Consider the following 69,469-nt stretch of genomic DNA (forward strand, 5'->3'; position numbering starts at 1 on the left):
TACGAGTACCTTCGTACTCAAGCTATTTTTTCGGTGCTACCGACGTGGAGAAGGTAGTGTATGGCTATTTTGCGTCTGCCGAGGTAGGTGATGGGGATGAGTAGTGCGAACTACTTGTGTGATGTTATTTTAGAGTGGAATCTAAAGTCATATAGCTCCACATATCTTTGTTGTTAATAGATTTTGTCTTCCGCTGCTTAGTTTCTCTTTTGGCTAGGTGATAATTTATACTAGCTCTCTCGTTTGTTGTAAATTGTCAGAAATTATTAATACTTAAAGACTTATAATATAATTCTATTACTCGCTCTGTATTAAGCTTTGTTGTGATGATATATATTAGAAAGACGTGTGTTCCAATCTTAATCATAAAACATATATCAGGACTACTAGAATGATATTCTGGTTAATCATTGTAGTCATGATTATGAAGATAATCAATTTAATAATTAATTAGAATACTATTTGCACGATTTCTCACAGTTATATTGTTGATTTGCTAATCGACCACAGTGAAAATATTGTTGTAGTAGATATTGTTTTGTTTTTAGCTCCGTTGTTCCGGCAGGCCTCCACTCGCATGTGGCGTTGTTGTTTTTTTTTTGCTTCGACTTTAATTGGTTGGCATATTTTGGTATATTTCTCTTTGTCTAATATAACCATCTACTATGTGGGTTAAAATAAATAAATTTCACAAAACTATATCACAATCATCAAAACTATCATAAATATATAATTTTTTTCTCATATTTCACAAAACCTCACTTATTTTATATCACTTTACCATAAAACTACACTTCTTTTGATTTAACTATCACAAAACTACAGTTTTCCCCTATTTCACAAAACTGCCTTTACTTTATATTATTTTATCACAAAATTACACTTCTGTTACTATAAATAGATCTGATAAGATGAGACACATCATATTTACAGGCTTTAGGTTTCACCATTTACTGACGTGATCGACTACATCATATCACAATTACTTGTCAAGTTAACAAATCACGTGTGCCCTTTAGATTCCTTTTGGAAGCTAACGGTCTGACGCTAGATGAATTTCTAGACACGAAAAATTAATGTAGGTGAGGATTAGCATGACATCATTTAGCCGCTTAAATGGTGTCATACCAACATCATCAATACTATTTAGACAGCTAAATGGTGTAACACCGATCTATCACGCTAATTTTTTACACTAATATATATAGACACTACGTACCGAATAAGTACTGAGAGTACTTATCCTATATATCGTATTAAGTACTCTCGTTATTACTACTTGTGTAGTTATAAACATTAGCCTCCTTCCCGATCGCATCTAAGTCCAAGATTTGAATGAGTCTCGAGATTCCAAACGCACGTGATTGCATAGAAAACGTGCGATCCAGGCAAGACAGCAGGTCGATCACACTCGTCGGCGTCCCGCTCCGCGAGTACATGTCACGCGGAGTGCAGAACAATCGGCCCGCCATCGGCCGACGACCGGTGACTGCGCCTTGTTACTGTGCCCGTAAGAAGAGACAGGACAAAATAAAACGAAGCCTCGCGTGCCCTGCCAGATGGAGGAGGGGGAGGACTTCCTCAAGGTCCTACGAGCGCTGCGAGACGCCGCGCGAAGGGTGGAGGCCGGCGAGGACCGTGGCCCGGCGTTGCAGGCGCTTCTTGCGCTCGAGGCCGGCGCTGACGACCTCCTCGCCGGCGACCCCAATCTTTCCGCCCTGCGTCGTTTCCTATCCCGGCTTAGAGCTCTCTCGTTGTCCATTGACTTTCCTCGGACTGGGGAGGAGGGTGGTTTTCGTGGCTTCTTGCGCGCGCGCTGTCGCCGGTGCGCGGAGCGGAGGGCGATCGCGCGCGTGACCGGGGGAGTCGCCGGCGAGATCCAGGCGTGGATCGACCGCGAGACCATCGCGCGCCTCGTGGCCGCGCTGCGGCGACCCGATGGCAGCGGGGTGGACGCCGCCCGCGCGCTCATCGCGGAGCTCGAGGCGCGGCTGCTGTCGGTCGGCCGGTTCGACCCGCGGCTCCAGCGCGAGCTGCTTCAGCACGACGTGTTCGCCGCCGTGGAGGCGAAGCTCGGGGACCCGGCCGTGGGCGATGGCTGCGCGGCAGCGGTTCTCGCGCTTGTCCGCTTCAACAAGGACGTGTTCGTGGGGCCGGTCCTGATGGGCCCCGCCGTCGGAGCGCTGGTGGCGTCCGCGTCCGACTCGCCCGCGCCTCTGCGCGCGCTCAACGGGCTCGTGGCGGCCATCCGCAGCCCGCTCGTGGACGAGCTCCACGCGCGCGGCGAGCTCCCGCGGCTCGTCGCGCTGCTCTGCGCGCCCGACCCCCGCGTCCGCGCTCTCGCGCTCGAGTTCGCGCTCCGCGTCGGGTACTACGGCCGCATGGAGGTCGTGGACGCCCTGCTCGCCAAAGGCCTCGTCAAGCGCCTCCTCTGCCTCCAGCGCTCTGACCTCGGCGGCTCGCTCGCGGACACAGACAGCTCGTACTACTCCCCGAAAGAGAAGCCCGACTGCAAAGGCGTCGTTTTCTTCGCCTGGCTCCTGGGATCGCGTTACGAGGACGACGGCGCCGCGGCGCTGGCCTCGCCGGATCCGTTCCTGAGCGCGGTGGCGCGGTTCGCGGTGCAGGTTGAGGTGGGCGAGGGGCTGAGCCAACGGGAGAAACGCGCGACGAAGTTGGAGATCCTGCAGCGGGTGCGGGAGGCGGCCGTGTCGCCGGCGGAGGAGACCACCGTGCTCGCCGAAGTGCTGTGGGGCTCCACGCCGTAGCTCCTTGCCCGCACCGCTGACTTGCGGGCCCACGCGCCTTTTTCGTTCCTCTTTATTAATTTTCCCCTTGTTTTTGTAATCTTGCTGTGAATAGTAGATCTTCTCGTGTAGATAGGACTCAGGTTGTAACAATTTTTTAACCTGTGAAAAGAAAATCAGTAGGAAATGATGCAGTGGCAATGAATTTGCCTTCTAGAGACTGAAGCAGTTTGAACGTTCGTCCTAACAACTTCTGATGTAGAATGGTCGCGGGAGTTGGGGTCGAGAACATTTTGGCGAATTAGCGGATTGGGAAGGAGAAGAGGGAGCCTCTACATCCTGGCTGCCCGTGGAGCTTCGAGCAGCGCGGTCATGGCGGGGAAAATCAACCTCCCTCTGTGATGTCGAAGCAAGCGACAGGCAAGGGGGGTGGTGATTGATCTTCAGAATACAAAATAGTGGAGATGATTGGCCGCTTCAAACTCACCTTAGAGTCAGAGGAAAGCAATGCTCTGGAGGTGGCGAATGATGTCGAAGATGAGCTAGCGATGTCGGATTGTGCAATTATTGGTAAGGCCCTATCTCAAGGAGTCTTACACATTCAAGCAATCATGTCTGCGCTGATGCCGGCATAGGAAATCCTAAGGGACTGAACGCGAGGACAGTTGGAGATGACATGTTCATCGCAGAACTTAGGTTCAAGCAGGACAAGGATCGAGTCCTGGATGGCTCGCCATGGATATCCGTTTCAGTCAGATGTCAATTTGGGCGAGAATTTACAACCTCCCTTTTGGTTTGATGAATCGAAAATGGGGAGAAGAGATAGCTAAGAAGCTAGGCACTAAGGAATATGTAGAAGTTGATGCTCAGGACCGGGCTTGGGGGGCTTATCTTAGAGCAAAGGTGAAGACTGACATAACAAAACCACTACGCAGGGTGTGCCGATTTTCTCACAAGAAAGGCAAGCAAAGGAGTGGTGTGAGGTGTGCTATGAAAAACTTTCAAGCTACTACTATTCGCGTGGAATTATTGGACACTCCTCAATAGAGTGCCCTACACCAGTTGAACGTGAGCCATACTTTGTAACGATCGGTTAAATTAAGACAAGTGCTGCCCTTCTAAAAAAAGATCCACATCTAGAGCGAATAGTAAGTCGGGCAACTGAGCAAGCAGCCAAGCAGAGCGCATCAGTCGTTCGAGCCCGGTGTCCTGATTCTTTCAACTCGCTCGTTAGCTCCTAAAAGAAAAAGGAAAGAAACTCGCTCACTGGCAGCCAAATTTACAGCGGCTGCAATGCATTTGCGGTTCGAGCTGAGTCGTTTTGTTCGGAAATTATACAAGGAATTGCGACTCCACAGACTAGTACAATGTTTTCTCTCGGCATCGCGATGCATAATGCATCGCCTTTTTGTCTTTTAAAGGACGGCCTTAATCATGGGCGGGACAAGTCCCGGTCCCTCGCACTAACGTAGGTCGTCTGGATTGGACCTGATGGTTAGAGTGGAGACAGACGGCCGGGTCCATTCGTCCAATAGCTGCGCAGGACCTGGTACCAACTTTGGTTTATCCTGCGGCTGCGACTCTGCGAGCGAGATACGAAAGGGCGGCGACCGGCGAGGCAGTGACTGACACCAGAAAACGCTAGACCAAACTACCAGTCCCACTGCTGCAACAACTACTTTCGAGCAATCGACGGCTTCACAATTCTTGCATCCTTGTTAAGAATGCACCTGAACTGAATTCTGCAGTCAGAAGGAGGCTGCTTTCATTGAGCTGAAAATCCTGGAATCAAAAGATCACTGTTCTCAAATTTCTCAGGAAGATTCCTGACATGGAGGGGCGGCTCTGACACCCTAGCGCCGCCGCTCCTCCCTCACCACTCCTCCCGCCTCACCGTCTCCCGAGCGCGTCGCTAGAAGCCCACGTAGCCGCAAGGACGACGGCGACGGGGCTTTCCCTCCTCAGGTCACCTCCCTGGTGGCCAAATCTAGGCGGGTTCGATGAGGCAATCGCGGCATGGTGGCGGGTCTTGACGGGCGTGCGAGCTATGCGCGTGGCGGCGCGACATCAGGCTATTGCTCCTAGGGTGCCACTGTGCCGAGATATGGCAGTGAGATGGCGGCGAGGCGTTGCGGGCTGCGGCCTTGGATGACGTCGGTGAGCTTGTGACGAGGCAGTGGGATGCACCGTGATGACGGGGATGCCTCGGCTATGGTCGGCCCCAGCAAGCAGAGGCCGGATCTACTTTTTGGCCGCTTGCCCACAATGGCAGCGGCATGGTGGAGGCCACGCGTGGTGACCGAGCGACGACGACGACGATGGAGGCCGCATCTAGGTGCGGCGTTGGTGAGCGGCCGTAGGCGCACAGTGACATCGACGACGAGGCCACGTGTGCGATGTCAGCGACGGTGGTGGCTTCTTGCTTTCAAGGTGGAGGTCATGGTGGGCGACGGGCCTACAGTGGCAGGCTGCGGTTCTTCATGGTACAGGGGGTGGGGGTGGGGAGGCTCTAGGTGTAAGTCTCGCCTGGTAGTTCATCGGTGCTGACATCAGCGATGCTCTCAGGCGCTGTTTTCCCCCATGGGGGCACAATCGTGGGGACTCCCCCGCTCACCCAACGGGACTCTCAGTGTGAAAATCATGTCCAATTCATGGATGGATGACAGCGGCGCTTTGAAAGTACATCTAGCTCTTATGTATGGTTTTGGTAATTAATGACAATACCTATGGACTAACAATGGTGTTGAGTTTGTTAGTGAGTTGTTCCATAGGTAATACACTGAGATATATGCATGAGCTCTAGGTGTATGGGGAGATTGAAAATGCATCAAGATAAATGAGCTCTAGGTGATGCTCATAAGGAGAAGGAAAAACTCAATAAGATTGACAATAAATTTGAAGACTAAGTTACTTGTGGAAATCAAGTAAATAAAGGTATGACATTTTCAATAGAGTTTTATGGATTAACATGTGTGCTATATACTTAAGAATGAGTGGGGTTAGGTTCTATATTAAGATTGATAATATGCATGAAGACTAATAAGTTACGTGTGGAGATCAAGTAACTTAAGGTACAAAAGTTGTCAATTAAGTTTTATGGACTAACCCATACGTTTTGTGCTTGAGAGTGAGATAGGATTAGGATCTATAAGAAGGCATAAGTTGAATTGAAATCATATATGTCAAGAGTGAAGAACAAGAGTGGATTCCATATTTGATAAAATGAATTTCTTGAAGATGTCAAATACAAAATGGTTTTCTATGGCAAGACGGTGAAGGGCAAACAAGACTCAACTACGATGGATCATCCATGATGAGGGGCAAGCAAATGGATTGGCGCCAAAGGACTAATGTGGTGGTGAAGAGCGAGTGAAAGATTTGCGCCAATGGACTATGTGAGGCCATAGAAAGTTATGAGTGATCCGCATCAATCATATGAAGAATCAAGAAAAGATTGAGTGAAGATTATATGAAAGTTGGCAACCCTCAAGGTTTGAAAGAAAGAAGTGGTACTTGAAAGTTATTCAAAGGTTCAAAGTGATTTAAACAAGTTTTATCTTTAAATTTGAGTATAGGTATACCGCTCTATTAAGATGGATGCAATGTAGAGTTAATTGGCGTGTCTCAGTACTTAAGAGTTTCTAATTAAACCCAAGCGAGAGTTTTTTTTTTTAGAAATCCCGGTACGGAAAGTGTGGAAGTGTCCGAATCTAATTTCAGAGTGTTTCTAATTTGATCCAATGTGTTTGAGGTCATGAATTCAGTTGGGATGTGTAATCCTCTGAATAAGCTTTCTATATAGTCTAAAATCGTCAAAATTGGACTTCAAGATCAAAATTTATCGCCATTTTTCGAATATCAGCTGTGCTAAATCTTAACCCGGATTGTCCGGAGTCTTCGGGTGAGGTTCCAAAGAGAGGTCTCAGTGTGGATCTTTTTAGTTGACCCGGATACTCCGCGTTGACCGGATACTCCATGGAGATTTCGAGTCTGGGTACTCGGTTTTGCCTCATTTAGCTTAACTAGATACTCCGGGTTGACCTGGAGACTCCGGGTCAGTAAAAAAAATACTGTAACGGCTAGTTTTGGGGGGGGGGGTGGGTATTTATTACCCCTCACCCCCATACTTTGGGGCTGCTGCAAGGGCACGAAAGAAAAACCTTTTAGAGCCAAAAGAACTCCTTCTCACTCCATTTTAGTGAGAAATTTGAGAAGAAAAGTGAGTTGAATTATGAGATTGGAAGATTGAATGCAAATGAGCTAAATACAATCTTGAGCACTTTAGTTTATCGGCAAAAAGTTTGTGAAGCATTTGTTACTTTTGGAGGTGAAGCCTCCTAGCTAGCTAGGTGTTGCCTGGCGAGCTCCTGTGCGTGTGGTGAGCCGCGGAAAAGTTTGTAAAGGTCGATCTTGCCTCTGCAAGGGAAGAGATAAAGCTAGTGGATCGAGGAAAGCGGTTGAAAGAGATCTGGCTCATTGGAGCTTTCTCAACGGAGACGTAGGATTCATGCTGGTGAATCTGAACTTCGAGAAATAAATCTTTGTGTCTCCACTTCGGTTGTTTACATTTTAGTTCTTGCTCAATATTTATGCATATTGCTTGATCTACTCATTTGTGTGTATTTGATTGTAGGTTCTCCGTGGATCTACTTGAAATCATCACCTGAAACACACGACTTCATTTAGTTTGAGCTAGAACTCTTTAGTCGCTGTTTAATTTCAGTTTTGGGCTAGTTTCTGTACAGACCCCGGAGATTCCGAATGTACCCAGAGATTTCGAAACTGTACAACCCGGAGTAGCCAGATTAACCCGGATACTTCGGTGAACAGTATTTTCAGCATTTTTCAATTAATATTTTCTTGCATATCTGTTGCTAGAATTGAATAATTTTTATCACCTTAGGATTGTAATTTTCACACTTATTTAGGGTGATTATGCACTAGTTGAGCCTAGCATACTTAGATTTTTCGCGTGTGAAAAATCCGTTAATTCATATTCCGCTACAAGTTTACGCAAACGGTAATAGGAGATGAATTTTTGTAAAAACGCCTATTCACCCTCCCTCTAGATGACATCTTTGTCCTTTCACGCCTCTGGCGTCGCTTCCTTCTTGAATGTGTCGCCTTGGAGGTCCCGCACTGCTTATGATGCCCGATCTATCGTAGGGCTAGGACGTTCAACAAGGCCTCTACCCCTCGGAACTGCCTCATGCTTCACAGTGGACGGCTGGCATATGTGGGGGAAATATGTTGCATGAAGTCGGAGTTGCTACATCGTGGGGTGCGATAATGCTTGGCAACGATGACAAGTTCTCTCTCGCGGGTGATTTGGTGGTTGTTGTAGGTCTGGGTGCGGCGTCGAGGAATTAAAGTCTTTTGGTCTAGTTGTCTCTATTGTCCAAAAGTTCAATGGTTTTAGTTGATTTTCTCTCTAATTAACCATGCTGTTGTAAGATTTTTGAATCCTATTTTTCTCATAAATTGGACCAACTATCTTCTTTTATGATAAAATCGACACCTTGTTTTTTTCGAAAAAAATTCTGAACATTAATCTCATCAAATTCACTTTGAAGTGCTGATACAAATACATTGCTTGCTGTGGAAATCGGGGCATTTAATTTTGTCACCCTGTCATCCGATAAAGTCGCAATTTTGCCACTGAGCCCACTTCCATAAACTTAAAGGACCCATTTGTCATCTTTAACGAGAAATTATCCCTCCGGTAGAGTGACAAAAAGTTAAATATTCCCGGTTTAGAGGTCACCAGTCACCACTACATACTCTGATACTCACCACATGTCAGAACTCAGAACACACCAGTCAATTGAGTACACTTCACTCGGTATCTATAGGCAAACACAAACTGTCACTCAAAACAATCTATCATCATATTATACACATCTTCCACATACATGAATGGATTACATGAGTTACATGATAAAAGTTTCTGACTTTTTGATGCACAAAATTGAGTGTATTTTACAAGTCACCACCACCAATCCCCCTTCGACTAAGGCGAAAACATGATAAGAACGAACGGTTTTAACAAAGTTAAATGAAGGCAACATTACACGAGTAGCTGTCAGTCAAACGAACCCTCACAAGGTCAAAGTCACACTGTAGGGAGAATGTGAAGTTCACAAGGTCAAAGATTGCAATTCTAGCTATACACAGCTTAAAGGTTTCAGATAAATTGGATAGGTGTGGTTTCTGGTGATGGTATGAAGAAGGATGACGTCAAGGAACCAGAGATCTGTGACATCACCCCTTGCTCCTGAGAGAGCTCATGGATGTCTCTGACAATGTCAAAGACAGCTTCTGGCTGAGCCAATTTCAATGCATTTTCTGACATTCTTTTCAATTCCTCTGAATCTGGACCAAACCAAAGGGCAACAAGTTTAGCAGTTTCCTTAGGGCTTTTGGAGAACACACCCGCACCATTGTCCACAACATAAGGGACATTGCCAACTTCCTGTCATGCAAAACACAAACGTGTGTGAGAACATGCTGACACCCTAGAGCATACTACTTTTTTTAATACTATTACATGTAATCAAAATTCATTATTTCGTACATATGCCATATTGGGGGGGGGGGGGGGGGTTCACAAGGTAGTGAACCCATGCAAGCTTGTATTAACATTTGACCCGAACAAATTACAAATGGGAGTTCCCCTTAAGGAGACCAGAAATACAGTAATTCCTTTTGATCTAACTGCAAGGTGCTCCTATTATCCTATAATGTAGCAAACACATACACCATGACTGCAGAAAGATAGAGGCATAAACCTGTCCAGGTATGAAGTCGTTAAGGATTATAGGAAGACCCCTTATCAAGGCTTCAGCAATGGTACCCGGTCCAGCCTATGAAACCAACAATAAAAGAGAAACAAAATCAGGGATACCACAAAAAACTTCAAAGGAAGCAACATGCTAAGAATCAAGAATTGTAAAGGATATACCTTTGTTATAATACAATCGCAAGCTCCCATCCACTTCTCCATTTGAGTCTCAAATCCCCTAATCTGTTGTAAAAGGAAACCCACAGTGCATAAGGAACACTCTTGTTGTCTGGGCTATGAAAGAAACCACTTAAATTATTATTTATAAAGAATTAAAAGAACAAGTTACGAGTTATACTTTTACTGGTATTTTCCATTCAAGGGCCTGCAATGAGGAGCTCAGCGTTTTGTTCCGGCCGCAAATGACAATAAGCTGCCCAATTTGTTTTCCAAGCTCTTTGTCAAACAATGATTCTCCAAGGGCTTTTGCAGTTTTCTTGACAGGACCCATGCCCTCTCCACCTCCCATAAGCAGCACCGCAGGCAGCTCAGGATCCAGTTCAAGTTCCTTCCTCAAATCATCCTGGTGAGTAATTTGTTTCACAAAAAAGACTTTTTTTGAGTTTGAGAGAAAAAAGGCCACGAGAAGTATATGTATTCAAACACATCAAGGTTACGGACAAATTTTTAGTTGTTTTCTTGAAATTTGAACGGTAATGCTTTTGTGCATACAATACTCAGCAGTTAATGAAAGCACAAGTGGCTAGACTTATTTGTTAAACACAACAGATTGAAACTTTGTAAGATCAATATAAAAAACGAACCTCTGCCTTCTGAAAGGTCACATATGACATAAATTAAAATTAGCAGAAATAGAAATACTGGGCTAACTAAGAAGAGCATACCTTAACAAGAACTGCACGGCAGAATGATGGTCGAATCGGAAGACCAAACACGCGAATTTGAGAAGGTTTTAGGTCATCCAGTGCTGCCCTCTTGGCAACTTCTTCTGAGGGGCAGTAACATCTATTCACATTAGCATGGAACCTGTATTTTTTATCGTCAGATCAAGTTAATGGATTGCTTTACTAAAATCATGGATACTTCAGGTTTTCCTTATTGATAGCTGAACATACCATGTAGGGTGGCAAGTGTTGAGGTCCGTGATGACGGTTACAAAGATTACTCTGTTCTGCAGGCCTTGCCATTTGAGCACCCACAGAGGAATGTGTTGCATGAGGGGATGTACACTAATTATGATATCTGGCTTGTACTTCTTCAGTCCAGCCTCCACCTTCCTTCATCCATAAACAAGAAGCCATTTAGAAAAAATATAAATATCTCATGTACATGAGTACATCGACACATCGTAGCCTCTTGATGGGAGAAAAAGGTGCAGTATATCTGTATAAGTAATAGATCGTGTGGTGGATAATATGTGGATTATGGTATGCAAACAATGAAACAATTAGTAGCAATTTATTTGGAATTGCATTTCAATTGCAAACTTCATAAGATACATGACAATGATTTCAGCACCGATATTTTAGCATCTGTAGACAAGGTCCAACCTCACAATTTGATGATTGCATTCAAGGGAATGGGCTGGGGACTATAAAATTGTTACTGCAGGGTCACGCGTTCAGATCCGACATTATAATATAAGCGTATGAGATAATGACAAAACTGCTGGGCCATTAGAAAATCGGAGATTAGGTGAGCAATTTGCAGTATGCTACAAACAACAGCAACATGGATACAAATATCAACTGCATTTATTTATAATCCCGAAGCAGAGAGTGAAACAAGGAAAACATTCCAAGAACTAATCAACCTCCCAAAAGTACGACTTCTTCAATTGTGAAAGAGAAAAATTATCCTTACTTGGCATAGAATGAGGCGAGAGCGGCGAGGTAGAAGCAATGGACCCATCTAGGCGAGGTGCTGTGGAAGGCCACCTTCCAGAGCTGCACATGCTTCACCATGAACTTGTATGAGCTCTCCATGTTGTTGAGCGGCCACCCCGCGTGATCCTTGCACAGATCCTTCACGAAGACCTGCCATTCATAAATAATTACGAAATCTTCAGTGCCACTTGACAGATTCCAGACTGCAAGTATATTATTTCAATTTCACACAATACAAAGAAATTGCAATTCGCGAGATCAATCAATAGTGCACCCGGTACTCGTCGCCGAACTCGATCCGGAAGGCGTCCTTGATGGCCTCCGCGGAGGCGCGATGCCCGCCGCCGGTGTCGCTCATGAGGATGAGGACGTTCTTGGCGCGGTTGGCCCCGAGCTGGACGAGCTCGACGGTGCCCTCCTCCTCCTCCCAGAACGGCTCGTCGTCCTCCTCGGGCCCGTAGAGCGAGGTTACAGACGCCGACGAGGACGCGCCCTCCCCGCGCACGCGCCCTGCGGAGGAGAGCTCCCCTGCGTAGCTGAGGCTCTTGCGCAACTTGCGCCTCATCCGCTGCTGCTGGTGGTAGGCCGCCACGGTCTCCAGCACCGTCTCCCGGATCGACCGCCCCCGCGGCGACGCCATGGACGTCGCCATCGCCGACAAGGGGAGCCGAGGCACGGGCGGCGGGAGAGAGCGCGAGTTCGGCGGCGGAATCGGGAGGGGAGGGGAGGGGAGGGGAGGGGAGGAGGAGGAGGCGAGTGGGCTGGAGAGAGAGGAGGTGTTTAAAATCGGGGATCGGAGAGAGAGAGTGAAACCGGGAGGGGGGGGGGGGGGTCCGAGCTGGCACGGCCGGGGCCGGGAAGACGACTGGAATTGGAGGTTGGGGAAGGTGGTGGTGGTTGTCGCGTGTTTTATGTGAGCTGTGTTGCTGCCTTGCTGGTTTCTTGGGGGACCTCATAATTTGGGAATTTGGAGCTGGAGCGGTTCCGCGTTCCGATGATTTCAGGAATTTCAGGGGTTCTACGTGAAAAAAGTTACCATACGCTATCTCAAGCTCGTAACACGCTCCAAATGCATGCAATTAGCAAAACCGGTGATCTAGGTCGTTTTCATGTGAAAAGCCTGATGAATGGACATTACAATCGCTGTACAAAAATAACTAGTTTCACGTTGATCAGTAGTTATTTGTGGTAGCTTATGCCTATTTTTCACCTGTAGATGTGGTGTTAGAGCATCTCCAACCGACTACTTATGTTTGACCTCCTATTACTTTTATTTAGGGGCTCTTTATCCAGATTTCATTCCCTACTTCTCAACGCGTTCCAACCGATCCCTCATATTTGACCCCCTATATTCGAATCATCTCTATTTTATTAATATCTGGCAACTCTCTCTCCCTTCTCTCATCTCTCTCCCCTCTCTCCCTCTCTCTCCAAAGCCTCTCTTCCGACGCCGGTCAGAGCTCCCTCTCTCTCCCCGCTCCTTCTCTCTCCCCGACCTCCTTCTCCTCGAGCCCCTCTCTCCACGCCTCCATGACACGGGCGGGCGAGTGAGGGGGTGACGGCGCAACGTGGGCGGGCGAGCGGGTGCGGGGAAGCGCGGGCAGGCAGGTGCGGGGCAGTGCGGCGGCGCGGGAGGGGCCGTGCGCGGGTGCGGCGTCGCGGGTGAGGGGCCGGATGAGGGGCCCCTAGATGTAAGGGGTGAGGGAGGAGATTTAAGGGCTCCTCAAATAAAGGGAGCCGGATAGGGGTCGGTTGGAGACCGATTTTTATCGTTTTTCTCTCAAATATAGGATAGAGGGTGAGAAGAGAGCTCAATTGAAGATGCTCTTATACACTATTGATCCTATCAACTTTAAGATGTTCTGCATCTAGTTACAAACCCCTGGCGAATTTTTCAACCCCATGGTGCACAAAAGGCAACGATTAAGCTACTCTAAAATTTAATTATGCTTATCAGAAGTAAGAATGAAATCTTAACTGTGCGACCGACTAAGCACCGCTACCGTCATTTCCTTCTCTCCATTTCTTTTGGATAAAAGGACACGTCATCTCTTCACAAGATGTCAGCCTTAATTGATTTGTGACAAAAAAGTCAGATCAAATTTTAGTCATGCCTAGTAAATTTGGCTAGCATTTAGTTTGTAACCAAACTTTGACTATACTCGAAATTTTTTGGTCATGTCTGTTACATTCAATTAGCAGCAACAACAAATTTTAGACAGTCGATTTGATTGTCTGTGCTTTGAATGCGTTGCCAAATTTTAGCTTAGTCACAAACTAAATGATTATCTTTAACTAAATTTTAGTACGACTCGCTTTTGACTGTGACCAATATTTAGCGTGGCAACTCCAGAGTCTGCATCAAACAGCCCGGCAAATCCAAAAAGAAAAACGGAAAGCGCTACGGCAGCGCCACTCACCAATGGCTTTGTTCACCGGAAGCACGGAGCACACAGCTCACGAGTGCAAATATTAGCATCCGTGAGGTCGCCCGTGCAAAAGCAGCTGAATCGAGCCATCAAAAGGACCCGGAGACGGACGTGGGGGGCACGGAAGGCTGCGCTGTGCGCGCGGGTCGGAGTCCGGAATAATTCCCCGGGATCTAGCGATTATTCCCTTCGCCGATTCGCTCCCGTTGGCGAGAGGAGAAGCGGTCGTGTGCCGGCTGCGGAAGCGCCCGTGAGGCCGTGCTGTGTGCGGCGCAGGGAGGTTTTCCTCAGCCGTCTGGCTATTTTTGGCGTCCGCGCGCGCGGGATTTCGCCGTTTTTTGGCGTCGCCCAGCCGTCGTAGGGGCTAAGGAAAACGGATTGAGTTGAGTCGGCTTCAAGTCTTGCCCAAGATACATCGGGCGGGGTGTTCATGGATGGCGACTGGATGGATTACGTGCAAGGCTGCTACGCGAGGCCTGACTTGCAAGCCTGGAGAAGTTCTCTTCTTGGCGTTACCATTTCTTTTAACGCCTCTCAACTTGCTATAGATATAGTATCTGTGTATGTGCACACGCAAATCCTTCCATACTCACGCACATGCACACATTTAGACATATCTACTCTACATCTGTGTGAATAAATTTGTAGTCTGTTGGCAAAGTATTAGGAGAGGCCGAGCCGGTCATGAATTTATCCTCGACCTTGCACGTCTCTTATTTCCAATAAAAATTGTATAAATCAAATTACACTGTAAAAAATAATAATAATTATATCCTATAGGATCAATACAACCATTCAAAATTTTGTAGATAAAGAACATGTCATATTTTTATTGTAGCTCTAAGCGTGAGAGGCATCGAAATTTATTTTAGAGAAGAGTTCCAGTGAGACACTCGGCCCGATCAGAGATAGAATCCGATTGGTTAGGCTGCCCACCGACAACAAGTGCCGTGAAAAGGATTTTGCCTTTGGAGGCTATAACATGTGTATCTTATCTGTCTTGAACCTTTAACTGCGGTCATCGTCTTTGTGTCCGCACTGCACAGAGTTGGTTTCGTGAAGTTTCGTACAGACCTGCCGGAACCGAAAGATCAGTCCGTGAAAGCCTATCAAGTTCACCGCGACACGCTGCGCTGTTCGTCGTCACGCGGTCAGTTAGCGTCACGTCACGCGGTGACTTCTCAGCGCTTAGCTTTTGTTCGTAGCTAGACTGATTGATGGAGCAGCTCTCTCAGCGTCATGGCATCATCTGCGAGATGCCCAGTGGATGTCTAAGTCCATAGCTAACGAACAAAATCCTGCTCCTGAATCTGCCACTGGCCGTGGACCGATCAGTTGGAGTGTGTGTGGAAAGACGTACAGTTCACATGTCGCGACGAGGGAAAGAAGGATGTTAAAAATGGAGCGGCACAAGTGATGTTTCAAGCAGGCAAATGCAAAACCCAAATAAACGCTATCCACGCCGCACGACTGCGCTGCAGCGGACACTTGTGCGGTCCAGATGGATGGATGAACTATAGAGGACGGTTTGCCGAACAGCAACGATCTATGCATATACCTGTCCTACAACCGAATGATTGCATCCGGCATCGCCTTCTCCTGACATCACAGACTACTTGGTTGGGTTCCTATCGTACTTTCAACGGACGACATGCATATAATTGCAAAATTTCAAAATGGACGCATACATTTACTATTCTCGGATTTAAAAATATAAAAATGAACATGGTCGGCTTTGGTGATCGGGATGAACCAGGCTGCAGAGCCCAACTTTTCTTTTTTTGAGAAGAGACTGCAGAGCCCAGCTACCAACTGGCCTAATAGCTGTGAGACGTCAAGGCCCAATGGGGAGTTGCACGGACTATAGGCCTCTGTCCCGTGCCGCATCCGCATCAAGAGGAGGGGTCCTCAGTAGATCGAAAGTTCAGAAGCACATCGGCCCAGTTACCTTGACTTTCTTATTCGATTTTAGGGTTTTTTTCTTCTTCCAAGAACTTCGATATTCAGAAATCTGAATTCACTGTTGGAAAATCATTATGTGCAGTGCAGTTTTTTCCATCTGGTTCGATCGCTCGAACAAGTATTTGGGCTTTTCCTTGGTCAACTACTCAACCCACTGTAATCTGGTACACTGCACATAATGTTGTAGGCGTAAATTGCCCAAAAAAAAAAAAACGTTGTAGGTGCATGTACAATGATGTTTCGAGCTTCCGCATAGTTGACTTGTATAGCCATTAATGTATTAGCTCGATGGTGCACAAACCTTATAAACCAGCATATCTCGAATAATTGTTGTGTAGATACTGTATGACGCATGTTGAATTCCTGGGTCATGCTTGACAAGAAAATGTCTTCAAAGTAAAACTACGCAATCTGCTGCACCACAAGTGTGTCCGGAATTCGGCCCCTGGATTAGCGATCAGATGCTTAATAATTGGGTTTTTTTTGTACGATTGGGTCATCAGCCATATTATAATGCCGTGTTACTCGTTGTGGGACCAGGTGATGACATGGCGTCGTCTTAATGCCAACAGTTTCACAAAACCTGGACCAAGCGTATTTTTCTTGGAACATTGTAATTTGTAAAGCTGATGCAGGACCACAACAGACCTTTTTGCTCCCTGTTCGTCAGAGCTGTTATTCTAATGGTGCAGTGGCATGGGCCTCGTTGGTACAGTTCAGTATAGAGCAAGTTTTGGTTCAAGTGTGAAGGTATAAAGGAGCTCTGCCGTGGCGTTCCTTAACTTTGACTACCATGGAGAACAGAGGAAGAACTGAAGCATTGGTCGATTTATTCCTTCATGCTGATGCATGTCGAAATGCATGCAATTTTTTTCTAGCTGCACAGCAGGATCAACTTAGCTGCACTGCACTTGTCACTCACAACCTTCAGTAAAACCAACTAATCAGGCAACTTCTTCAGAAGCAAGGACGGCTTGGTTGCACATTTCAAGCTGCACTGCTGCAGCATGCATCGTCATTCTGACGATACGCCTCCTGTCACTGGCACGAGTTCGAAATGCCATATGCAAAGATGCTAGCCCAGAAGTCATTTGATCCTCGCGTGCGTTACACCAAAGATCGTGCATTGAATTTGAAACTGCTACAGCCGCGGGAACGGAAACCACCGACGGCCGAATGATCTCTGACTCTGCCGCGTCTGCATGCGACCTCGGCCGTGAAAGAGACACCTCAGTTTATTGCATGCAGAGGCAAAGACGGCCACTCTTCCTGCCGTCGCCGCTCGCAATCGTAGGAAATCCGGTGGCGTCGCCGAGGAATCCAAGCCTAGGAGGAGAACATAATGTAAAGAAGGAAAAACCACGGGCTTCGGATAAGGACCATCTCCCAGAATGAGAAACTGCGAGCCCACCACGTCATCCGGGATCTTTCACAAATTTTACCGATCCCACTTGCCATGCCCGTTGATCTTCTTCTTGTCTTTGCTAATCAACTTGTTTCACAGCTTTTGCTAAGGGACTCGTTTGCTATTACAGCCAGTAATTTGAGAGAGAACGGCATTACATATAACCCCCCGTAAAATGTACTCTCTGAGGTTTGAATTGCGGTCAGGCATAAGATATGGGAATAAAACAACCTTTGAAACACAATGGTGAATGCTGACCGTGTGAGATTTGATATCAGCTGGTGTCAGTTAAAAGAAGACGTTTAAGCTCTGGTGCGAGTTTGGCTCAGAAGATGGCCAGATGCCATGCTCGTCGGGCTACGGTAACTGTCATCTGCCAAACTGTGGTTGACCAACCATGTGTTAGTATTGCACTTGAGATCGTTTCAAAACCTGAGAGGCTGAGACCATTTCATTCCAGGCAGAAATTTTTTACCCGAGGTTGTCCATGTGGCAGTGAGCCGCTCCAGAGGTTTACAAGATTTGTGATCACTAGGCGGATTGGCGCGTCTACGTCATATCTGATTTTTGTTCACTAAAAAAATTAGGTTCATCAATTTTAAGCATCTTAATATTTCTTTATAATTTATCAATATTTAACACATTCATTTAATTATAGAAAAATAGTGGTACTTTCATACATACACATAATTTTAGTACATAGATGACAATAATATGAACCTAAATAAAGTTTTTTCATATTTTTTGAGTTTTAGATATTTTCATGTGCATTTTAGATTATTTCACCCGATTTATCAATATAACTATTATTGTTTGCTATTTTTTAAAATTTCCAAAAAAATTATATGTATATATATATATACATATGCGTATACATATACTCATATATACATATAAATATATATATAAACAGTAGCTATAATAACTTAACAAATATATATATATAAACAATATCTATAATAACTTAACATAAACCCTAGTTACAATAACTTGACGCCTTAGAATCGCGACATCTTGACCCTTTAATACATATAATAGATTTGCATTCCAAAATTTGTGATCAGCTCCCCAGAGTCCGTCGTAATTGCGATGACCACCAGTCCTCTGTCTCCGCTGCTCTGCTACTCCCTGTCCGGGTGGGCAGACCCGACAGCTATATAAACCGCGCACCTCAAGGAGAGTAGTACACTACGCTCTACAAGCTGACAGTCAGAAGCTGCAGCATCTTCTCTATTCTCCAGCTCATCCCCACTTCCAGCTCGAGGGTTTGGGGTTTTCGGCCGCCGCACTCCGACCATGGCGATCCTGTCGGAAGCCGCCACCGAGGTGCTCATCCCGCTCGCCGCCGTCGTGGGCCTCGCGTTCGCCATCGTGCAGTGGGTGCTAGTCTCGCGCGTCAAGCTGCTGCCGTCCGCGGGCGGCGGACGCGGCGCCAGGGACAAGGACGGGTTCGGAGACTCGCTGATCGAGCAGGAGGAGGGCCTCAACGACCACAACACCGTCCTCAAGTGCGCCGAGATACAGAACGCCATCGCCGAAGGTCAGAAGGATTGATCCGGAACCGTTTCGTCGCCGGTTTGCGTACACGTGCCCGTTCTAGCGTTCTTTGAAGAAAGGCGTTTTTTTCTCTCTTAAATTCTGGGTTTTTTTTTCTTTCTATTTTGTTCGAAATTTAGTTCCAGATTTCTGAACTTACGAATTTGGTTCTGAGCAAATAAGATTTTTTGGGTGTATTTGCCTAAGATCGACTCTTATGCAGGAGCAACATCATTTCTCTTCACTGAATACCAATACGTCGGCATTTTCATGTCAATCTTCGCCGTCGTGATCTTCCTCTTCCTTGGCTCCGTGGAGGGATTTAGCACAAAGAACCACCCCTGCACTTACAGCAAGGACAAGGAGTGCAAACCTGCTCTTTTCAATGCCCTCTTCAGCACCGTCTCTTTCCTGCTCGGAGCAATCACCTCTGTGGTGTCTGGTTTCCTTGGGATGAAAATTGCTACATACGCAAACGCCCGGACTACTTTGGAAGCAAGGAAAGGTGTTGGCAAAGCCTTCATCACTGCTTTCCGTTCAGGTGCAGTGATGGGCTTTTTGCTGGCATCGAATGGCCTTCTGGTGCTCTACATCACTATAAACTTGTTCAAGTTGTACTATGGCGATGATTGGGAGGGTTTGTTCGAGTCTATCACCGGTTATGGCCTTGGTGGATCTTCAATGGCTCTATTTGGAAGGGTGGGAGGCGGTATCTACACGAAGGCGGCTGACGTGGGTGCTGATCTTGTTGGCAAAGTTGAAAGGAACATTCCTGAAGATGACCCCAGAAACCCTGCTGTAAGTTTCTAGCTTTTCTTCTTCTGGACTACTGTATCTCTTTATTGAATTGCTGCAAGTGGCACACATGTTCTCTTTTTTCTCATGTGATGAATTTTTAAAACTTTCATGCAGAATGTTCCTTTACCTGAACTCTTACCCTTATTAAGCGTAATAAGTTACTGTACTTTATAATTTAGGAAAATTTAGATATATGGCATTATAAATGCCATGATTTTGAAATATGCCATTACAAATCCAGTATTTGGAAACATGTCATTACAAATATCCTAAAATTAGATCCATACCAGTTTAGCAGTAGTGATATATAACAATTCACCGGTTTATTGGTGCTACTTTACTGAATTTGCAAGTTCTCTTTCTCAGGTGATCGCTGACAATGTCGGAGATAATGTTGGTGATATTGCCGGAATGGGATCGGATCTCTTTGGTTCTTATGCTGAATCTTCCTGTGCTGCCCTTGTTGTGGCATCTATCTCTTCATTTGGGGTCAACCATGATTTCACTGGGATGTGCTACCCGCTGCTAGTCAGCTCCGTTGGCATCATTGTCTGCTTGATCACCACACTCTTTGCAACCGACTTCTTTGAGATAAAGGGTGTGAAAGAAATTGAACCTACACTAAAGAAGCAGCTCATCATCTCTACAGTTCTGATGACTGTCGGTATTGCGCTGATTAGTTGGTTGGCACTCCCAGCTAAATTCACAATCTTCAATTTTGGTGAACAGAAGGAAGTTAGCAACTGGTAAGTTATTAGTTGCTGCTTGTTACTAGTTTCACGAAATGTTTGATCTTCTGATTATTGTGACACCACTTTGCAGGGGATTGTTCTTCTGTGTTGCAATTGGTCTCTGGGCTGGTTTGATCATCGGATACGTGACTGAATACTACACTAGCAACGCATACAGGTAAGAAATCTTCTACTGCATTTCTTCATCAGCTAGTTGGTACTGCTTTAATTCATGGCTCTAACTTGCTGTGCTGCAGTCCTGTGCAAGATGTCGCCGATGCCTGTAGAACTGGTGCCGCTACCAATGTCATTTTCGGCCTTGCCCTAGGATACAAGTCGGTTATAATCCCGATCTTTGCTATCGCTGTTGGCATCTATGTCAGTTTCACTATTGCTGCGATGTATGGCATAGCGGTCGCTGCTCTTGGCATGCTGAGCACAATTGCAACTGGTCTTTCTATTGATGCTTACGGTCCTATCAGTGACAATGCTGGTGGCATTGCTGAGATGGCAGGGATGAGCCACAGAATTCGTGAGAGAACGGATGCACTCGATGCTGCTGGAAACACAACTGCTGCCATAGGAAAGGTAATAATATTACTGCAATTGTCCATGTCTTCCACAAGATGCTGAAAAAACTTTAATGAAAACAAGTTCTTATCCTTCCATTTCCCTCTGCAGGGTTTTGCCATTGGATCAGCTGCTCTGGTGTCTCTCGCCCTCTTCGGCGCGTTCGTCAGCAGAGCCGGAGTGAAGGTCGTCGACGTCTTGTCTCCGAAGGTCATCATCGGCCTGATCGTTGGCGCCATGCTCCCATACTGGTTCTCCGCCATGACGATGAAGAGCGTCGGGAGCGCCGCCCTGAAGATGGTGGAGGAGGTCCGCCGGCAGTTCAACACCATCCCTGGGCTGATGGAGGGCACCGGCAAGCCGGACTACGCCAACTGCGTCAAGATCTCCACCGACGCCTCCATCAAAGAGATGATCCCTCCCGGTGCTCTGGTCATGCTCACGCCTCTGATCGTTGGCACCTTCTTCGGCGTGCAGACGCTCTCCGGTGTTCTTGCAGGCGCTCTCGTTTCAGGCGTGCAGGTGTGCACTCCTCCCCCTTGTAAGCAAGAGATGAAGAGACTTGCTACTGATCTTGGTCTTGCTTTGCAGGTTGCCATCTCTGCCTCGAACACTGGTGGTGCCTGGGACAACGCAAAGAAATACATTGAGGCTGGTGCGAGTGAGCACGCGAGGTCGCTGGGTCCCAAGGGGTCGGACTGCCACAAGGCGGCGGTGATCGGTGACACCATCGGTGACCCACTGAAGGACACGTCGGGCCCGTCGCTCAACATCCTCATCAAGCTCATGGCCGTGGAGTCCCTCGTCTTCGCCCCCTTCTTCGCCACCCACGGGGGGCTCCTCTTCAAGCTCTTCTAGATCAGGAAGGAGACCTCACCCTTATGCGGACACGAAAAATTACTCCACGGCGCGCGTTAATAAAATTCCTGCAAATAATGAATGGTGCACTTCACCAAGATTTGTTCACATTTGTAGTTTGCACTTTGGTAGTTTGCTGTGTGTTCATTTCTCTGCCAGAGGCATTGTTGAGTTTAGCTTCCCGGCTTCGCATAGAGTGACCAGATGATGATTCGTATGTAATAATGTGACCACTGATCAATAATGTCGTCTGTTTCTAGTTTTCAAAAGCATATGTGGATTCCATTTTGTTATTTTGTTGTTGTTTTTTATGTATTTTGGTTACGCAGAGATTGAGAGAGCGAACTCTTATACAACTGTATAACGAGAGGTAACTTTCTTTATAAAAAATCTGATCAGTGGTGAAAAACATGGTCAACTTTTCCTTTTCCTTTTTTGACTTGGGCCGGGCCTTGTACGACGCCACTCGGACCCAGGTTGGCACAATCTAACGACAAATACGACCGTTGAAACGGGATTTTTTATATTTTTAAAACAAAAGTTTGTCAATATATAAGTTTGTTTAAAAAAATTACAGATATAAACTCCTATGGCCCGCTGAAAAAAATCAATCTTTTTAGAGCTAGATGATGAAAAAAATTTAGAATTGCAAACTTTTTATGGAGCTAGATGATAGCTTCTTTTGCACTATAGAATTTGCTATGACTATTTCGACAGTATTTTAAATTTTGAGAGTATTAGAACACAATATTTATTTCTATTTTTAAACCTATCAACTATTGAAAGGGGATGTTCTTCCAACGGACCGCAGAAATCTAAATTTGTAATTTTTTAAAATAGATGTAGCACTTTTTTTATAAAAAAATAAAAAAAATCTCGAAACCGAAAGGGCAGCCCGCTTACCATAACGGCGAAACAACCGTGAGGTCCATGACACGTAACGCTCATGAATGCTCGGTCGCATTGGCAGATTTGGCTCCGGCAATTGGAATTTGGCACCACCTCCAGCCGAGCCGAGAAGAGACGAGAATATGCGGCCTATATCCTTGGCGTCATCTCGTACCCTCGTCTGGTCGCGCCCCTTCTGTTCTCCTCTTTCAACGGACCGCACGAGGGCGCTGCCTAGTTCTCGTCTCCAACGACGCCACCGCCAGTTCCAGGACAATTCAGATCAGGATAAATAACCAACCAATCAGCCGCGTCGCGCGCCCTTCGGTTCCACCAAGAAGAGCAGCTGCGGCCGCGGCGGCAGGGCAAGAGGAGAGAGGAGAGGGAAGGGTAGGAAGGGAGCCATGGGCAACGCGTCGTCGATGCTGACCCAGTACGACATCGAGGAGGTGCAGGAGCACTGCAACTATCTCTGTAACGAGCCATGGGCGATACCTTCGATCTCTCAAAATTTGGTGTCCTCTTTTCAATCGTTCGCTCGTTTGGTGATTGGTGTTGGGTTCTTGAAACAGTCTCGCAGCAGGAGATCGTGTCGCTGTACGAGCGGTTCTGCCAGCTCGACCGCAGCGCCAAGGGGTTCATCTCCGAGGACGAGTTCCTCTCCATCCCAGAGTTCTCCCTCAACCCACTCTCCAAGGTCCGATCCAGTTCCTTCTCCTGCTTGTCCCCGTGGGGACCCTGATGTTTCGTTTCAGATAAGTTTCTGGCTTTGTTCCATCGAAACACACGCAGAAAAGGCAACTTGTTACTTTGTGTCCCCTTCCTGCCAATCCCTTTGTACGTTGCCAGTTAAGCGGATCTTACGTACAACTCTACTGTTCTTGGTTTGTGTCCTGATGCATGCTACAATGTTGTACTTTGCTCCTTTTATGTTTACAGCTCTGCCCTCGTAGAGCTTCTAATTTTCATGACCACTCAATACTCAGGATAAGCCATTTGGTCCTGAGAATCTAAAACCACATACAAAAGAAGACACCTTACTGATTGCTAACCACTTATTGCGAGAATTAGCTAGCAGAGTCAGTGTAGAGTATGTACCCACATCAGATGTGCAGATCGGTTGTTTGGTTTATCTTCTTATTGTTGGATGTTCCAACGCACTGTGTTTTAGTACTTTGGACATGTTGGGTTGGGTTCCTCACGATCTGCAGTATAAAGAACAGCCTCCATTGTGCTGACAAAAACAACTTCACCAAGAGGATACACAGCCAGAGCACTAGGCATAAACCCTGACTTTAACCCAAACTTTTGTAGCAGAATGTGCCAGCACACTCAGTACCGCATCAAGTAAAGAAGTCACCTCCAACAAGAAGTTAAATAGCTGGAGATGATCGTATAGCTAGTACACCTTTCTTTGTTACCGTACGAATGTGTGGATCTACTTCGTACGTTACATGCCAAAGCTCTAACAGGACAAACACTATACTACTTCATATGACTTAACCAATATGTTGCTCTCGTGCGATGATTTTGAGTTTCTCCTCCTTTTTTTTTTCCTCAGAGGCTGTTACGTATGGTTGATGGACTAAACTTCAAGGATTTTGTTGCCATTCTTTCTACTTTCAGTGTGAAGGCCAGTCTTCGGCAAAAGATCGAGTGTAATGCCTAACTATCATGCTTATATTTCATTATTTCCTTTCCGTTTGATCTTAACAGCGACTATATGTTGAATAGGGACTCCGCAGTGAAGTCTTCATGATAACTCACTTGCTCGTATTTTTCTTTTTTGTTTTGCGTTTGATGAAGCAGTGATATTTAAGGTTTACGACATTGATGGCAAGGGGAAAGTAACCTTCAAGGACCTGCTAGATGTTTTACGGGACCTAACAGGGTCATTCATGTCCGAGGAACAAAGAGAGGTGCTTGCGTATTATTTCATAAAGTCCTGTATTTCGTCAGCAAATAGCAATGCTGTGGATTTGTTGCATGACCATCCTCCTTTCCTCTTAAAGTAACTGTTATCCTGCAATTAGTAACATGCCAAGTGAGCATAATTTGTTTTAACCCGAGGGAGATCCTGACGATAAATTGTTAGGTGGGGATGTTGTTTGTTGTGTGGTTGTCAGGTTATAGCTGCTTTCTATAACTTCGTTGTCCGGTTGTCATGGGGGGTTCGGGTTTCTTTCTTTATTCTTTGTCTTGCATGGGAGCTAAGCTCCGCGGGTTGTATAGCACTGCTTGTTAAGATTTTCGGATCTAGTTTTTCTCATAAACTGGATCACTCTTTCTTCTTAATGCAATGACGCGCAGCTCTTCTGTGTGTTCGAGAAAAAAAAAATTCAGAGCTGCAAAGTGAGAAATAACATGCTTTATATTTGTGTACGCACAACTTTTGACTTGCTGTCCAAATAAATAGTTTAGGAATTCATCACTATCAGTGTTAAGAAACGACTTACTGGTTTCTGAAGTTAATGAAATGCTCATAATTTCCCATTGCAAATGTTGGACACAAGCACACTAGTTCTGTTTTTATTTTCACGTAAATAGATCTCGTAAATTTTTTATACAATAGTAGAATACCAATTTAACACAAAATATATTGACGCCTTTCAGCAAGTAATAACTAAGGTATTGGAAGAAGCAGGGTACACGAGGGATTGCACACTATCTGTAGAAGATTTTATCCAGGTACACAAATCCTATGCTGTCATCTTATCACAGCTTATACTATTTCCCAATATGTCTACTACGACATTGTACTCGTTCATAATGAGCTTTCCTAGGCAGCATACCAGTCTTTGTTCTGTACTCCCAGACTTTGTCTAAAACCCATCTTGTGCTGTGCTTTCAGATTATCGATCATCCTGGCCTGAAGATGGAGGTGGAAGTACCAATCGACTAGTGAAAACGCTGCAGATTTTATCAAATGAGAATGCAAGCTCTGGTTTTGCCTGCAGAACACGCTGTTGATAAATGATAATTGTTAGTATAATCCTGGTGTAGTTTAATCTTTTTGCCGGTGGTACTGTAGCAACAATATGCCGGTTTTGTGCCCCGTACGTTCCACTGTATCAACAGTAAGTTTGTTACTGTAGTAACAATAAGACGTTTACTGCACCTACGGTATGTCGGTTTGGAGCCTATATAATGGGCTGCACCCCTAGTTGAGCTCAGGGAAGAGCTTCGGATGCTCTGGATGAGCTTCACCTGTTAGAAGCTGTTAGCAACTATAAGTTTTTGCTGGCAGTCAGAAAACATCATGTGTCTAGTGTGTGCTTGTGTGTTTGTGATTCCAACAATAATCAGTAGGACATGTAACAAGACAATGAGCATTCACTTATGTTTTCCTTTTTGTTACTAGTTCACAACTTCACATGGCTAAATTTTAGTTTACTGTGATGCACCAACTGAGTATTGCTTTTCTCATCTTGTCGAGCACTTGTGAATGTAGTAATCCCTGTCATCAGCTCACTGGATTCAATAACGTAAAATTTGCCTTGTAACAAGATTACATTGGTTCCATGTTGATGCTTGGAGCGCATGACCTTGTGACTGACAGGAAAAGGATATATCGTAGCTGGAATGCTTATAGTTGATACCTGTCGGTGAGGGACGCGGTCATATGAACTTCAAACTCTGGTCCAAGACATGCAAACAGCAAGCCAAGCGATCTTCTGTAGTTACAGTGACAAACAGTAGCATGGATGCTATGCGTGGGAGAAAAAATGGGCGATCTTTTATCCGCTCGTTTCTCAGTGCTGAAGATGACAAAACGTAACTTTGTTTGCAGAGAAGAATATCTTTCTGGGGTTTTCCAATTGGCTCAAAGAAGACAAAGAACAAGTAGTATATATATTCTTCTGCCGGGAAATTAGATTCTGGACGGCCCTGGAGTTTCAACCGTAAGATGATTCCCTGCCAACTTGTCCCCTTTTTATGATTTCTCAATCCAAATGAGAGAGAATGGACCAAAATTGCAAATACTTATTTTCTTTTGGTTTATTTTATTTTCTTTCCTTTTGCATACATTTCCTGAACACTTCTTTTCCTAAAGAATGACGAATCACAAATCTTTCAGCCTTATAGCTTACTTCATGTACAGGTGAGCAAGCTTCGCCGTTCACCCAGACTTCATCTAACCTATGACAACAGCATCGTTCACACTGAAAACAATCAACAATCAAATAAAAATCTACCTACAGGCAGGAGCATAGAAGCTTGGGATATGAGCAAACACAATGGAGTAAGGAGACACGGTTATGGGCTGCGTTCCCTTCACTTGCACAGATGCCAGCTTAGGGATGTCTCCGTTGGCATCAGTAGCCAACACATTGCCATTTAGCAACACCTGTTGGCTCTGCAAGTTTCCATCTTTGGGAGTGAGATGGTACTCTTCTCTTGTGAGCTCAGCTGCTTCACCAAGTCCAGGAATGTGGCCAGACCTTCTGCCCTCCTTCCTTGCACTGTGGGTTTGTGCACCATCGCTCGTCACGTAAATGTGGTTTGTGTTGTTGCTACTAAGGTTGATTAGGAGCAGAGTAATCCCTTCCTGGAAAATCCAAGGAAATGGAATCAGGCTTGGATCAGATAGTTAGTATTTGTTATTGGAAAAAATAAAGGGAACTTAAGATTACATGTGCCCCCTACCGAATTTCTTGCGCAATGTGCATAAGCACGGATCATATTTGTGCCATTGAATGTTGTTGAGAGAACCTTGGTTCCCATGAGGCGATGCCATAGTAAAGCACTGCAGACAAAGGCAGAAAAGTTGAATGAAGATGGTCGGTTTGACACCGTTTCTTTCGTTCTACAACATCACATGCAGTGGAACCAATTCTTAGCTTGGATAAGGTACATGGCGCCAGGTTCTAATAACGGGAACAAATTCTACACATTTAGGCATATGCTTCATTACTTGTTACAAATGTGCAGTGATTTGTGGTGCCGGTATATCTCCATGGATTCAAGACTTTGTTTATGGTTTAGTATAGGATAAGATATTTTTGTTCCTATATAGAACTTTCTCCTGTTATAATAGCTTCTGAAAATCTTGGGTATGTTTACCTGTAATAATCAGGATTTGGTTCAAATGTTGTTGTGTTGAGCAGGCCATAGTTCCCACCAATCAAGGTCTGTCTACAGTAAGTCTTTGTGTCATACTTTGATGACATCCCAAGCTGATCCAGGTACCTGAAACATCACAGGTCATAGTTAATAAATACTTCTTTACATGGTAAGTTCACGAGCATAGGAATTCGCTGTTTCAAAAACGTTCTTGGCTTACCAGAAGCTGAACACAAACGCATCAGTTACAAGGTGGTGGCCACTGTTGTAAGCCCCTCCAGCCTCGCCAACCCATGCAACGGTTGAAGTCCCTGCAGACTTCAGTATTCCCTGGAGATTGCTGAACGTGCTTGCCTCGCCATCAAGGTAAGATGGATCAAGAATTTTCTGAATCAGATGATCGTCAACACCTGACACGTTCAAAATTATATCCATTTATGCAGATTCCAAGTCTCTAACTCATGTACCGATTACCGAATCAATGGTAAGTCAAGGCGGGCATACCAGGGCCTAAATTGTAGATATGGTGAGTGATCACATCCATTTGATTTGGCTTTGTTTTGCTGACGAGTTCAGTGAACCAGGCGGCGTCAAAGAAGCCTCCTGGTGCAAGTAGCAGTGGCTTTGATGGGTAGCCTTGGTAGGTGCTGTCAATGATGTGTTTCAGAGTGATCACATCTGCTGCATATTGGTCCGCATCAATCCGGGCTCCAACTCCACTGCCACTGAGTTCATTCCCTACAAGAACAGTGCATTAAGATCCCAAAGTACTATACTATACAGAACTACTGCTCGGGTAAGATTTTTTTTTTTAAAAAAAACAACTGCTCAGATTGGATTGCTTCTTAACAAAACAGGGTATTATAAAAGTATGCCTTTAGAAAAACAACTGCTCAGATTAGATTGCTTCTTAACAAAACAGGGTATTATAAAAGTATGCTTTTTGTACATTGACTTCTGAAAAGCCAAGAAAAGCACCATTCATGATCTTTCCCTTGCTCTTTGCAGCTGATAGCTCAACCTTATCTAAAGCGATGTTGACATACTTGCCTGTGCATACTTAACAGAATTCCTTTTCAACATATTTATCAAAACTCCCTAAATGAAGCGGCTCCAAAAATATATCATAGCAAAATAAAGAGAACTGCTTTTGTGAAAAAAACAACAGGATCCACAAGATTACAGCCAACTCACCAAGCTCCCATCCATGGATATCATATCCCTTATTTACGGTGTAGCTAATAAAAGAAGCTGCATTTGTGTAATTCCATGGCCCACCTAAAGAACCATCAGGCATTGGGATCCGGCCATTTAGAGCATTCAACCCAAAAATAATTTTTGCCCTGCAATATCAGACAGCCAGTTAGCCAATCATGTCAAAAGAGAAAGCAGCTTCTGAGACTGGCCTGAGAAAGTACCCAGATTTTTGGAAGAGCGCGTTGAGCTCATCCCATCTATGCAATGGCAGGCAACCTTGCGTGAAACCAAACATTGCCGATGTGTTCTTCACGAACGGAGTGCATGGCTGACGAGGGTCGCCGGTGTCATATATCAACATATCTTGCAAAGAGCCGCCCAGCCGGAGCTTCAGGGGGGAGAATGCTGCAAACGTCGATTACATTATTGAGAAAAATAAGCAAAGCATCAAAGTGTTAATGCCATGCGTAACATCTTAAAAAAGAATATATCATAGCTTGCAAAGTACTCCTACTAGAATTTTTGCTACTGTCGCTTAGCTACAGCATTTGAGAGACTACAAGTATTTGTGACCGTCAGATCGAAAATCGATGGCTGGAATATGTCTAGAGCAAGACCTTTGATTTCTCGATTGGAGAAAGGCATCAGCACTATTGAAAGTGAAAGGGACGATTATCATCAGATGGCTTACCTTTGACGGCATTCAGCAAGATTTTGTTGGAGAGATTCTGCAGGGAGGAGAATATTAAAGACCTGTGTCAATCACCCATGTCATGGACTATTTGAACGCGCACTTCGTCAAAGCTCGTAGCAAACGAATTGGAAAGTACTCCTTATGTTCAGAAATAGTAAGCGTATTTCTTTTGGATTCAGTTTTTGAAATTGGATTTTAACTAAAATTTCCTTATAAATATATCATTTATAACTACAAAACTTATATCGTATGAAATCATTTTAAACTATGAACTAGTTGAGTAGTAACGAGCGCACAGTTGAACACGCACGCACCAAAGTAGTAAATTGCCTGTTCTTCTTTTGATGAAATTCTAACCATTCTCTAAGCACGAACAATAGAATATGGTTTAAGTAGCCAGTAGTGTTCTTGTGCTTTGGTAGGCTTTACGTTTGCACATGATTAGTAGAAAAAGGTACTGCTACTACTACAAATGCAAACGGCTCGACATGACTATAGGTCCATGGAATGAAACTCCATAGGCTGTCTAATTCCAAATTGTTCTCCAACACACAGCTCCCAAAAGATCCATGCCGTTGCCGACCAACAAAGAAAAATAAAAGAAATTTCCTTGAGAACCACGCCCATGTTCTACGGGTCCTAGAGAATTATCCTGAATCAGATTGGTAAGGACAACGTTCGAACACTCTAATTTGGCAAGATCTGTGTGAGTGTGTCAACTGACCAGGTTGAGCAGGGAGGCGTTGCCCCAGGCGCAGGTGCCGTAGTCGCACTTGTCCGGCGGCCACCAGTCCAATGTCGCGCACACGAAGTCCTCGTCCGTCACCGCGACGGCGGACCGCGCGTCCACCACCACCGCCTCGCCGCCGGCGACGGCGGTGGTGCTTGTTGGAATAACCACGCCATGGCGTGTGTGTCTAGCGCGTGTGCGCGTGAGTTTGTTCTTGTCAAGTTGAAAGTCCAGGATAGGTCCTTGGTCAGCAGCGGTAGAATAGGCAGGAGAAGGGCATGCATGGTGCCGGTTAGCACGGGAGGAGGCCGAGTCGTCCGTGAACGAGCGTGTGGTGCTCGGGACGTTGAAGACCGAATCATGCGAATCATGGCGAGCTTGCCGGGCAGGGAGTTCGTGGCTCCGAGGTGTGCGTCCCCTGGCTGTTAAATAGCCCTTGTACTCCACCGTTCTTTGTCGTCAAGTCCAGTGAATAAGATAGCCAAGATACAGGCGAGTTCGTCACCGCGGCGTTCGTCGCCGGAAAATCACTGTTCATCTTCTTCCTCGCGCTGCCGTCGTGAGTGAGAGAGAGAGAGCAAGCTATCCTAGCGTTCCTGGGCGCCAACAATTGGTACCAGAGCTTGGTTTGGAGAGCATGTCGTCGCCGTCGAGCCCACCGAAGATCGGAGACAGCGGCAAGGCTGTCGTCGCCGTGGAGCGCGTCGTCAGCAACTCCGGCGCCGTCGAGCTACCGCTGCTGACCAAGGCCAATTACCACGAGTGGGCCTTGGTCATGCAGGTGTCGCTGGAGGCCATGGAGCTGTGGGACGCGGTGGTGGCCGTGTCCAAGGAGCGCGCCAAGGATCGGCGGGCGTTGGCCGCCATCTTGCGCGCGGTGCCGCCGGAGATGAAGGCCGGGCTCGCCGTGAAGAAGACGGCGAAGGAGGCGTGGGATGCGGTGAAGTCCATGAGGGTTGGTGACGATCGTGTGAAGGCCGCGAGCGTGCAGCGCCTCTGGAAGGAGTACGAGAACGTCGTGTTCCGCAACGGTGAGTCCGTCGGAGACTTCACCATGCGCATCAGTGGCCTCGTCGGCAGCCTGCGCGAGATGGGGGAGACGCTGGAGGACGGTCGCGTGGTGAAAAAGATCCTGCGCGTGGTCCCGAAGAAGTTCAAGCAGGTGGCGGTGGCGATCGAGATGCTCACGGACCTCAACACCACGTCTGTGGAGGAGCTCGTCGGCCGGCTGCGTGTGGCGGAGGATGCTGACGTCGAAGAAGCTACGGACGGTGTCGAGCGGCTGTTGCTCACTGAGGAGCAGTGGGAGACGCGTCGGCGTCAACGCGGCGGCAAGGAGCGGGCGCACGGCCATAGCGGCAAGATGGGCGCTGGCCGTAGCGGCGGCCATGACAAGGATGACGAGGACACGAGCAGCACGAGCTCAGGCGCTAGCAGGCGTCATCGAGGAAGGTGCTTCAACTGCGGCGAGCGCGGGCACATCGCGAGGGATTGCCCCAAGTCGAGGAGGGAGAGGGCGCTACTCGCCGATGCCGACGACGAGCCGACGCTGCTGTGATGGCGGTGTACGCCATGTCATGTTTAGGGGGAGTTTGTTGGAATAACCACGCCATGGCGTGTGTGTCTAGCGCGTGTGCGCGTGAGTTTGTTCTTGTCAAGTTGAAAGTCCAGGATAGGTCCTTGGTCAGCAGCGGTAGAATAGGCAGGAGAAGGGCATGCATGGTGCCGGTTAGCACGGGAGGAGGCCGAGTCGTCCGTGAACGAGCGTGTGGTGCTCGGGACGTTGAAGACCGAATCATGCGAATCATGGCGAGCTTGCCGGGCAGGGAGTTCGTGGCTCCGAGGTGTGCGTCCCCTGGCTGTTAAATAGCCCTTGTACTCCACCGTTCTTTGTCGTCAAGTCCAGTGAATAAGATAGCCAAGATACAGGCGAGTTCGTCACCGCGGCGTTCGTCGCCGGAAAATCACTGTTCATCTTCTTCCTCGCGCTGCCGTCGTGAGTGAGAGAGAGAGCAAGCTATCCTAGCGTTCCTGGGCGCCAACACGGCCCAGACGCAGAACCCGACCATCTTCAGCAGCAACCCGGGCGCCATTTCGCAGGTAGAACGAAACGAAACCAAGAACAGGGACGGATTGAAACCGGGAGGAGGGAAAGAAAATGCTGGGGAAAGGGCAATGCCCCTTAAAAGGCGTAAGGGGGAGGGAAACTTCTTGCCGCCTACACCATGAAAAGCATCTCAAGGGGGGTGCTGAGGGATGGAGGGTCCGGGGAGGAGATGTCAGATGGGCTGCTGCTACTGCCGCCTTTAATGGTTGGTTTGGTGCGGGGGAGCTTGGAATCTTTATATGGGGAGGGAGGGAGGTCGGGGAGGGAGGGAAGCTGGCAGAAGTGGAAGCTCATTCAGAAGGAAGAGCGTACTGTAGCATCATGGACTGGTCACATTGGTAATCTGGCACACTGCTCATAGCCAAATTTTCGGCTCTTGTACTGTTAGTCTGTTACATTTGTTTTCTTTCTCCATTTATTATTTGGTGAGGGTATACATGAGCTGTGATGTGATGTGGTGTCCGGTGAGTTTTTTACTGTTTGGTGAATTTTTTAGAATTTGGCAATTTTTAAAAACATATTCTACTAATTTTTAGAATTTGGCTATTTTAAAAACATATTTTACTAATAGACTCCAGCGAAAATAATTTATGTAAATAGACTCTTTTGCACAACGCCAAATATCACAGTCTGCGCTATTCAACCATGACACGGTGACAAATATCATAACGTCATACAAAAGTGTCTATTTTTTAGAAATTATTTTCATATATATCTATTGGTAAAATATGTTTTTAAAAAATATCAAAATATAAAAATTCCACGTACTACTTGATGGTACTAGAAACAAGCACATCATACAGGATTAAATGTCCTAGAGAAAAATCACAGGTAGTTTAGAAGTTTTCTTCCACGAATACACAGAAGGACTACGTATCAGGAACGTTACAGTTTGATTATAGACGCAATGTGAGGGGGGGGGGGGGACACCCACTTGGCACTACCAAAACGCTGTGTTGCTAAACAGACTACTCACAAAATAAACGAAATAAGTGACGTGCACCTGCCGCGGTTCATAACTTCTCATCTACCTTGATATGCCCGAGAACCTACGCCACTGTTGAAGAGCGATGATCGAAGAGTCAGGCGTTGCGATCCTTCCATAGATGCCAAGCTACAAGCATGACGATGGTGTTGGTGCCTTTCCGCATCGCCGACGGCTGCAAAGAGGCGACATGTGTCCACCAGTCTTGCAATGATGTTTCTGAGAGGAAAACACAAGAACGTCGAGCCCGCGAGAGGGACTCCCACCAGATGGACTTAGAGAAGGAGCAGTTGACCAAGATGTGATCTGCAATCTCAAGCGTCTGGTCACATAGCCAACAAGTGGAGTGAGCATCGAGCCCATGTCTTAGTCGCCTGTTCGCCATCCAAATACGCGTCGCGACACAAGCCAGATGAAAAACTTAACTTTCAGAGGTGCATATGTCCTCCAAAATCTGGTCGACACCTTGGAATGGAACAACACCTTGGTGAAGGGCATTGTAGGCCCACCGCGCCGAGTACAATCCCTCCGCGGTCCAACACCAGACATAGACGTCCTCTCTATGCTCGTCCAATTGGACCTCCGAGAGCCACGACCAGAGCATGACATACTCCACGAGCGCTTGCATAGATAGCGCCCCTTGGATGTCCTTGAAAGTGCCTAGAGGGGGGGTGAATAGACTTTTCTGAAAATTAAAACTAAAACAGCAGATTAAAACTGCCGGATACTCCGATGAAGGTCGAATAGTCCGGTCTAGTCCGGAGTATCCGGTATAGTCCGGAGTCTCTGGTCTATACAGGAAATCAAAAACAACTACGAATTAAAACGAGCAACTAGAATCTAAAAGTGTAGCTATGTCTACTAGTTATCACAGAGCTAAAAACACAGTTAATACTAGCAAGATGATCGCTAAGGCAACTTATATGTAAATTCACAAATTCACACGATTAATTAAATTGCACAAATAAGAACACGAGAGATTATCCCGGAGTTCGGCCACCTCACAAAGAAGTGCCTTCGTCTCCGTTGAGAAGCTCACAAAGAGCCGGGTCTTTTCCAACCCTATTCTCTTCTAGCGACCACAAAGATCAAGCTAGAATTTTCTTACTCAATTTGAAGTCGATTACAAACTTCCTGTGGCACTCTACAAAGATTGGGTGCTCTATGGACGATGCCTTGCCGTCTAGAAGCACAAAGCTTCAAGAGTAAAGATCACAGCGAATGCTCGAGGAAGAACTCAATGCTCAAGTGGCTTAATCTCACTCCAAACCCAAACTCATTAAATTTTGCAAACTTTGCACTAGAGGTGGTTGGAGGGACTTTGAATGCTCTTAGAATGCTCAAGGAGTCTAGAGTTCACTAGCAACAGCAAAGCTTTAAAGCCAAGGGGTGTGGGAGTATATATAGCCCTCTCTCAAAAACTAGCCGTTACTGTTCTGTCAGACCTGACCGGAGTATCCGGTGAACACCGGAGTATCCGGCCCCAAATCCAAAAACGGCGTCAGAACGGTCACATAACGTGTCAGAACTAGCCGTTACAAATTCTGTTAAGTTACCGGAGTCTCCGGTCCTGACAGGGCTATCGAATATACTAAGTCCGGAGACTTGCCGGACCCTCCGGCCTCTCCAGGTACCGGAGTATCCGGTGAACACCGGAGACTCTGATCTTTTTATCAAAACGAATAAATACTAACTGAGACACCCCTGCCGGAGTCTCCCTCGGAAACTCCAGTTAAAACAATTTCTCCTACCGGAGTATCCAGTGAACACCGGAGTACTCCAGTGAACACCGGAGACTCCGGTCTTTTTCAATAAAAATAAAGACTTAATCGATTGACCTCTGGCGGAGTCTCCCTCGGAGACTCCGGCATTAAAACTCACCAACTACCGGAGTATCCGATGAACACCGGAGACTCCAGTCTTTTTCAACAAAAATAAATCGGAACCGAGCACCCTCTGCCGGAGTCTACCTCGGAGACTCCGGACTTAATACTGAGTACCGGAGTATCCGGTAAACACCGGAGACTCCGGACTCAGTGGACTTTGCAAAACTAACCCGGTGTCCGTGGGTGAGTGTGTCTCTCAACTTATTGGTTCTAAAGGATATCTTGAGCATTGAGACACTAATCAAGCAATCAAATACAACCCTTTTAATAGAGCGGCTATCCTAGACTCAATTTCAAAAATAAAAGAATTTAAATCCTATTGAGTACTCCTAGTTTCTCCTCCTTTCTTTTCAAAGGGCATCAAACGTCATATTTCTTCTCAACTTGACTTAAACTTGTTCATGACTTAGATAAACATATTAGATCCTTAATCGTTTTGTCATCAATAAACCAAAACCCACTTAGGGGGCCTAGATGTACTTTCAGTCCTATATCCACTTCCGGTCCTGTATAGTTTGCGCTACCATCCGAGTGCAAACAACATGATGGGTGATCATCGTGCAGAGCACGGCGCTAGAGTTTTGATTGGTTTTACGCCAAGACAAGCGTCCATCCAGAAGAGGGCACGCTTGCCACTGCCAAGCTGCACGTAGATGGAAGCGTCGAAGAGATCCTGAACCTCAGGCTCCACCTATAGTTGCAGCTCCAACGAAGCACGATCTCGATCTACTTTCTGCAGCCAAAGCCAACGGAGGCGCAGCGTGTAGCAGGCTAGCATGTGGGAATGCTGAGGCCCCAAGCTTCAACGGCCTACAAACCATGCCCCATGTGACTGCGAACTTGCCTCGCATCGACACGTCGGTCCCCGTCCAAAGGAATTTACGACGAATTGCATCGTTTTCCTTGATAATCCATGTGGGCAATTTTTTCGCCATGATGATATATATAGGCATGGACGAAAGGATGGATTTCACCAGAATTAGGCGTCCACAATTCTACAACAACGACCCCTTCCAAGGTGGAAGCTTGGCGGCGAGGTTGTCCACGAGCGGGAGGAGCTGAGATCTCGAAAGTGTCCTGTTGGACAACGGGAGTCCAAGGTATTTGATCGGGAATTTCACAATTTGACACTGGAAGATGTCTTGAAATCCTTGCAGTACCGCATCACAACCATAGATTGGAGTAATAGAGCACTTGTCCATATTTGTCCTTAAGCCTGAAGCAAAACCAAAGATGTCTAGAATGGTCTTGATCACTGAGGCTTCATGGTGCGTCGGCGAGGTGAAAAGAATCACATCATCTGTATACAAGCAACATTGGTGCTAAATCACTAGGTGACCAGTAGGTTGGAGGAGGCCAATAGTGCTAGCCTTGGCAAAGAGTCGATTGAGGACATCCATCACCAAGATGAAAAGAAAGGGAGACAACGGATTGCCCTGGCGTAGGCCATGTCGTGACGGATGGACATTCCTGGCTGACCATTGAGCAAGACATGCGTAGATGATGAAGATAGCAGGATCGCAATCCAAGTCCTCCAACGTTGCCCAAACCCCTAAGCGTGCAGAACTTCCAGCACGAACGACCACGCAACCGTGTCGAAAGCTTTTGAAATGTCTAGCTTAAGCAGCAGTTTAGGAATTTTCTGTTTCGTGAGCCGCTTCGTGGATCTTTGTATGAACATAAAATTGTCTTGAATCGATCGCCCCTTAATAAACGCGCTTTGGTTGAAGTGAATGAACTTACCAAGGTGCAGCGCGAGACAATTTGCCAGCAACTTCAAGATCAGCTTCAGAAAGTTATGAAGCAAACTAATTGGACGATAGTCCTTTGGTGATGTAGCGTCTGGCCTTTTGGGAAGCAGGGATAGTAGTGCACCATTCAAGCAATGGAAGTGCTGGTCGTTTTGAGCAAAGAAAGCATCAAGCGCCATGATGACATCCTCCTGGATGATCGGCCATGTAGATTGATAGAACGCATCAATAAAACCATCAGGCCCAGGGGCCTTGTCCGGTGGCAGATCACAGATTACTCTCCAGACCTCCTCCTCGGAAATTGGTGCCTCGAAGCCGGAAAGGTCCCATGGAGAGATCCCCAGCGAGTCCAAATTAATCGTAGACGATCTGTCCACCTCCTCGCCCAGCAGCTACTCAAAATAGCTCTAAAGGACAAGCGCTTTCTCCTCATGGTTCTATACCGAGTGGTCACCAGTCCATAGGCAGGCGATGTGATTCTTCCGCCACCAGTAGCAAGCATGTAGGTGGAAGAAGTGAGTATTTGCATCACCCTACCTCAGCTGTGTGATCCTGTATCTTTGCTGAGCAATGGTGCGTTCCAGGGAAGATAGGCCGAGACAAAGGCACTTCAATTGCTCACGGAGTTTGAATTCATTAGTAGAGAGCGGCCAGCCATCTTGCGCGTGATCAAGCCTCATAATCACCTCCTTGGCCAGAATCAGTTGTAACTTGACATTATTGATTTTCTTAGCTACCCAACTCCGAAGCTCTCTTGCTGAGTTACGAATGAGGCAGTCAAGACACCGGAAGGGGTCACAGACGGAGTATGGGCAGCGCCAACCTCGTGCAACAACCTCAAGGAAGTCATCGAACCTCGGTCAAAATAATTCAAAGTGGAATCGTGGCTTGGAATGGATGGGCACATTACACTAGAGTAGAAGGGGGCAGTGACCCGAGATGTCCGATGAAAGCCCCTGAAGGATGGAGAAGGGGAAGAGCTCCTCCCAATCCAAGGTGACCAACACACGATCAAGCTTGATGAGCGTCGGAATTGCGTGCTCGTTACTCCAAGTATATGTGCGGCTGTGCAGATACAAGTCATGTAATTAAAGGTCATCGACAACCTGGCAAAAATGCAACATGCAACACCGATTAATGCACGCATTGTTCTTGTCTGTCGTATCCATGATCAAGTTGAAGTCACCAACGACGAGCCAAGGGCCTGGACAAGCGTCCCGAATAGCCTGCAAGTCCTCCAAAAAGAGTGTCTTTTCATTATCGTTCTGAGGACCATAAACTGAGGTGAGCCACCAAGGTTGATATCTGGAGAGTGGGATAACCTTGGTTGTGGTTGTAAAACTGCCAATCTGCACGTAGGACATGGTGGCAATGTCCGAGCGACAGGAGATCAGCACTCCACCTCGAGTGTGGGAGGCCAACAAGTACGCAAAATCTCTAAAATTGGACCCAAGCATCGAGAGAACACATCGAGCTTAGTATCTTGAAGGCACATAATAGAAGCCCTGGAGTCTTCGACGAGGAGACGAACAGCATCACGACGGGTTGCGGAGTTAAGGCCCCGTACATTCCAAGAAAGGATAACAATTTGATCCATCGAAACAAACAGAACACCAAGAACCATGGCCTAGCACAAACACTGTGTCCGTTATAGAGCTGATGAACTTGCAACGAAAGAGGTCTTGCCGAGGGACGGGAAGAGCTCTTTCACAGCTGCCAGATGGTGCCCTCGCAATTCCTCATTGAAGAATTCCTCGTAGGCCTTCAACGTCGCCTCAGAGACCGATGCAGACTCAGAGCGGGTGCCCACGCGGCGCATAAGCACAACCTCAACATGCTTTGCTGGTCTAACCTACGACAATGACTGATTCACAATCTGCCGACTTCGCTTAGGCAACAGAGTAGGCAACGCGAAAGCAGTGGGTGCGAGCGGAGCATGTTTTGGGGCAAGTGGTGTTTGAACATTCTTCTAGACACAGTCAGCAAAGGCCTTTAGAGCGTCCTCTGGGTTGGTGATAGTCGTCTGCTGAGATGAGGCATCCGAGGCCATTTGGGTATCAATTTGTTGAGTTGGGCTGTCGTCAAAAGGCGGGGTAGCCACCGCCAAAGCAGCTTGGTGCTCCGAAGCGTTGTCAACACCGTGTTGACATGGCATGGAGAAAATTGTGTTTCGTCCGTCAAAAGGCCCGGTGGCGCAGCCGGAGACCCAGGTGCGTCGCAACGAACGACAAGTGTGGCGCACGCAAGATCGACGGCTAGAGCCCGCGTTATGCGAGATAGTGTTGAGGCCGATGGCGATATGCGAAGCAGTTGCCTTCTGGTCCATGGGACAAGCCGCGGCTCTATCGCAACGCCTAGAGTACACGAGAGTGACACTCCGCGAGATAGTGGGCACATCATGAGCTTGGATGACACTGAGTTCCACCATCATGGGGTCGAAAAGACGCTGATAGATCTCTTCATGGGTGTTGATGGAGATGGCGATAGGGTCATGCGCCCCTATCTGCTGCACACCGAGAGGCAACACAGACGTGCCAAAGCCCTCTAGAAGAGGCATGGGGAAAAGCATGTCCTCGGGTTGCGTGCTAGGAAAAGATCCGAATTGGATGTGCATGGAAGCCGGGGGATGAGAAAGCACCCCATCGGCCCAACGGACACCGCGAACGCCACCATGGACCAACACTGGTATAATCCCGGCCGTCAGGAAGCAGTCTCGTCCGCCGCGGAGGGATGCCTGAAGAGGTGAAGCTGAATCAGTCGTTGTGGCCGGCAAAGGCAACCAAGACAACAACCTCCCAGGAGGGAGGCCAGAGCGGCCCATGTCACTTCCCTGGCTGCTGTCGAACGCCCCGACGCCACCGTCAGAAGAAGCAACATCATCATTGCTAGAGGATGACGGCACGTGGAGTTCCGCCAGGGAAACAATCCAGATAGAAACGCAATACTTCAAAGTCTGCACCTCCATGAAGTAAGGTGGAATGATGCCAAAGGGTTCTTGCATCTCGGGGTCATCATAACGAATAGCGTTAGTGGGCTTTGTAACCTCCAGGACCATCTTGTCGGGAATGAAATCCGAATGATCGCACCAAGCAACAACGCGGAGATCCGAAAGGTCAGGCCGGTCGGCTAGAATGGTCTCATCCCCAAGCCGCTCAACCCAACAGTGGGAGGCCAGGAGCTGTTGAACTGTAGAGATGGACCAGGTATGGGGTGGTATGCCACGGAGGGAGGTGATAACACGATAAGCCAAAACGCCACCGATTGAAAGGCCATCCTCATCTAAGGGTGATAGAACCAAAGGACGCCGGGCACTAGAGGCCTGCCGCTAGAGGCAAGGATGGTGTCGCGCACTGCTTAAGACTGGCAGACGATCAAGAAGCTTAGGGGGAAGAAGGCCTTAACGGTGAACTCCTCCGCTGGAACGCCAAGAACGCCAGAGATGAGGTTGGACAGCACCAAGGCCTGAAACCTCGAGCGGGCACGATCCATGTAGGCAATAAGCGCCCAACGGAGGCGACATTCCTCCGCTGAGAAATGGCCATACCGGGGCACAATGCCTCTAGCATCCCGCGATGTGCGGTGAAGAACGACGACCTCATGGATGGAGGTCAGAGGCAAGGCAGGGGCCGCTAGCGCTGGTGGGGAGCCTGGAGGAGTAGGCCCGAGCGTCGCAGGGGCGGAGGGGGTGGAGCCAGCACGAGAAGGCTGTTGGCCGGCCTCAGTGGAATGAGGCACGGTAGCACTGCCGGCCGTCGAACCCACTAAGGTGGAGGGAGCCGAAGAGAGGCGTCAGATTTGCCGTCGGTCGCTGCTTCCCTCCGAACCGAGGAGGAGCCCCGCAGACGCTTACAATCTCTGGCATGGTGATGAAACCCCCTACAACAGAAGCATCTTGGCGGTAGGCAACAGTCAGCACGACAATGCTTCCATGATAAACAGTTGAGACAACATCCGTCGAGGGTAGCATGCAAGCTCTTTGTGCGTGGTGCGGGCGCAACAGATGGCGGGCGAGCGTTACCCTTTGCCAGGCGAGGACGGCGATTGTAACATCCTGAGTTTAAGCCTGCCAATTAGTACAAACTTCACTCCAAATTGAAACTTTTTAGGGCGAATTAGGCTGATTAAGATTAAGAAAATAGGAGTGTGGATGTATATATACAAGTATATGTATACATTCGTAATTGTGAGTTATGCTAAGTTGCAGCAATATTCAAAGTGCACTAGGATCAAATTCAAAATAACCTCTGCATTAAGTTGGTTCTTGTGCCTTAGTTGAGATTTTTATGGTTCTTTGGGTGAAGGTTTGAAATTGAATGTCTCTCACTTTCAAATATACTTTTAGATTCTATTCAGCGCAAATCCAAAATTGAGTTGGATCCTTTGGTTCAAATCATCTTGAAAATCTCGAGATCCAAGTTCAAATATTCAAAATAGAGTTGTTGAATCCAAAGTCAAAACCAAATTCAAATTCTCCAAATTTGAATTATTCCAAAACCTTTTCTTTCTCTCTTTCTTTTTCTCCTTCCATTTTTCTTTTCCCCCTGGGCCAGCTTTCCCCTTCCCTCTCTCTTTCTTGGCCTAGCCGGCCAGCCCGGCCTCCTCTATCCCACGCGCCGCGCCCAGCCCAGCTCGCCGCGTTGTACCGGCCCACTCGCGCGCGCGCACTCATACGCCCTCCACGGTCCGCTGAGCCACGTGTCGCTGATCCACCCGCACCCGTCCGCGCGCCTCTCCTTCCTTCTCCCCTCCAGCGCGACGACGACATCGCCGGTCGCCGTCTCTCCGGGAAATATCTCGCGCACGCCCGACCAGCCTCCGCGATCCCCGCTCACTCTCCGCTCCCGCTCTCTCTCTCTCTCTCTCTCTCTCTCTCTCTCTCTCTCTCTCTCTCTCTCTCCCTCCCTCCCTGCTACCCATGCCGTGACTTTTGCGGCCCACACGCGTGGCCGGCGCAGAGCGCCCATGCTCCGGGGAAAATAGTGGGTGCCGGCCGCCACCTCACCACCGACGTCCCTGTGACGCCAGCACGTGAACCGCCTCCCCGTGCTCCCCCTCCCGTCTATAAATAGAGCAGCCCGTGTTTCTCTCTCCCTCCCTTTCTCCACTTCGTCGCGCCACCGTACCACCACCACCGTCATTTCTGCCGCTGCAACCTCGCCATCACCCATTCACCAACCACGTGCCGTCAAGGAGTTTCAGGACACTACCACCATCTCTGTGCCGCTGCCTGTTCACCAGAAGCTCGACTGAAGCTCGTCCGCACCAATAGCCGAGCTGCGCTGCCGCCATCTCTCCGACGAATCGCCGGCCGCCGCCCCGCCCGTCGTCATTCCTGCGCTCGGTGAGCACCCCAAGCCCTAGCACCCCCTCCTAGATAGCGTGTAGGCGTCCCCGCGCTCTCCCTTAGCATTTCACCGTATGCCGCCGTGTTTTGGTTTTCGCCGCAGCAATTGCGCTCGCCGCCGGCATGATTCTGCCCTGTGCTGTGATCCGGCCATCGTGCTATGTGCTCTAGAGGCATTAGGCCTCTTTTCCTTGCAGGATTGGCCCCTCCCCGTGTAGGGGAGGTGCTGTCCAGTTGCGCCGCGCCGCCATCTCCTCTCCGGCGGTGATCTGGCGTCGTTCTCTCCGCCGGTCGCCGTCGAGATGATCCTTGCCGAGTCCACCATGTCGCGTAGAAGCCCGGCGTTAACTCGTCGTCGTGAAACTCCGGCGAAAACTCGATCCCGGCGAGCTTTCCGGCACTGCGCCGCCGTGATTCCTCGCTGCCGGCTTGTTTCCCCTCCGCTCTGCCGCTCGCACGCGTTCGCGTGCTGGCGCGCTCGCGCAAGCCAGCTTGGGCCATATCTCGGCCTGGCCAGCAGGCCTGGCTCGACCCAGTGGCTGCCTGGCCGGCCTGGCCAGCCTAACCGCCAGCAGGCCGTGCCCCGTAGGCCGGCCTAATTCCCCTGGCCCGTTAGCTAGCCAGCCCAGACCCGAATGGGCCAGTACTGTGTAGCTATTACTGTACAGCCCAAGCCCAGCCCAGGCCCATCTAGGCCCAAATCCGGCCCAATCTAAGCCCATTCGGCCCATCTAGGCCCAAATCCGGCCCAAATCCCACCAATTCACTGTTCATGTGGGACCAGGCTACTGTTCAGTAGGCCCCATCCCGTGGGTCCCACCTATAAATAGTGTCATTTCATAATTTCCCGATTTAAATTTATATTAAATCTTCCGGGAGCCGTAACTACTCCATTCTGGCTCCGATTTCGGCGATTCTTTCGCCAAAATTCATCTAAAATCGAGATCTAGTCATCTGTTACATTATGATGTTTATTAAGGCTCATTGGCTTTCCATTTGGTGTGATGTGGTTCTTCCCTAGTATAGCTCGTTAATGGTCGTAGTCGCAATTGCAGATCTGCCAGAATTCTGTGAGTGCTGCGCGGGAAGCATCAGAAGCGAAGAAGATCCTGATTACAACCAAGATTTTGAAGAAAACTCCGGAGAAGGCAAGTCCTATTTCCTTGATCATATTGAACCAATGTTTTCGAATAATATATATGATTAACTAAAATCAGACTTATTATCGCATGTGCTATATATTGTATTTTATTTCAAACTACTTGTAGTAGTTAACCCTATTAACATTGTCATGCCATACATATCATCATCCAGAATACATATCACCCTAGGAATACCTGTTGTTAAATATATTAACGATGGACGACGTCTTGATATCTAGCATGCTTAGGATTGAATACATCTCCTCAGAGATGTCGCTTTTAAAATACGTCTCCTCGGAGATATTGCTTTTAAAACACTTCTCTTCGGAGAAAAGATTTACTATTATCAACAATAACTCATATACCATGATTCCTTGATGGTTGTGAATTCCGTGATGGTCGAGAAATCCTTGATGTCATGTGGGACATGGAAGGTGATGTGTAAAAATGGGTGAAAACTGTTTTGGCGCGGGCAGGTAGAGTAGTCCTCCGGGGAGGATGCTCATGGGGGCTTGAGTTACATGATGGTATTCATTGCCCGTGAAGATGCCTAGCCCGGCCACTTAAGGACCGAGTCTTGCGCCGTCATGCTTAGCCACCCCGTGCAACCATGCGTCCTGTATGGGCAGGACTTGATTTTTCCTTCACTGGACTGAGTTGGGCATCATATCAAGAGGCTGAGAGCAACGAGCAGCCAGGGGTCTATCTGTCCCGCTGTTTGGAGGTTCTGGGACCGGCTTAGGCTTAAAAATGGAGGCTGACCTTCGGAACATGCAGCTCTGGAACTTAACGTGTCTCGTGGAAAAGCCCGGCAAGAAAGGTGTTTGGAGAGCCTCGGTATGATTTGCTCCTCCGCTTGCAACGGTTGGAGGCTGAGCATATCGTATGGGTAAAGCTGTACAACCTCTGCAGAGTGTAAACCTATTTGAATAGCCGTGTCCACGGTCATGGACATGCAAAGCATTGACCTCACTTGAATAGACTCCAAGTGCGTGTGTTTTGATGAGTGAGTGTGTGGACTAGATGTCCGTGTGATGTGGTTCCTGGCTCGATCCGCTAGAAGCTGTGTGGTGCTAGAGGTACACCAGATGTAATAAAAGGGACTGCGGAGTGAGGTATAGCCCCTCCCAGGACCGAAAACCCCCCAGATACAACTTGTTACCCTGGTTTTAGTTTTAAAACCGTATGACAACTTTATTACCAGGTCACCTTCTAATACGTTGGGGACTTGAGGTGATACTCAGTACCAACAGAAGATGCCTGCAGTTTGTTTTCAAAATCTTTGTTACATTTATTCCAAAAAGTTAACAGTGGAGAGTATAACTGCATACCTGCATGAAACCTACTTTATGCTTAAAACTATGCCGTAAAGCCTTACCCTTGAAATACCCATATATACATCTATCAACACTTTGAAGTAGTATAGGGCTTGCTGAGTACCTTTTGTACTCACTCTTGCTGTCATTCAGATGAAGAAGTCGATGTCGACTTCGCCGGAGGAGAAGCCAGAAATGAAGAATAGTATCTAAAGTCTCGTTCGCACCCTCGTTGCTTGTGGCTTGGGCTTTTGTTCCGCTGTGTGCTTTGATGGCCGCTAGGCCAGGTTTGTAATATACAGTATGGGTTGTAACCTTTTGTACTCTAAACCATATTACTTATGCACGAAATTTGACTATGATATTATGACTGTTATACTGTGCGTATTAGCTACGTAATTCAGGGACTGATACGTGAGGCATAGGGGAACCCGGGTTCAGGGTCCTGACAGCGATGACCGATGACAATGGTCCATGCATCATTGTCGGCCTGAGGCAAAGCAGACGCCGCAGGTGGCAGCCGCAGGGGAGAACGGCTACGGGAAGCAGGCGGAACTCTCCGCGCAGCAGCCATGAAGCCAGAAGGGGGAACATGGCCCGGGGAGGTCGAGGCAACGAATCTCGGAGGATGGACTTGCCTTTAGGCCCACCGGACGAAGACCCAGGAACCGGCACCTCAGGAGACAGCAGCGACCCCCCAGCCGAGGAAGCGGACAATAGGGTATCATGGAACCAACGCTGCACTTTGAAACAACTAGTGGAGGTGGTGCCATGGCAGAACAGGTGAGCGAAAGGAGAGAGAGGGAAGAAGGTCACCAGGGAAGGGTAGGATCACCGGATGTAGGGGAGGAAACCTGCAGCGGACGGTGGACAACAGGACATGGAACTTGGTGATAGCGACATCTAAGATGAAGGAGGGGAAGGGGAGGAGCGGGCTCCATATCTGATGTGATGTTCTTTGTTGGACTGCATAAATGTGATCCAAAGGCTCTCCTTCAGAAGTTTGTTAATGCCTGCACTCTTCACGTAGTCACTGGGTAGGGAGTAAAAAGTGTATATAGATGACAGTACTATCATGCAGAGGTGGAAAGTTCATCTTTGACAGCTGTGAGGACAGACAAATGGGTAAAAAGTTTCTAGGAATCCACTGTCTTGTCCAGGTTGCAGCCTTTACTCTTTACATCTGGCGAGAGCCTGTGTTCTTTCCTGATAAAATTGTTGGTGATATGATGCTCCCGGTGACACAGTGCTAATATCACTATCCTCTGGTAGTAGGTATGTTAACTGGGTCTGTGAGTTCAGTACCTGTCAGTTTTGCGCTTGAGATTTAGATTTGGTCGGGTCGGCTTGGGTTTCAATTTTCCACCATGGGCTTCCATCAGGTCGCCAAAATAATAGATGATAGCCTACTTCCAAGCAGACTGCCCATGAGGCCACGTCCACCTAAGCTGACTATGATCTGATCTCGGACCTCATTCCTCCGTACCTCCACGTGCCCACGCGCTGCCGCTGCCACCACACGCCCATGCCGCCACCCACCACGTGATTGGAAGAGGAGACCGCGAGCGGAGGTCCTGAGAGGCGAACGTGGTCAGAAACATGCAAAGGTCGGGAGAAGCATGGTCGAGGGTGGAGACGGAAGGCCACGGGCAGAGGTCAAAGAGGCGACCATGGCTGGGAGTCGCTAGGATCAGGGAAGCACGGCCATAGGCCGAGAGCTACGCGAGGTCAGGGAGACAGGCCACCGCCGGGAGCTGCGTCTCCTTCCTGGTGTTCGATCTAGTCGCAACAAGCTCAACAAACGTGTTGCCACCATCAGATCTGAGCTAATTTTGGGGGAGAAGAGTCATGGTGCTAGATGAGGCATCGCCGCTATGGAGAGAGGGGGTGGGGGTGGGGAAGGTCACACAAGAAGGGTGTGGGGTGTGGGACGAGTTTGGATGTTAATTTTTGTTTGTTTGCACTTTCGAGTTCATGGCGGACTAATGCTAACGGATTTTAGATCAAATATAATTTTGCTCTGTCTAAACCTGACACGACCCATTGTCATTCCTATCTATTGGCCACATAGGACCAGGAATGTTTCAGCCAAAATAAATAGACAAACGAATTAAATCTTTGGTCCACCAACCAAACGGTGAGAAATGAGAATGCGAGATCAGATGACTCGTATCGAGCCGGCTAGTGTCACATGGATCGATCAATGATCAAAGTCAGAGTTCATTCAGGTTAGGATTCTGGCCTCTGTTCATCCCGTACGACCGGGCAAATCGTCTCCGTTCATCCGTCCTTTGAGCACACTCTACCGGTTATTAGAAAACATTTTGAAAGGATTATGGTCGTGCGACTAAGTAGAAAATATACTAAATTGGTTGAATACAGTAGAGTAATAATTAAGATGAACGATGATCTTGTCATCTCATTCTCGCTCGTAGCCGTGAAGTGAATTTGGACGTAAAGACGATTATTCTATATGTAGGCAGGTGGGAAGAATCAATCTTGTTGCGACAGACAAATTAGACGCTATCTTTGTGACACCGTATATCTATTATGTACCCTAGATACACGGTAGTTTTACTGTTGCGCCATCTTTCAGTTATGGTTCAAAACAGTATAGTTATGATCTATAAGATAAATCAGTTATTAAGATATGTATAGTCGTAACTATGCTGCTTTCTGTCATTTGATCTTAACTTGTTCATCTCTGTATACAACTTCAGTTACGATCATATGAGACTAGTGCGTCAGATGTTGGATGATCAAATATATATAGTCGTAACTTGGTAACCTTCTCTAGTTATATTATGTACTTTTTTGTTATGTGATATTAACTTATTCACCTCTGCGTATATCCGCAGTTACGATCCCAAAAATAATATAGTTACAATCTATAAGATAGGTCAGTTACTATATATATGTACGGTAACAACTCAGTAACCTTCTCTAGTTGTAATTATGTACTTTTTGTCATGTGATCGTAACTTGTTCACCTCGACGGCGATGACGACGCCCCAGAGCGTGACATCCAGGAGGAGCGGGACATCCGGGATGAGCTCGGGCCACCGCCACACCGCAGCCCCTAACTGCTCGGAGTGCGACCATTGCTGCCAGCACCCACGGAGGCAGGACGCGTATGGCAAGGGGAGCAGGATGGCGAGGCTAGGCAGGCTGAGGTCCGGCAGCCATCGGAGCATGGGCACCAGGCTAGGTAGTGGTGCAACGTAAGTCTGTTATATATCTAGGCGCAGAATAGACTTATCGTGTGTGTATATAAGTGCTTGTATCACTATAAAAAAAAGTGGTATTGTATAGTCGGGGTGTGAAAATACTAATCTACACCTCGGGTCAGCCTAGCCTAGCTGTGCACACGCCCAGCTGTGTCGTGCACCCGTGCGCGTGCCCGCGGGGTAGCCGAGCCAGCCGCACGCTAGCGCCTGCCCGCGCGGCCGCACCGCGCCACATGGCTGCCCACCTCGCTCTCCCCCGTGCCCGCGCGCTCGCCACATGCCTCTCGTCATGTGCCACATGCTCAATAGTTATCTAATAGCTGTCATCCAGTAATTCTTTAGTTGCTATCATCCAACAATTCTCTAGTAATTCTTTAGTAGTTTTACTATAAGTTGGATGCTTTCAAGTACAAGTGTGAAATTTACTATAACTCGGATGCTTCAGTAGTCAACTATGACTCGGATGTTTCAGTAGTTATCAGTTATGTGAGAATTTACTATGACTTGAATTATTCAGTAGTTGTCAGTAGTATAAGAATTTACTATAACTTGAGTTCTTCAGTAGTTATCATTTTTCAAGCACAAGTGTAAAGATTTAATATGGGTTGAAAATTTATATGACTTAGATTCTTTCAGTAGAAATTTACTATGATTAGAATGCTTTAGTAGTTTTTTATAGTTTTATTCATTAGTTATGTCAGTATCTGTTCAGCAGTTTCATATCATAGAAAAATTATTCAGTAGCGTCAACAGTTCAGTATTTAGTAGTTTCAAATCACAGTAAAATTGTTTAGTAGTATGTCAATAGTTGTCAGCGGTAGCCAGTAGTGATAGTAGTTTTATTCAGTAGTGTTAGTAGTTTTGGTCACTAGTTTGTTCAGTAGGTTCTAGTAGTTTGTATCAGCAGTTGTCAGTAGTATCAATAGTTTATTCAGTAATATCAGTAGTTTTTCAGTCATAGTAATATCAGTAGTTGATCACGACTCTAGTGGTCAGTAGTTTCGCACGGGGGTGGGGGCGCGGGGTGGGGACACGTGGCGGGCGTAGGGGATCTGGGCGTGGGGGCATGTGCACATGGCGCACGTGGGCAGACGCGACCGCAGTGGGCGCATGGGGCACGTGGCGCGAGCTCAGGCGTAGCAGGCTCAATGGCACACGCTAGGAACTGGGCCGGCTGCCTGGTGTGTGTGGGTGGGCTAGGCGGGGTGTAGAATAACTAGGTATAAAATATCACTACCGTGTGTGTGTGTGTGTGTGTGTGTGTGTGTGTGTGTGTGTGTGTGTGTGTGTGTGTGTGTGTGTGTGTGTGTGTGTGTGTGTGTGTGTGTGTGTGTGTGTGTGTGTGTGTGTGTCTAAGAAGTATATTTGATACTCCTTGGAGTATTATTTTTACATACGTATCTCATAACATAGGAAATATCTTATGTGATAAATGATATATACATGGAGCATGTGAGTATATAAGATCATCATATATATTTTTTAAGGTGGTTTGCACATATTTTTTTGAGTATATTACATTTTATGTACAAATATAAAGATATTATCAAAATCTATTAAAATTGATGAATTTCTATTCAATTATTTCATGCAGTTCACATTAAAGTATCTTAGAATGAGTATATAACTATATTTATAGTAATAAAAGAGTATATCTAGTTTATTTATGTGGTATATCATAGTAGAGAGTATATATAAGATTGGGCCGGAGATTGTGCTTTACTTGGCTCATTGTATTTAGTTTAGTACCATTGTGGATAGAGATGATCATATGTAGCATACTTATGTATACGGTAATGCTCCTCATCTTACATCTGATACAGGGAAAAAAATCGGATGCTAGCTCTTGAGTGCAGCCCACCTCAAGTGAAGGAAAATGCCCACGAGTTTGCATCATCTGTCAACGTGAAATATCACATGCGGTTGCCCGCCTGCTTGTGGTCTCGCTCGCGGATCGTATGATCAACGCACTTGTCCGTTCGTACGTTCATTCGCTATGCGTCTACGTTTCCAGAGCCTGTTGCACATCTTTATTGGCGATGCTGCAGGAATATATTTTTGTTGTTGCAGTACATATTTTTATTTGTTGCAGCAATAGTTTCTCTCAAGCGTGGGTGACAACGAAGGTCTAACGGTGCGGTGCCACGGCAATGGTGCCACCCGTCGGGTGATCCAAACCGGAACTTTCGATTGGGGAGGCCAAAACTTCTGGTTCTTCCAGGGAGGTTTCGGTTTGATTTACACACGAGGTGCTCAGTGTTTGGCATTATAACTTTTCGCGTCACAATCCCTAGGTGTTCGGTGGCTCCATTCGTAGATTTGGTACGGTGGTTGGTCTTGGCCAAGAAAAATTTGTAGGAGCAGGATGTAACGAGCTCGAGGTCGTGGGATCGATCCCGGAGTGTCCCTATGGCTTCCCGTGTGCCACATTCTGAGTAGGCATGTTGCAACAATATTTTCAACTTGTTCCAATAGGTGTTTGATATTTGAGCACCTTCCTTCAGATCTGTATATTGTAGATGTTGCTTGATGCAGATGTTTCAGCTTCTGTTCTTAGATGATGCAAGTACTATTTTCTAATGTTGTTAGTTATATTTTGAAATGTTGTAATGTTGCATAATCCTAAATTTATTTATTTGAGATCTTTGAATTATATCTCAATATGTTACACCAATGCTACTTTTATGTTTCATTAGTTATTCTGAAATGTTGCACCGATATTTTCTATTTGTTGTAATCTCTTTTGTTTTTGGCACTTGTTGCACTAAACTTTTTAGTATGTTGCAAGGACCATTTGTTTCTTGTTGCACTGCCAAATGTTGTTGTTTCAGTGGGAGGGTTGCGTCATCTATTCGAGACCATTCGCATATGTCAACTGTTAGTGGCAAACTTTTGATTGTGTTCACATCTTGCTGCAATTTTTGCAACGGGGTGGCCTAGGATGTCTACCTTATCGTGTGGTGCTGCAATTTTTGCTGTTGGTTTATTGCCTCATGAGAAAAAAGGCGGATCGAGATGAATGTTGCGTGAAACATCTTCATATATTACAGTGGGAGATTTTTGGTCATGATCGGACGTCATAAAAACTGTCAATACAGTTTAATCAGACGATAGAATATGTGTCCGATGCTAGTGTCTGGCCGGACGTCCGGGCGCTAGCAGGGCCCTTATGTATATAGAGATAGAACTTCCAAATTGATTATTTTTTTAGTGCTTTGAAGTTTTTAGGGTTTGCTTCTTTTTCTGTGGGAATGTTCTTTGCTTAACCTGCCCACCGAGCTTATCCATCGCATGCTGGGGCCACCACCAAATGCCTGACCTGCTCCCCAACAGACAACGTCGGTGCACCTGCATCGGTTGTCATGGTTAGCGGCGCCCGATTACCAAAATCGCCAAAAAATAATCGCGCCTATTGACTTTGTAATAATCCTGCGTTTTGTTTAGCTGGAGCAGTTTGTTGTCCTCTCTCCGAACAGCGAACAGAGAAGGATTATTATTAGCTAATGATGGATGTGTTGATTATATTGGCCCCAATGTAGTTAGGGAAATACAAAATTCTATAGGCTTATACATACACGATTTATCATAACCGTCCATCTCTCATGTAGTACTTCTTCCTCCTTGATTATCCTCACCAGCTGCTCTATGATTCTTTTCACATGTAGTTACTCCGATATATGATCCTATCGTATGTACGAGTCCAATAATTCAGTGCTGGAACCATAGGGTTGAATCTTGACCATGCTGATTCCAGCTCGGGATAAGTATGTCATCCTTTTTAGGATCACGGAGCATATGGGCGTTTCACCAATAATAGATGGCACACATGCAATACTGGCATTGCCCCTACGCTCACGTTGACGCATGTCATGCGAATTATATAGTGGACTAGCTGCTAGCTAGTAGATAGCCTAGTACAACTAACTATATATGCAGAACTGCTCACTCGTGTTCCTAAACAGTGTCCTTTTAAGTTACAATCATCCAACGCCATACGCAAATGCAATACATTACTAGATCTTCAGAGGTGAAAGGACATGTCCGCTACATGCATCTCTCAGTCTTGCAGTTAAGTTGCAATGCAGAGGAGATCGATCGGCTTTAGTTTTGACATCCATGCCATGCAGAATTGCAGATTGCAATATGCTCACCTTTGGCTATGCCATCCAAGAAATGCCTCTTACCTTTTTCTGACTTCTGCCATAGTTTGCTTTGCTTGTGGGTGAGACTAGCCAGCTGCTAGGCATAACCGAGCGAATAGATAGGGTTTGGTTGGTTGGTTGGTTGGCTCGACATGGGAGATGGACGTCACACCAAACTGAACCCTCTTGGATGGCATCAGGTGTCAGCTAAGGGAGGTTCATGGCAACATACTACCTGACACCCAATTAACATTCAGTTCAGGAGACCGATATGTGCACGCAACTGCATGGACGTCAGTGTTCCTCTTCACTTGTTTTTTACGACGATCCTTTGTTGTTCATACATGCATATATGCTATATATGCAGGCACCTGTCAAGGAAGAGTAGCGGCCATGGTAAGCAACGAGAGGGAAGAAATGGATGCACAGGGTCGTGTATGAGCAACACTTGTGATCTCTGTGATGTTGTAGTTCTTGTCCATTTGATTAGGTGTACCAGATGAATCAGAATTTTACTAGTCTATGATCGATATATCAACACACCGCTTGCCATGACGGTTGTTCAGCTAAATTAGCACTGTTATGTGGACGTGAACGTGCGTTGGAACGGACAAGATCGACTTGTCTGGGCACTCGCCATAGGCGTGTTTGGAAAGAGTAGGATTGCTATCGGTATTTTTCTAATTTGGTTTGAAATTAATCCCAAGGATTTGAACCCGAATTACCGCCTTCCGAAAAGGCACATATGTATGCATCAGGGCCGTGCTTCCTTAAGACAAAAGTGGGGCATGGGCATGGCTCCTCCTATTTTTTAAAATTTCTATAGGAAAAACATACACATATATATATATATATATATATATATATATATATATATATATATATATATATATATATATATATTCTGCATGTATGCTCACTTTAGTTCATGTTTGCATATACCCTATAAATTGTAACTCACAGTGTTTCGGGTTATAACTGGGGGATATGCGCAGTACGAATAACAAGTTGTAACTCACAGTGTTAGCTTCTCGTGTTGCAATTATTTATTTATGGACGTGAAGTTGTAACCGTTTTACCTAACAAGTTGTAACTCACAGTGTTTCGAGTTGTAACTGAGGGATGTGCGCAGTGCGAATAACAAGTTGTAACTCATAGTGTTAGCTTCTCATGTTACAATTATACATTTCTGGACGTGAAGTTGTAACTGATCTACCTAAAAATTGTAACTTACAGTGTTTCAAATTGTAACTGAAGATGTACGCAGTACAAATAGGAACTGCATATATATATATATATATATACACACACATATACACACAAGCTAGCAAAGGCTTCAAACTCGGCAGATTTACTGTAGCATGACCCTCTCTACTTTCCACGTCAAGCTCCGCCACTGGTATGAGTAGGATATTGCCCAGTCCAGAAGCGTACATTGGGTTTGACACTCACTACTTTATCTCAACAACATTGAGATGGAGAAAAGACATCGTGTCGCATGTGTCAACAGTGGAATCAAAAGGTTTGAAGTGTCAAAAAAGAGTGGACTTTAGTGGTATGACTGCTACTCTATCAAACAGAAAAAAGAGAAGAATAGGCAGCTTCGTAGCGTCGCTTCCTTGATTGTTTTGGGCAACACAGGAATCATTCAATAATTAGTAGGTGAGAAGTGGACTGCATCATGCAACATCTACATCTCGAGCCCCTCTTTCAGAGCATGTAATCATTCACAAGTAATACCTAATACGGTTAATCAGCCTTTTGGTTAGATTAATCCACAAGAGGCAGGCAGGAACCAAGCATGGGGTCTGGGGTCCTGTCTCATTTTTCATGCTGAACTTTTCAGTGGCAACTGGCAAATCTTCTGCATTGTGACCTTATTATTCAAATGTGCCGAAAACGTTGCAATTATTTATCAGTTTCAGACTACCAGTGTTCTGTTTGGTTCTGAAAATAGGATAGGCTAAGGCTTTCTTTTCAAGTGACGGTGATGGGTTTAATAGGTGCTTGCCAGGTAAGTCTTTATCTGGGGCGTTTCAAGTGACAGTGATGAGTACAAGTGAAATTGTTGTTTGTGACTAGGTAAAATATTGATTGTGACTTTTTCAAGAAACACTGGTACAACGCACACATCCACTACACGCACGTACTCAGCCTACTAAAGATAGGATACGCAAAGCTTGAATATTGACGAAGTTACCGTAGATGTCTCGTTATCGATTAGTATGTCGTCTATCACTAAAAAATTTTTTTGTCCTATTAAAACATATAAGAAACAAAACTAGAATCTGATCACTGATAGTACACTGGCTTAGTTCTCTGATGATTGACTTGGTGGAATGTACTGCCCTGCTTCATGTTTGCTTGTACCATGAACCCAAGAGATAGCGTCACCTGATCGTTCCAGTTGGAAACCCATCTTGCCTTTTACAGGTAACAGATTTTGTTTGGACAGTTGACATTAGCCCAGTGCACAAGCCAATTCTGGGCTGGATAGGCCTGACACCGTGGCATGTGGCGGTGTGTTTTAATTGTGCCCAAACCCATGGGTTTGTGGCCTAAATCTCCTTGGTCATAGAGGGGCTGTTTGGATCTGTACCCAAACGTGCCAAACTAATTTTTAGCTCTGTCCGGTTAATTTGGCATCCGTTAGATTTAAAGCGTGTTTGGATTGTGACCGATACATGCCAAGCTAAAATTTAGCTAGCCTGGATAATTTGGACTGCATTTGGTTTCTGGCCAAAATTTGGCTGGCCCGGGAAATTTTTGGCCAGCTCAGCTACAGTAAACTACGCACACGGGCGACAACGCGGGCGAGTGAAATTTTGGCTGACCGAGAACACGTGGCAGCAGCTCAAAGGGTGGCACGGATTTCAAAATTATTGATTAATAAGTTTAAATTGCTATATCTACTGAATCGTATATCCAAATTATGATCCTGGCATCATTATATTTCTTACAATTAAATCTATAAAATAAGATCTCATTTAAATATGTTTTATAAAAAAACACATAAATCCTACGTATCATACAATCTTACCCACAAATTGGCTTAGGCACCATCCAAACACCATCCTTGCTGCCCATATTTGGCACAAACAGTAAACCGAACATCCCCTTAGAGCCCAACGTTGGCCGGCCGAAATGAATTTGGCCTTCCCCAGTTGCCCTGCAAGCCAAATTGTTGGCCGAGCTTTGGCGTGCGGTTTGCTCGCCCACGAATTGGCCGACCAAAATGCACAGCAGCTGGGATGACGTGTCAGCGCATGAGTGGTGCTATTAAATAAGTTTATTTGGAATTAACAAGTTTAAAATCATATAATTTGCTAAACCGTGTATTCGATTTTTAATCCATTTTAACCGTGTATTCAATTTTTAATCCATTTTAACCGTTGTGTTTCTCGCAATTAAAACTACAAATCGAGACCCATATTGACTATATTTTAACACTAGAAAAATTTAGTTACATACAGATTCCACGTGTCATACTCATAGCTTTCAAAAATTTTAACATAGCTACAATACGAACGCCCTCTTCTAGTCTTAATTTGAAGACTGCCCTAACTTTGACTTGATCACAAACCAAACAACATTTTTCTACCAAATTTTAGCACTCCCTTGATTTTGATCATAGCCAAAATGTGGCTTAGCCTCTTGGGACCAAAAACCAAACAGGCCCATACTGTATCCCATGTATTCTCTCGCTATCCTTGGCCAAAAGTGAATCACCAAAATCTTGGCTGAATTTTGTTGGGGCTAATTTAGGCACAAATCAAACAAGCGGAGTACACCAAATCAAGATTTAGTCCATTTACTGAAACAGATCAATCACCGTGGCAAAGCAACTAGCAAAAGTATATATAGAATTTCAAATAGGATAAACAGCAAATTCGGCGTTGATTGAAACACGAAACTAAACAGATGCAACCCCATCAGTTTTCACTTTTCAACATCATAATATGGTCTACTGACCGGAGCACAACGTATTGCGAGAACTACATGGATGAGACCAATTGAAGCTCATGGATAAGATCAACTGAAGTTAGGGCAAATAGGTCCCTTCGATAAACCAAGGCGAACCTCCATTCCATGGTGCATGTCAGGTTGACGGAAACTGTCAGAATCTTGAGGCACTGCACGCCAATGGAAGAGGAAAATTAGCACAACCTAAAAGACATTTGTAGCAATACGAAGAATGCCCAGCTAGTACAAAGAAAAAGGGTCCAGTGCAATAAAATTACTGCTAATATGAAGGTTAAGATAATTAAAATATAGCAGTGTTCCCTAACTATGGCTAAGAACAAGGAGCTTATAAATTATTGTGAAGATGCTTGCACATACATGTGAAACAGCTGGAAACAAAGGACAGAATGTCTTACTGTTAAGATAATCTTCAAATCCAAAATCATCGAGGGAACCTGTCAGGGCCTCATATCCAAGCATAGATGATGGCAGAGCCCCAGGTGGCCTCTGGAACCTGGCATCACAGATATTCATCAGCGAGGCATCAAAATTCAGAACTCCTTATCACCAAAAACAGTTTAAGAAAAAAAATTGAAGATAAATGAACAATGTTGTTTGAAGGACCAGTATAAACAAATAGAAGGTGCACTCCTTTGGTGGCACCCCTGCAACATTCCCTATGTGAAGAACAACCTTAGGGCCTGTTTGTTTCAGCTAGAGATTCTGAAAAGCAGTTTATAAAAGCTGGATTGTGAAAAGCTGGATTGTAAAAAGCTGGATTATGAAAAGCTTTTAGGTTGTAGATTCTAAAAAAAATTTATGGACAGTTTAGTAAAATGGACTTTCACAATCTATCAAAAGCTGAGAAAAACCAGCTTCTCAGATTCCCACAATCCAACCAACAGATTTTAAAAAGCTATAACAAAAAGCTGTCTGTTTGTTTCAGCTTCGGATTGTAAAAGCTGAAAGCCACAATCCAAAGCTGAAACAAACATGGCCTTAATATAGCACACTCAAGCAGACAAAGGTACATGCACTGTCAGAGACCCGTTTTAGAATGAATAGCAACCAAATGTGATCGCAGAAATGTGTATTTTATTTGCGAGAGTGCTCCTTTCAAAACTGAGACTATCAGAAAGCCTCAAATACAACAAGGTATTTAATAGCAGAGTGGAGCTTCAACACTGACAAACAATAATCAAAATCTAAAACCATTCCAGTAAGGCACTTAAATACACAGGCAATCAATTTTAGGTACAATCAACTCTGCAGTAGAATCAAGGATACAGCACATGGCAACAAGGGCAACAGAATTATGGTATGCAAAATGTTAACAGTTTTATAGCCGGAGGCTGAAACCATGTAAACAAGCCTAAATTGGTAAACCAGGCACTTCTACACTAACTCAATTGATGCCTCCTGCGTCCAACATGACTAAAAGCTGATACGACAATATGAGTAAATCCCATGCTTCGGAGGCCTATCTAACTTGGGATAGCATGAAAGTCATGATCCACTGCAAAAATGAACGAAACAATTCCTGGTCAGGGGAGGTAACATAAATTTCAGTAATTGAACCCAAACTTCCCATTGGCACTGATAATTCCAACAGCCAGAATCGATAGTTAGCTACTCTGAACTCGAACGAATCCATGGAAGCGACATAAATTTTCCGGGTAAAATTATAGGGGGCAGTAAAGGACCTGGAGAGGATTTGGGCATCGAGATCCTTGCGGATGTTGAAGGCGGATCCGTAGATGGCCTCCGTCCCGAACCTCTTCTTGTCCGCCCAGAACTTGGCCTCCTGCGAGCGCGCGTGCGCGTCCCCGGAGCACTCGGGCTCAGCGTTAGGGTTTCGAGGGCACCGAAACGGAAAACAGAGGAGGAGAGAAGCGATGGGGTACCGATTGGATGGTGGACTGGAGCGGGTGAGGCGGCGCAAGATCGGCCTTGACGCCAGCGTTGATGCCGAAGCGCAGGGCGTCGTGGGTCTCGTTGATCTCCCTCTTCATGCCGCTGCTCGCCATCCTCGCCGCCGCTGCTCTCTCTTCTCTCTCGCTCTCGCTCTTCTTTCTTTGCGGGAAAGAAAGGAAAGAATTGGAGCTTGGGCTCAATTTATAGTTCTACCCTCCTAGTCGTGTCTGACTCTTCTCCATTTTGTTGGGCCGGCCCAACTGCTACTACCAAAAATTATATAATGCGATGCATTTCGTGCCTTATTTTCTGTTCGTATTCGGTGTCTTCCAACAGAGATCAGATCGGACTAATAATTCTCTTTTAATTTAAATCGCAAATCAAATGGAACGTGTACACTTATTTTACAAACCAGAAGCGATTAAGGAAGACCATGCGATGCAATTCCGAATATCACAAAGACAGTCTATGACCTCTAGGTTACAATGCATAACATCAGGGTTCGAATGCGATGATGGCAATGACTACTGCTGTGATCGTACTAAAAGGATGGGAAGGTTGTAATGATGTTATCCATTCTATACATCACGCATTTCATGTTAGTTCATAGTTCAGTTTCTCAAGGATAAGTTCTGCAGCCACAAAGCTCAAAATCATGAAGCTGGAGATCCATCCCGTGTGTAAGAAAGATTTAGAAAAGTTAAGTCTCAGTTTATTTCTTCAGGAGGCAATCCTTGAAGCCCTTCTCCAGCTCTTCTTTATTGAGGTTCCTGCCGATGAACACAATCTTGTTGATGCGCGGCTCGTTTGGCTCCCACATTCTCTCAGGAGATCCCTGGAAAATGTCGTGCACACCCTGCAAATGCAAAAACAAATAAACAGTTGAGGTACATGGATACTTCCACCTCATTCTTGCCAGTTCAAAAGAAAAAAAAAGGGTAAAAAGCTTATACGAGGATTTTGTAAACAGGAAAAATATCTCTCAAGAGCAAAAGTCTAGATCTAGATTATCAGTAAAATAGAATAAACAAGATCATCAGGCATGCGTGCCAAGTAGGGGATGAAAACGGACGGAAACGATCGGGAAAAATCTCTAACCGTTTTCACTTTCATATTTTCTCTGCCGGACGGAAAAGAAAACGGGATAAGCGGGAACGGGAAAAAACAAAAACGGTCGGACATAATCGGAGGGTCGAAAACGAACCAATCCGATCGGAAAAATACCGGTATCGGTCGGGATTCGAAAACACAAAATGGAAACACCGACCTACAGAACCATCAAGACATGTCAACATGTATAAGTTTAACATTATCTTCAGATAACACTGAATTAATAAGTTTAATGAACCAAGCCAATCAACAAGTCGCATTAAAGTAAAAAAATATCATATGATTTTTCGATTCACATGACATATCATTTTTTATCAATATTTGACTCAAACAATACAAGATACGAAGATACAACAATATAAGCCTTAGGACCGAGCAGTAGCTCGGTTGGTTCGCTCCCAGTGGCAGACTGACAGGGACGGCCAGTCGTGGGTTCAATCCCTAGGATCGACCTACGAGCCTTATCGGGGGTTTTTCCTTAGTAATTACGGGTATGCACACACGTGCCCGTTTAGCGAGAATATATCTGTAACGTGTATGCTTGAGACATGCACATGTGTGCGTGCGTTAAGCGTGAGTGTGATGTAAGTGGGTTATGTACGTCATGTTTTGTATCCCTCTAAAAAAAGAGCCACATAAGCCTTAACTCGATACTCGAGCATATAATAAACATTAGTGATAAGTCTCGACTAAAGACATAAGTGAGCGTAGGGGTGAAAACGGACGGAAACGGTCGGAAAACCCCCCTACCGTTTTCACTTTCACATTTTCTCGGCCGGACGAAAACGAAAACAGGATAGACGGGAACGGGAAAAAACGAAAACGGACTGAAAAAAATGGGATACGGCACCGGGACGGAACGGGATTTTCCCGTTCCGTTTTCATCCCTAAGTGCCAAGTTATGTAATGGATGGTGCTCAGGTGTGGAATGGATGGGGTGATCAAATATAAAAATGACATGCAAGAACATGACAAGAAAAAAACTATTTCCTTCCAAAATAAAAGATACACTTACGGCCAACAAAAATATAAATAAATTTGTAAGATTATTTGGACCATGCATTTGCATATTCCGTTCCACATTACTAAAAACACATTAACTGGTCTCAATGCTGTAAATCCCACAATTGCAGGAGAAAAAAATAAATATTAAGAGAGAACTGGATAAAGTTGTAGCATAGGTTAACACAAACCTGAAAGACGAAGCGCTGAGGCATTCCACTGACAGAAAGTAGTCCTTTCATCCTGTATATATCATCACTGTGTTCCAGAAGTAGGTTCCCCAACCACATGTCAGCCTGCATGAGTGCATGTAAAATGGCTGTGAATATAAAGAACCCCATACGCAGGCCTTAAAAAGGATTGTGGTATTTAGATGTCTCAATATTCATTGCATCAATCTTGTGAAGATAGAGCGAGCGATGAGGAATAATTTTAAGACTGGCCTTTTCAAGATCCATCTCCCCTTCACAAACAATGCTCACAGAAAAAACGCCAGGATCATGGGTGTGATCATGTGCATGATGATCTACAAAAAGCAGGCAGCATATAGTTTATTTTTTTCTTCATACTTAAGATTTTTAAATCAGCAACGAGAAGGTTCAAAGAACTCAGAAAGCATTTCCATGACTAAATTACAGACAAGACAGGTTTTTCAGTTGACGCATGGATACAAACTTCATGAGAAACATTTGTGTTACAATGTTGACTTCATGCTGACGTCAGGCAGGTTTTGCACTTTTTTCCCTACTAGTTGTGCGACTACATTTTTTACAGGAGTCAAGAATTTTACGTTCGGTAATTACACGGTGACCATGTCAGTCTGGCCACGGTATAATAATGTTCCAAGATCTCGGCTCACCATGTCCATGATCATGATCATGATGGTGATGATGGTCATGGTGATGGTCATGATGATGATGGTCGTGCTCATGTTCATGTTCTGCGTGGTCTTCGTGTGATTCTTCAGAGACAGCACTCTCAATCCTGAAAAGCATAAACAATATCAAATTCTGAATTCCCTAATTCCCTTTATGGTCACCTTCGATTTTTTTTTAAAAAAAAGTAGCCTTAACAGTGAGATATTCCACAAGAGTTTACTATACAACTATGTATTTGAGCAGGGATTAGAGTTAAGAGATGATAGTGATTCTATGGCTCTATGCACTCTGTAAAACTTATGTCACATTTCAACAAAAGCTACATCATACTGGATTAATCCATCTACATAGAGAAAAAACAACTAGAGATTCAAGTGCAGGTAAAATAGCAAAGTTCAAAATCTACTCTAAAAATATTTCACTTCATCAGTTCATTGCATTGCCTAATGTCACATTTCAGCCTATTAAGACATTTTGAAACCAAAAAAAGCCATTTGGTACAAGGACCACACAAGTAATAAATAGTTTTGATCGCTCAATACTAACCAGTATTAGATTCCATATGTCTGCCTACTACATTCACACTTGAAGCACAGCATATCATTTCATTATGCTTGAACAACTCAGATTATTTCATTATGCTCTGTTTCTATATTAATTTCGCTCTTTTCCCTTAAAATAAATGACTGTCACTAGAGTGCAGGGGCACACACTCATCCAAAAATGTTCTCTTTGCAAAAATAAAAATAAAACTCAAAAAGAAGATGAAAGAAAGGAACCTCTCCAGATCAAATCCTCCAATTCCAAGAACATAATCCAAATCAACTTTGCCATACTCAGCTCGTTTCAAATTAGCCATGCGGTTGATACCCTGTATTCAGCGAAGGAGGATATTGAACTATTGAACTAGCACATGGTAATGAAAGAACAGAATGAATACACAACACAAACCCTTATACGCTCAACCAAGGACGAAACCTCAGGTTCATTGACAAGATCAATCTGCCAGTGAAGTAACAAAGTTAGATCTTCTGTGTTACCAACAAGGACCAAAATTATATAAAAAGGCATACTTAACAATAAGCAAAAAGCCAGCAAATATAGGCTGGACCATTACCTTGTTAACTATAATTCTGTCAGCATAAGCAATTTGCTGAACTGCTTCATTGACTATACCCTTGGGCTTTACTTCATCTAAATGTAATCTAGCATGCTTTGCGTCAACTAAAGTAACAACACCATCCAGCTTGACATCATTAAAAACTACATCTTCTGCATAAAATGTCTGTATAATGGGTGCTGGATTCGCTAAACCTGAAAAAATAGACAAAGAGAAAGCGAGAGCATTTAACATGATTATGCAATCAATGGATAACCAAGAAAACCAGAATTTTCATTATTTGCATTGCTTAATTTTGATGGTCAACTACAACTTACACAAACCAAAATAATTATTGTGAGAAGTAAATCAGATATCTAAAACTTATGTTGATCTTTTAAATCTAAGAAGATTCCGTAATATAGATTTTCCCTGATCATGGTAGCAATCTACAGTTTCTACAATAACCCTACCAAGTTCCTGACCTGTGGTTTCGATAACAATATGATCAAACTTCCCCTTCTTCTTGTCAACCAATTCACCAATCAAACGGACTAAATCACCACGCACAGTGCAGCAAAGGCAGCCATTGTTTAGCATCATTATGTCCTCAGCTCCAGCAGTTTGTGCAGCAACTAATGAACCATCAATATCAACTTCTCCAAACTGCAATGCAAACAATAACAGTTGAGGGTATAAACGGTCCAGCTTTACTTTGCCTACTTTAGCTGATCTCACTACCCTTTTTCAATGATGCTCAATAATGTACTAAGTAAATTAAGATGTTTTTTTGCAGTTTACAAAGCTACGCACGTCTTCAGGAGAGAACAAATAACTACTGGTCATGCACTTACATAATAATATAAAATGAATCACAAAAATGAGAATCTATGTAATTGATAAAAAAACACTCATACAGGCATACCTCATTCTCAATTACAGCAATCCGCTTTCCATGGTGAGCAGTCAAGATGTGATTCAGTAAAGTTGTCTGCAAACAAAAACAAACCCTGAATATACGAGGGATGAGGGATCCATGCTAACATAATTCATTGAGCTGCAATAAACAAGGTAACGTCCTGAGCACAGTGCTGCATGTAAGTCAGTGTCATAGGGCTCGAAGCTATGCAATTTGGTGTACTGTAATCTGCTAAAACATGCAGTAAGTACCAGCAAGTGGACTACATTTCTACAACTAGATTCGGACAAAAATATCTCCAGGTTTCACTTCGCACTCTATTTAAAGCGAAAATGAGGAGTTGAGGACCCCTTGTATCCAAACAAGAAATATCGTTTGTCTAAGCATAGTGCGAAATGCTATGTTGAACAATCGTTTGGCCTATACATATGGTTGAAGGTGGGGGGCTGACCTTTCCGGAGCCGAGGAATCCGGTGATGATGGTGGCGGGGATGCGGTTGTCGGGCGGGATCATCGTTTCTACGCCGGCATCCTCCTCCGTCGTAGCAGACGCCGACGCCGTGAATCGCTGGCGCGCTCGCCACGACGGTGCCCCCGCCGCCGCCGCAGCCTCCCGCGGTGCGGCGGCGGCGGCGGTGGAGTAGGAGCGCGCTGCAGCTCGCAGGCGCAGGCGCAGGCGGAGGAGGGAAGCGGCTCGGCGCGCGGATACCCCGAGAGAAGCCGCCGCAGAGATGGCCGGGGAGGCGGAGCAGAGCGCCGCCATGGGTGTGAGCGTGAAAGGGCAAGTGGATATTGTGGAAGAGAAGCACGGGCCAACGGAGGACGAAGCGCTTCGATTGGAGTGTGTTGCAATTATCTCGGCGCGGCGCACGCGCAGTGCACATGCGAGTGGATTCAGGCTGTCTGGCAGAGCTATCTTATCGAAATTTTTTAGAAAGTGATTTTTTTTATTGAAAGTGATTTTCTATGATTTTTAGTAAATTTTATGAAAAAATAATTTCATAGGAGAAGATCCTTAGCATCGAATTCATCTCAGTGAATTATTCCTATAAAATTACTCTTAAGTTGTAAACTGTCATTTTAAAGAGCTTTTATTAATTTTACTCCCTAAGTTAGGCCTAGGAGCTCTGTCAAATAAATGTTTGGATCGGGCCTGTTTCGTGGATAGACTTGCAGGGAAGTAGATCGTCTGACATAGCTGTATTGTAAGTGACCGCTGACACGTGAGCTATTTTTAATGGGCCTCTTTTGTCAACAACTTACATCAGAAGAACTGCTTCCGCTTGAGGGCTGGTACGAAATAACAAAATCTCAATTGGACCGCCGTGTTAGCGGGCTAAAGCTACTCCGAAAGTTTTCCTCTACCCCCATTTGTTTGTTCTGGAGCTACCAAAATGGGCCCCCAACAAGATGCCACACGCACACTTGGTTTGAGTGGCAGCACCCCTACCCGCCCGCGTGGAGTCGCGTTTCCATGACTCGCCGTGCGCACCAGTAGTTTAGGTGGTTAGATGTTCAGCGTGTGCGTTTGTAATCTCAAAAAAAACTTTGACAAGATTTTTTCTATAGGATTTTGTCGAAAGTTTTCAAAGCACCACAGGAGATTAGTGAACTGCAGTGGATGTTTGAAGCTTTTGTAACTGCTAGCCTTAAACTTCAAAGTAGTTGCTTCAAACACACACAGAAAAAAGTACACGAGTTTCGTAAGATTTTCGTATGAAACAACTTAATCCCTGCTGGAATTTCGAAGAAATCGCATGTACATAACACAAAATGTAGAGAACGGTACTGTGTTTTTAGTGATCGTCAGCAGCCAAATGTCGAAAGAAAGATATCGAGCCAGTATGAAAACGCAGCAGACAGCCCGACACTTTTTTTAATTTTTTTTTATTAACTCTCATCATTATATTAAATTTATATAAACACAGAAAAAAATTATCCCAATCTTTATATAACTATAATACACCAATCGAGATCTAACAAACCCATACATAAGACAGCCTGACACAATTCCAGTGTTTTTTAACTTCATCTACATTTTACGCATCCTCGTGATCTACATACAATACGAGGTTATTTTTACAAGTCTGTCGCTAGTTGCAGGTTTATTATCTTGGTGCTGCCACTTGGTCGCCTCGCTTTGGACGAATTAATTTACACGTCCTCAGGACGGATATCGTAATCCCGGTGACAGCAACCGCGATGCTTCCTTGCACCTGGCCATGTCGCTACTTGCGCTACGTACGTCGTCGGCCGTAATTAATTAAATTCAGTTTTTTAAAAAAAAACTATAATAGTCGTTTTACTACGTACGTGGACATGAACTAGGAGACATGCATCAGCTGGCAACCGGATACTAAACCAGCTGTCGCCCTCTTATCTGGATAGAAATTTTCTATTATATTATTATTTAAGTATTAAAAAGAGATATCACGTTCATTTTTAAAATCATTAAATTATCACGTTAATTAAAAAATATATACCGCTCATTTTTATGAGCATCTAATGATATATATTAAATAAAAAGCTCATATCAAATACGATTAATAAATAGTTAAATTTAAAGTAAAAATTATAAAAAAATTGGTAATTCAATTTTCATACAGTTGGAGAAACAAATATCTAAATAAAGAGTCCAGATAAAATAAAAAATAATAATTAAAATTGATGTAGAAAAAAAGAATAATGGCACGGGAGAGGTCGCCATGCCGCACATCGGGAAGGGACTTGGAGGCCTTCTTGTGATCCATGTGGCGTGATGGATCTGAGCAGCGCATTGAAGCGTGGAGCAGAGCTTCTTGAACAAGCCCAGGTTGCGAGCAGGTGCCAATGGCAGTGTTCGAATGGTGGCGGTGGCGGCTGGATGCAAGTAGGAGACCGTGGCTACAGCCCGGATACAAGCAGGAGACCATGGCGGCCGCGTGGAGCTATAAGCAGGTTGGATACGAGCAAGAGACTCGTGTGAAGCCGCGACAAATGGCTTACATCAGTGCAGGACTCTAGCTGGACGCGCAGGTTGGTGTTGTGGACTCCGGCATGGTGGACACACAGCGCGACGATATCCACCACATAGCTAGTGCCAACACAATCCATGGTGAGATCGCGCTCGTTGGCCCCAACGGTAGCAGACGGCGGCTCTGGGAGCGTGCGGAACGCATGGAGGACCGATGTGGAGATGTGTCCAGAGGGGGAACAAGGTGTTGTGAGGCAATGACAAGCGCAACGCGAGGGACGGCGTGGGGCTCAAATCGACCATCGCCTTTGCCATGGTGTGGGACTCCGCTCAAGGAATCAAGAGTGTCGATAATTGAAGGAGAGGTGTGGCGGCCGAAGTTAAGAAAGAAGACAAGGCCATGGCCAGTCGACCTCCTTGCACAGCAGCCCGTCTCTACTCATTACTTTGTTACCTTAGCACCCAGCCATCCAAGTTGCTCCAGATCCCGTGCCTCTCCCTTGGCCTATGCTAGCTTTCCCTCGTCAGATGGCATCGTCCGCTTGCGTGTAGGTTGCAGCATGCCATGGCGACACCTTTTGGGATCAACACAGCCCCATCATGCCATCCAGAGCTGAGCACAAGCACCACCACCTCGTCGGGATTGGAAGGAGCTGAGGAGCAATGCTAGGATAAGGATGATTGGAGAGCAAGGACAGGTGCAAGTTGGCCGGCGGTGTGAGAGGGGCAGATGGGGAGAAGACAGAAGAGGCATTACGTAAAAAAAAAGTCATTAGTGACGGGTGATAACCGTCATTAGTGACGGATCTCATACCCGTCACTCTTATTGCGTCACTAATGATAGGTCATTAGTGACAGGTGATGACCCTAATGAGATCATAACTGTGACCCATCATTAATGTTCAGTCATTAGTGACGGATCGTAACCGTGATCTGTCACTATTGACTGGACATTAGTGACAGATTGTAATCTTGACCTGTCACTAATACCTATGAATATTTTTCGTATATTTTTTAGACATGAAAAAAGTCAAAAAATCTATTTTTTCACCCGAGCCATCCCAACGTAGGCTCATCCCATATGCCTCATAAGCCACGCTTTTTCACATTGTTTTCAAGTTTACGTTCTATAGGAATCGAACTCGCGATCTCCTCCTCGCGCGTGTAGCCACCTTACCACATTTGCTATCACATAGTTGTGATAGAAACCGGATATTTTATATTTTTAACCTTTTTTACCGAAGGTCATTAGTGACGCGTCATAACCATGACCTGTCACTAATTATTAATTTGCCAAATTTTATCGAGGGTTATAATTTGATAGGTGACCCAGAGTGTATTCAGTAAAATGGGTATAACTTTTGCATATAGACTCCTATTTCGACGTTTTTTGACTATCAGTTTCAACGAATTTTTTGAGGCTAAATTCGGATTGGAAGATTGAGTTCTCACCCCCTGAAGTTTTTGCACCATTTTTAAAATGCGTGTTTGTGCCCGTAGCCACCACACCTTACATCAAACTTGAGTAGAAATGTACAATGGTTCCTATTTTAGTGCTGCTAAGGTGAGAAAAAATAAAACAAAAATAAAAATATTTGTGAAGTTGGTTATTAGTGACTAGAGTTGACTGGTATAGGATAACCTATCACTGATGAGTGGATCATTAACAACGGGTTAAGTTGTGACCCGTCATTAATGACTGGCATAGGACGACCCGTTAATGGTGATCTCATTAGTGACTGGTCACAACTTAACCCATCACTATTATGATAAGTGACGGATCATGATACTACTCGTCACTCATTAGTGACGAGTCCCAATCAGAAGGCATATTAGTGACGCATCCTTATTGGACCCGTCACTAATAGGATATTAATGACGTGTGTTGAGCAATCATCACTAATATGGTGTCTCATTTGCTAGTTTCTTATGTAGTGAGGGAAGAAGGAGGGAGGGAGTCTGACGTGTCGTCCTGGTGGAAGGGTAAGTTGACGTGTTGTCCAATTAGGGATAAAACCGGTTTGAAATGGGTCACGGGGGTCATTTGCCTAGTTTTGAAAACTTAGGGTGAAAGATTCTTGGTATTCGAGTTTGGGGGAGGGGGGACAGACTGGTAGCATAGTTTAAGTGGGTAAATTAGACTTGTTCCTTATCTTTTTGCTCCTCCAATTCTTTTTCTTCTCCTATTCCTTTTATTAGCCTTCTCCTATTCTTTCTTTTCATGCCAAAAATTGAGGTGGGAGGCTTAGAAGGGTTCTCAGGTGCGGCCGGGGAAGGGGGCTTGAACCCCTTTGCCTCGCCATGGATCTGTCGCTGGGCCCGGGGATGATGTGGAAGAGACACTGGTCGCTGTAGAAACTTGGAGTTGCGTTCCAATTTCTGACCGGTTTGTACGTGTGGCAAATGCGTTGATCGAGGTGACGAGGTGTGCTTGTCACTACGATTCGCTGTGTTGCAAACAAGCAATTTGTGAAAGCTTGATCCTATGGGCAACTAGATGCTTAGTATTTCCGTTAACGATTTTTCAATTTTCCATAAGGATCTTGTTGATGGTAAGATTTGGCATATATGATGGTTATTGCAGTACTGGTTCGTTCAATGATAAAAACTTAATGTTGTTGCTGATTTAGTTACTATTCGGTTTTGAATCGAAAGGTAGAGTGCTCCGATTAGAGAAGGTTGTACGAGATTAAATGGTAACTATAAAAGATGACAATATACGACAATGAAGCTTGGAGCTTATCGAAAGTGTTCAGATGGCTTCCGACCAGGCTTCCGACTAGGTCTCCAGCAAGGTGGTCTCTGGCTAAGGTGATCTCTAGCTAAGGTGATTTTTGGCTAAGGTGGTCTTTGGCTAAGATGTTCTCTGGTTAAGGTGATCTCTGATCAGATGGTCTTTGAGCAGGAAGGTACGTGTTTCTGATCAAATGTTTTGCGAGCACATGGTATCCGAGCAGGTGATGGACTGAGCAGGCTAGTCAAACTTCAAGCACATTGGAACCCGAGCACATTGATCTCCGAGCAGGGACTGGTCGAGTTTCGCGCACGTTGGAACTCGAGTACGTTGGTCTCTGAGCATGGACTGGTTGAGTTCGAGCATGAAGATTCTGAGCAGGTGGTTGGACCGAGCGGTGACTGGTCTAATTTGGAGCACATAATTGGACCAAGCAAGTGTTCGGGTCGAGCAAGTAGTCGAGTCCAAGAATGCCGAATTAAAATAAAGGATACTCAGGTAGATGTATAGGAATTTAAGTGGTCGAATAGGAAATATATGTTGGTTATAGAAAGTTTAGAGATAATATGCTATAGTCAAATTATATCTATAAGTCTTGTTCGATTTGAATTAACAGTCCAGATCTTTCACAGCTGAGATCTACCGCACTTTAAATATAAAAGGATCATGACTGATTAATCCATCATCCAATAGATCAACC

The 69,469-nt window shown here is 45.6% G+C and overlaps 6 protein-coding genes across 7 annotated transcripts; 2 read left to right on the forward strand and 4 right to left on the reverse strand.

The window, feature by feature from the left end:
- Positions 1–8,613: 8,613 nt before the first annotated feature.
- Positions 8,614–13,339, reverse strand: LOC133920772 (probable monogalactosyldiacylglycerol synthase 3, chloroplastic). Its single transcript, XM_062365361.1, has 10 exons — positions 13,316–13,339; positions 12,932–13,120; positions 11,710–12,369; positions 11,413–11,585; positions 10,665–10,826; positions 10,434–10,575; positions 9,887–10,111; positions 9,709–9,771; positions 9,536–9,610; positions 8,614–9,219 (listed from the first exon to the last, which is right to left on the reverse strand). The coding sequence occupies exons 1-10, from the start codon at positions 13,337–13,339 to the stop codon at positions 8,932–8,934; spliced, it is 2,001 nt and encodes a 666-aa protein (XP_062221345.1). The 3' UTR covers positions 8,614–8,931.
- A 5,085-nt stretch (positions 13,340–18,424) lies between these two features.
- LOC133920996 (pyrophosphate-energized vacuolar membrane proton pump-like) lies at positions 18,425–21,993 on the forward strand. Its single transcript, XM_062365677.1, has 7 exons — positions 18,425–18,771; positions 18,991–19,565; positions 19,932–20,311; positions 20,388–20,474; positions 20,554–20,884; positions 20,978–21,388; positions 21,458–21,993. The coding sequence occupies exons 1-7, from the start codon at positions 18,528–18,530 to the stop codon at positions 21,722–21,724; spliced, it is 2,295 nt and encodes a 764-aa protein (XP_062221661.1). The 5' UTR covers positions 18,425–18,527; the 3' UTR covers positions 21,725–21,993.
- Positions 21,994–22,791: 798 nt separating this feature from the next.
- Positions 22,792–25,972, forward strand: LOC133920998 (uncharacterized). 2 transcript variants are annotated; one of them, XM_062365681.1, is made up of 6 exons: positions 22,793–23,086; positions 23,185–23,309; positions 24,174–24,270; positions 24,422–24,531; positions 25,226–25,300; positions 25,464–25,972. In XM_062365681.1, the coding sequence occupies exons 1-6, from the start codon at positions 23,017–23,019 to the stop codon at positions 25,512–25,514; spliced, it is 528 nt and encodes a 175-aa protein (XP_062221665.1). In that variant the 5' UTR covers positions 22,793–23,016; the 3' UTR covers positions 25,515–25,972. The 2 variants fall into 2 exon arrangements, with proteins under 2 accessions (XP_062221663.1, XP_062221665.1); XM_062365679.1 differs by having other exon boundaries at positions 22,792–23,309.
- A 617-nt stretch (positions 25,973–26,589) lies between these two features.
- LOC133920997 (heparanase-like protein 3) lies at positions 26,590–30,419 on the reverse strand. The gene is made up of 9 exons (XM_062365678.1): positions 30,292–30,419; positions 29,565–29,626; positions 29,095–29,278; positions 28,871–29,019; positions 28,181–28,414; positions 27,897–28,086; positions 27,677–27,802; positions 27,260–27,359; positions 26,590–27,161 (listed from the first exon to the last, which is right to left on the reverse strand). The coding sequence occupies exons 3-9, from the start codon at positions 29,232–29,234 to the stop codon at positions 26,805–26,807; spliced, it is 1,296 nt and encodes a 431-aa protein (XP_062221662.1). The 5' UTR covers positions 29,235–29,278; positions 29,565–29,626; positions 30,292–30,419; the 3' UTR covers positions 26,590–26,804.
- A 25,612-nt stretch (positions 30,420–56,031) lies between these two features.
- On the reverse strand, positions 56,032–58,255 carry LOC133921000 (cyclin-B1-2-like). The gene is made up of 4 exons (XM_062365683.1): positions 58,065–58,255; positions 57,864–57,964; positions 56,577–56,674; positions 56,032–56,330 (listed from the first exon to the last, which is right to left on the reverse strand). The coding sequence occupies exons 1-4, from the start codon at positions 58,185–58,187 to the stop codon at positions 56,230–56,232; spliced, it is 423 nt and encodes a 140-aa protein (XP_062221667.1). The 5' UTR covers positions 58,188–58,255; the 3' UTR covers positions 56,032–56,229.
- A 352-nt stretch (positions 58,256–58,607) lies between these two features.
- On the reverse strand, positions 58,608–63,957 carry LOC133920999 (uncharacterized). The gene is made up of 10 exons (XM_062365682.1): positions 63,534–63,957; positions 63,089–63,154; positions 62,649–62,829; positions 62,182–62,378; positions 62,016–62,066; positions 61,844–61,935; positions 61,046–61,170; positions 60,630–60,712; positions 60,378–60,482; positions 58,608–58,930 (listed from the first exon to the last, which is right to left on the reverse strand). Exons 1-10 carry the CDS (start codon positions 63,843–63,845, stop codon positions 58,787–58,789), a joined length of 1,356 nt encoding a protein of 451 aa, XP_062221666.1. The 5' UTR covers positions 63,846–63,957; the 3' UTR covers positions 58,608–58,786.
- Positions 63,958–69,469: the final 5,512 nt, after the last annotated feature.

This window comes from Phragmites australis, chromosome 6 (genome assembly GCF_958298935.1).
Source record: "Phragmites australis chromosome 6, lpPhrAust1.1, whole genome shotgun sequence".
Taxonomy (NCBI): Eukaryota; Viridiplantae; Streptophyta; class Magnoliopsida; order Poales; family Poaceae; genus Phragmites; species Phragmites australis.

What these genes read in the sequence shown, in the direction of transcription:
- LOC133920772 (XM_062365361.1), bottom strand. Translation starts at nt 13,339, where the DNA reads ATGGGGTTGAAAAATTCGCCAGGG. An exon ending in AGGGGCTCGAGGAGAAGGAG is followed by an intron (nt 12,370 to 12,931) that starts GTCGGGGAGAGA and finishes CCAAGAAACCAG; the next exon opens with CAAGGCAGCAACACAGCTCA. An exon ending in ACGACTTCATACCTGGACAG is followed by an intron (nt 9,220 to 9,535) that starts GTTTATGCCTCT and finishes TTTGCATGACAG; the next exon opens with GAAGTTGGCAATGTCCCTTA.
- LOC133920996 (XM_062365677.1), top strand. Translation starts at nt 18,528, where the DNA reads ATGGCGATCCTGTCGGAAGCCGCCACCGAGGTGCTCATCCCGCTCGCC. An exon ending in TACACTAGCAACGCATACAG is followed by an intron (nt 20,475 to 20,553) that starts GTAAGAAATCTT and finishes GCTGTGCTGCAG; the next exon opens with TCCTGTGCAAGATGTCGCCG. An exon ending in CAACTGCTGCCATAGGAAAG is followed by an intron (nt 20,885 to 20,977) that starts GTAATAATATTA and finishes TTCCCTCTGCAG; the next exon opens with GGTTTTGCCATTGGATCAGC.
- LOC133920998 (XM_062365679.1), top strand. Translation starts at nt 23,097, where the DNA reads ATGGGCGATACCTTCGATCTCTCAAAATTTGGTGTCCTCTTTTCAATC. An exon ending in CCCTCAACCCACTCTCCAAG is followed by an intron (nt 23,310 to 24,173) that starts GTCCGATCCAGT and finishes TTTTTTCCTCAG; the next exon opens with AGGCTGTTACGTATGGTTGA. An exon ending in CTGTAGAAGATTTTATCCAG is followed by an intron (nt 25,301 to 25,463) that starts GTACACAAATCC and finishes CTGTGCTTTCAG; the next exon opens with ATTATCGATCATCCTGGCCT.
- LOC133920997 (XM_062365678.1), bottom strand. Translation starts at nt 29,234, where the DNA reads ATGTTGATATATGACACCGGCGACCCTCGTCAGCCATGCACTCCGTTC. An exon ending in TATCCATGGATGGGAGCTTG is followed by an intron (nt 28,415 to 28,870) that starts GTGAGTTGGCTG and finishes CTGTTCTTGTAG; the next exon opens with GGAATGAACTCAGTGGCAGT. An exon ending in TATCTACAATTTAGGCCCTG is followed by an intron (nt 28,087 to 28,180) that starts GTATGCCCGCCT and finishes TGAACGTGTCAG; the next exon opens with GTGTTGACGATCATCTGATT.
- LOC133921000 (XM_062365683.1), bottom strand. Translation starts at nt 58,187, where the DNA reads ATGGCGAGCAGCGGCATGAAGAGGGAGATCAACGAGACCCACGACGCC. An exon ending in TCCAGTCCACCATCCAATCG is followed by an intron (nt 57,965 to 58,064) that starts GTACCCCATCGC and finishes GCGCGCTCGCAG; the next exon opens with GAGGCCAAGTTCTGGGCGGA. An exon ending in GATGCCCAAATCCTCTCCAG is followed by an intron (nt 56,675 to 57,863) that starts GTCCTTTACTGC and finishes CTGTGATGCCAG; the next exon opens with GTTCCAGAGGCCACCTGGGG.
- LOC133920999 (XM_062365682.1), bottom strand. Translation starts at nt 63,845, where the DNA reads ATGGCGGCGCTCTGCTCCGCCTCCCCGGCCATCTCTGCGGCGGCTTCT. An exon ending in TTGCTGTAATTGAGAATGAG is followed by an intron (nt 62,830 to 63,088) that starts GTATGCCTGTAT and finishes TTTGCATTGCAG; the next exon opens with TTTGGAGAAGTTGATATTGA. An exon ending in ACAGAATTATAGTTAACAAG is followed by an intron (nt 62,067 to 62,181) that starts GTAATGGTCCAG and finishes CTTCACTGGCAG; the next exon opens with ATTGATCTTGTCAATGAACC.